This window comes from Hevea brasiliensis, chromosome 1 (genome assembly GCF_030052815.1).
Source record: "Hevea brasiliensis isolate MT/VB/25A 57/8 chromosome 1, ASM3005281v1, whole genome shotgun sequence".
In the NCBI taxonomy this organism is placed as follows: Eukaryota; Viridiplantae; Streptophyta; class Magnoliopsida; order Malpighiales; family Euphorbiaceae; genus Hevea; species Hevea brasiliensis.
Window position 1 is genome coordinate 118284861 of NC_079493.1, and position 70771 is coordinate 118355631.

General features: G+C 31.4%; 9 protein-coding genes across 10 annotated transcripts; 2 read left to right on the top strand and 7 right to left on the bottom strand.

Moving 5' to 3' along the window:
- The first annotated feature begins 3761 nt into the window (after positions 1-3761).
- On the top strand, positions 3762-5311 carry LOC110649100 (protein LURP-one-related 5). The gene is made up of 2 exons (XM_021803513.2): positions 3762-4460; positions 4673-5311. The coding sequence occupies exons 1-2, from the start codon at positions 4236-4238 to the stop codon at positions 5063-5065; spliced, it is 618 nt and encodes a 205-aa protein (XP_021659205.2). The 5' UTR covers positions 3762-4235; the 3' UTR covers positions 5066-5311.
- Positions 5312-13376: 8065 nt separating this feature from the next.
- Positions 13377-14902, top strand: LOC110649096 (uncharacterized). The gene is made up of 3 exons (XM_058154299.1): positions 13377-13818; positions 13899-14074; positions 14234-14902. Exons 1-3 carry the CDS (start codon positions 13377-13379, stop codon positions 14900-14902), a joined length of 1287 nt encoding a protein of 428 aa, XP_058010282.1.
- A 6816-nt stretch (positions 14903-21718) lies between these two features.
- On the bottom strand, positions 21719-22788 carry LOC110649101 (cucumber peeling cupredoxin-like). Its single transcript, XM_021803514.2, has 2 exons — positions 22526-22788; positions 21719-22404 (listed from the first exon to the last, which is right to left on the bottom strand). The coding sequence occupies exons 1-2, from the start codon at positions 22701-22703 to the stop codon at positions 21944-21946; spliced, it is 639 nt and encodes a 212-aa protein (XP_021659206.1). The 5' UTR covers positions 22704-22788; the 3' UTR covers positions 21719-21943.
- A 2433-nt stretch (positions 22789-25221) lies between these two features.
- Positions 25222-26150, bottom strand: LOC131180858 (cucumber peeling cupredoxin-like). The gene is made up of 2 exons (XM_058148794.1): positions 25904-26150; positions 25222-25785 (listed from the first exon to the last, which is right to left on the bottom strand). The coding sequence occupies exons 1-2, from the start codon at positions 26079-26081 to the stop codon at positions 25325-25327; spliced, it is 639 nt and encodes a 212-aa protein (XP_058004777.1). The 5' UTR covers positions 26082-26150; the 3' UTR covers positions 25222-25324.
- A 15616-nt stretch (positions 26151-41766) lies between these two features.
- On the bottom strand, positions 41767-42870 carry LOC131180873 (cucumber peeling cupredoxin-like). Its single transcript, XM_058148856.1, has 2 exons — positions 42605-42870; positions 41767-42482 (listed from the first exon to the last, which is right to left on the bottom strand). The coding sequence occupies exons 1-2, from the start codon at positions 42780-42782 to the stop codon at positions 42022-42024; spliced, it is 639 nt and encodes a 212-aa protein (XP_058004839.1). The 5' UTR covers positions 42783-42870; the 3' UTR covers positions 41767-42021.
- Positions 42871-45297: 2427 nt separating this feature from the next.
- LOC110649098 (cucumber peeling cupredoxin-like) lies at positions 45298-46315 on the bottom strand. Its single transcript, XM_021803512.2, has 2 exons — positions 46051-46315; positions 45298-45929 (listed from the first exon to the last, which is right to left on the bottom strand). The coding sequence occupies exons 1-2, from the start codon at positions 46226-46228 to the stop codon at positions 45469-45471; spliced, it is 639 nt and encodes a 212-aa protein (XP_021659204.2). The 5' UTR covers positions 46229-46315; the 3' UTR covers positions 45298-45468.
- A 10744-nt stretch (positions 46316-57059) lies between these two features.
- On the bottom strand, positions 57060-58268 carry LOC110656616 (cucumber peeling cupredoxin). Its single transcript, XM_021813485.2, has 2 exons — positions 57912-58268; positions 57060-57790 (listed from the first exon to the last, which is right to left on the bottom strand). Exons 1-2 carry the CDS (start codon positions 58087-58089, stop codon positions 57330-57332), a joined length of 639 nt encoding a protein of 212 aa, XP_021669177.2. The 5' UTR covers positions 58090-58268; the 3' UTR covers positions 57060-57329.
- A 1482-nt stretch (positions 58269-59750) lies between these two features.
- On the bottom strand, positions 59751-61862 carry LOC110649093 (glucan endo-1,3-beta-glucosidase 14). The gene is made up of 3 exons (XM_021803506.2): positions 61637-61862; positions 60177-61213; positions 59751-60090 (listed from the first exon to the last, which is right to left on the bottom strand). Exons 1-3 carry the CDS (start codon positions 61725-61727, stop codon positions 60013-60015), a joined length of 1206 nt encoding a protein of 401 aa, XP_021659198.2. The 5' UTR covers positions 61728-61862; the 3' UTR covers positions 59751-60012.
- A 1319-nt stretch (positions 61863-63181) lies between these two features.
- LOC110649095 (methyl-CpG-binding domain-containing protein 11) lies at positions 63182-69096 on the bottom strand. 2 transcript variants are annotated; one of them, XM_021803509.2, is made up of 3 exons: positions 68844-69096; positions 67883-68114; positions 63182-64345 (listed from the first exon to the last, which is right to left on the bottom strand). In XM_021803509.2, the coding sequence occupies exon 3, from the start codon at positions 64301-64303 to the stop codon at positions 63482-63484; it is 822 nt and encodes a 273-aa protein (XP_021659201.2). In that variant the 5' UTR covers positions 64304-64345; positions 67883-68114; positions 68844-69096; the 3' UTR covers positions 63182-63481. The 2 variants fall into 2 exon arrangements, with proteins under 2 accessions (XP_021659201.2, XP_021659200.2); XM_021803508.2 differs by lacking the exon at positions 67883-68114.
- Positions 69097-70771: the final 1675 nt, after the last annotated feature.

The following is a 70771-nucleotide window of genomic DNA, read 5'->3' on the forward strand; positions in this document are numbered from 1 at the left end:
AACACTGCCTGGGATAAATTAAGAGGCTGAGAGGGCTTACAGTCTAATGTCTAGAGCTCCATTATGCCAAAGTGAAAAATCTTACGATAGAAAAGAATATACATGATAATGACCTTTTTTTAATTATTATGAAATTAATTTCATATTGATGATATAATTTTTGTGCTGTAATCGTTTTAGAAATAGAACTCATATTAAATATATATATATATATATATATATATATATTAGAGGATATTTGACTTAATTACTTACCTTTAGCTTTTAATTTAATATTTATTTTTTAATTTATAAATTAATTTATAAATAAATAATTAATTATTTAATAAAACTATTTAAAATTAATTGTTAAGTAGTTTAAATATTTAGTTAATACACACTTAAAAGTAATTTAATTTGTTAAAAATTAACAAAAAAAGATATATCATAATAATATATTCTTTTACTTAATCAAAATATAATTTTAAAATAAATATATATGTAATAACTTTTAATTTATTTTAAATAATTTTTTAATTTATAAATCAAATTAAATATTAATCTTCATATGCTTTTTTTACTTATAAATAAATTTGACTAATTTATAAGTCAAATCAAACACTCTCTTAAAATTAAATATGTAAATTCATATGTTTACACTGTAAACTCAAGTCGAAGATATTATTTGTTATCATGTTATTTATTTAAATTTCTTTCTAACGGGTAAGAAATATGAGTACAAGGTTTCAAGCTCAATAAAATTGCTATAAAGCCCATAAGAGAAAACCCAAAACCTAAACCTCCAACAGCCATGACATTGAAACTACAACACCACTGCTAACAGAGAAATCCCATTGCCAAAGGGAAAACTGCATAAATGTCAAAGAAGCACAAACAGGGGAGACTTAACCAAAACAGAAGGTAAGTACAACTCCTCTCCATAGCTAAGAGCTTCCGGATAAAGCCTTGAATCTAAAAGCAAAGGGTGAGAGATCCGGCAGCCAGCTATTGCACAGGAAGCTAGGCACAAAGGCCGGACAAGCCCGGAAAGGCATGGTACAAATTCGGGCTACTCAATCTCATATAGCACTTATGGAAATGGTGTCCAACTTAGAACAACACCGTCACTTTCGAAGACACCAGCTGGTAGGGACCCCCAGAGAAATATCTAAACCATCCACAAGTGCAGATCGGTTCTACATCCCTCACCATTAAGCGCAGATCTTCAATCTAACAAAAACAAACCAACAAAAACTATAACCAACCCAACCAAGAGAGGAGAGGGAAGAGATAGCCCTTCTGCTGGGGAGAAGGTAGGGGTACTAAAAACACCCCATTCGAAGTAAGGGTACAAAAAACTTCTAAAATTAGAAATTGAAAAGCAGTGCAACAAAAAGGGGGAAAAAAGAACACACACACAAAGATTAAAGAAAACTAGAAGAAACATAGATAAAAGAAGAGATGGAGAGTGGGGTCATTGATCAAGAGGCTGAATTTTCTCTAGACTACAAATTGAATTTAAGAATTTTTTTTTTTTAGAGGGAAGGAGGAATTTTCTTGTTTAAAGAGAAAATATAGTTTTCATTTAGTATTGTTCCCACTTTATTTAAAAATTTGGTTTATATTCAATCACAAATTAGAAGAAAAGAAAGAAAAATACACTTAAAGTTTGAATTACAGAAGGTGGGATTGAATTAGATGTCCTGTCCCACAAGATATGGCATTAGCAGTTGAACAAATCCTTGTTCCTCTTTTAACCTATCTATAGAATATCAAAGGAGGGGAAGAAAAAGAAAACAGAGTGGCGGTGGTGGAGAAATGGAATTGACTTTAGAGTTGCATTAGCATTGGCTCTCAATAAATTTCTAATTGGGAGATTTGACAGCCGGTGGGGTTAGCCTTGGTGGGTCTTTATGGGCATGTATGGCCGCGGGCGTATCGCTTCTTCTTTCTCATACAACTTGGCCTTGTTCACACTAGCCGAAGCCACTTGACATTTCTGTATACGATCCCTTAATTTTTAATTTTTGAAAAATAAAATATTTTTTTAAGTTAATAAAATATTTCTATTTGCCTTCAATCTTTAATTTAGTTAAATTTGATTTTGAGGAGCTTAATTTGTTAGTCAAGCTACAAAGTGAAAATGCCAATTAAAATGAGGTAAGAGTTGGCATGTGCTTTTTCTAATAATATCAACACTATATATAGAAATAAACAACCCATCTGAGTATAGCAATCAATTGAAGTTATATTTTTAATAAAATATAAACAAGGACAGATTCATGAACTGGAAATAGGGGAGAATAACAGAAGACATGACATTATACATCTATATGAGTAGAAGTTTGACGTTGCAACTACTAGAACAAATATTTGATGGCAAGGAAAAGTTGATTTAAATAATTATATGCTATTCAAATAGGATACTTAGACATTCGAGTAAAGAGTTATTCATTCAAATACATATATGAATATTCAGGTTATATAAAGATAAAGATCCCCGTATAATTATCGTAGACAGAATCCCATATTCTTGAAGATTTTCAGGCAAAGCAGATTTTTAACCCCACTCAATCACAAATCCCTAATCTTAATAAGAATCTACACCAAAACCTATATAAGGACTAGATATGCGTATTAATTTAATTAATTCTATTCATTCATAGTCTCAACTTAAATATCAGAATCATAGTTGTTAAACCCAGACCAAATCTTAATCCGATCGACTTGACAGTTGAATCAGTAAATCGGTGTGGCCTAATTGACCCGGTTAGTTCAATTATACAATAAAATTTTTTTTTATAGAAAATTGGACTCAAAATATCATAAAAAAAGTCTCTAAAATCCAAATTAATTGAGCTCACTTAGTATCTATGTGTTTTAAATTTCAATATATTTATTTTTAATATATATTAAATATTGAAAAGAGAATCATATATTTATAAAAATTTGTATGCATTATATTACTTATACACTTTTACATAAAATTTAAAAATACTATTTATATTTATTAAATGTAACTTAATAAATGTTAAAGTTTTGTTTTAAATAATTAAAATTTAATTAATTATATTTATTTATATTAATAAATATTATATTTAATTAATTTTAATTAATTTATATATTTAATTAATATTTAATAACTCATGGGTTAAATCATTAAATCATTGATTGAACCACTGATTTATTCATCTGGTCCTTTTGTCAAGTCAACCTTTAAGCCAGGTTTAATAACACTAATTGGAATGGTAGTCAACTATTCTATCGTATTATAGATTCAATACCCAAATCCATTGTTCTATACCTGCACCCGCATAAGAGTAGAACAATATTTTTAATGAAAATTCAATATGTATTATAATAAAGATTAATTATAAATTGACATTTTTTTATTTTTTTTAATATCTGTTTACAAGTTTGTTATATTTTTTAAAAATATTAAAAATTAATAATTGTCTTTTTTTTTCTACATTACTAAGAAATAAGCGTTTCTTTTTTTATAAAAATTTTCTTTAAATACTATATGATCTAAACAATATACAGCTAATTTACAAGATAAAAATCAGATAAATTGAATATATAGCTAAGTTCATAAGATAAAAATTAAATTTATAAATATGAAAAGAACAGTTTAAAGTAAATATTTTGAATTAAATATTATACATAATTTATGCATAATTAAAATAAATTTATTTCTAGATTAAAAAATAAATTTTTTTCTTCTAAAAAATATTTATCATATTAAAAATATTTTAAAAATAAGAACAATTTAATTGTACATTATATAATAAAAATAAGCTTTATTCAATTCTCAATTGCTTTTCCCAATTCCACATTTCCAATAACATTATTCCACAATATTCAAATCAGTAGATCGGATCAGATATTCCATAAGCTCCGCCGAGCCGCCCGAGTTACAACCGAGTCAACTCGCTAACCCTACAAAATGAAACCGAGTTACACGTATTGGAGGCACTATACAAGATTCCCGATATAAGTTTCCCATTGAACCCGAAACATGGATTTAGACAGAATCAGTGACCAGAGATATTTTACTATCAACCGCACGCATAAGCATTAACCCTCTAGCTCTATACGCGTGCTTTCTCTCTCACTCGCTCTTAGAGCACTATATAAATTCGCTTCAACGCTATCATCCCTTCAAACGTTCATTTTTCTGCCTTGGGGAACACCACAAACACGGACTTTAGGAATCGTTTCGTTTCAGGAGCCCAAATCGAAGAACAGAAGAAAGAATGAAGGGAGGATTGGTTGTAGATAGTGGATTTATATACGAAGACGAGAAGCATCTCACAGTGCTTAAAACCTCTCTGTTCTTTGCTAATGATGGCTTCACCGTTTACGATTGCAAAGGCCAATTAGTCTTCCGAGTTGATTCCTACGGCCCTGATACCCGCGACACCGGTGAAGTCGTTCTCATGGACGCCCACGGCCGCTGTCTTCTCACGGTGAGAAAAAAGGTACTCTCTCTCTCTCACTCTCTCTCTCTCCCACTCAGCCAGTCACACAAATAGAGCTTAAATAAATTCACTGAGAATTGAATTAATATGCGATTTTGATTTGTGGGTATATAAAAAATTTTTTTTTGTCTAATTTTAGTTTCTGGGTATGGATTTATTTCAATTTTTGTGTTGAAACCAAGTGAGTGAAATCTGTGACATTTTTGAAACAGAGGCCGAGTCTACATCAACGGTGGGAAGGCTATCTAGGGGAAAGAAGAGAGCGTCAGAAACCGATCTTCAGCGTGAGGAGATCATCAATAATCCGACGGTGCAGCGTGGCCGTGGAAGTGTATGGGAATCCAGGGGAAGAGTACCAGATAGAAGGGTCCTTCGCCAATAGATGTTGTACAATCTTCAATGCACAGAAGGAATCAGTGGCTGAGATCAGACGCAAAGTGGATGTCTCTACGAACGTGGTGCTTGGCAAGGACGTTTTCTCCCTCTGCCTAAAGCCTGGCTTTGATGGGGCTTTTGCGATGGGATTAGTTCTTGTTCTTGATCAAATGAACGGTGATGATTATGTGGATGGTGGAGCTGAGGTGCACCCGGCTGCAGAGGAATAGTGCGTTCATGATGTGTGGTGGTGATTTTTGGGTTGGTGGTCTTGTCTCTTGATCGGGAAACCATTTTATTTTATTATTATTATTTTTTTTGTCAAAAGATTATGTGTAATAGGGATAAGAACTTGTATGTTCATATGGAAATAATTCATAATCTCCTTTTCATTGGATGTATATAGCAAGAGAAAGAAGAGTACGGAATGAATGTTTTTGGGTATAAAATTAAATGATATTGTAAATTAATTTTTATATTGATTTTTATTTAATTTATAAGATTTGAAAAGTAGTTTCACTGACCATGAATTTTATCGGTGAGCTAATACAGAGACTAAAGATTCAATCTTGCGTACGCGGTCTCAAGCAAACGTCACTTCTTGATCAACCGGTGTCATCCTCCACCAAATGCATTGCCCTGCACATGCACATTGGAATGGGTCAGTTTTATATATATATATATATATATATATATATATATATAAACGTCTCATAAATTGTATAATTAAATTATCTTTTTAATAAAAGTTATAAAATTTTTATAAGATTAATAATGATATAATTATTAATAAGTAATTAGATATTGCTCAATTTAATGGAAAGAATAAATTTTTATAAAAATTCAATTCAATTGATTTATTTTTTTAATATATCAGTGCATTTTAAACTTTAATTTACGGAAAAACATAGAGATCAATTATAAAAAGTAATAAAGAAGCAAACTATATAAAAAAAACTATAAAATTAAAAAGAAAAAGAATTATAAAACGCTTGAATCTTAAAATTTTCTTGAAAACCATAAAACCATAATCTGGAATTTTAAAAAAATTACAAAAGAAAGTAGTCGAGGATTGCAACAGATGGTAGAATGATAGAAAATTGACCAAGCCTGTGATGGTGGATCGAACGACCGAGGGATATGCACAATTTTTTCTTTTTGGATTTCGATGAGATTTGAGGTTGATATAGTCATATGAGTGTGTGGGAGACAGATTATTTTGTTAGGTAGGGGCTATGTACAAAGAATAAAAAAATATTAATTCTTCATTAATTACTATTATTTTTATTCATAGTTTGAAGTCATATAATTTTGTAGTAAAAAAAAAAAAAGAGGTAGGTGGAAAATGCCTGTGTATATGGAAGAGAAGAGGGAAGGTGGAAGTTTAGAGTGGGGCGAGATGGGGTTGTTTGGGTTGCATTCACAGTGAAAAGTGGATCAGACATCGATCAAGGGGATGAAGATTAGGAGAGTTATGATAGATAGGAATGACAATAGAATAAGCCGGGGCGGGGATCGTTTCCATCATCCTTGCCCCACAGAAGATTAGAGATGAGGCGGGAACTTTCTCCTTGGGGAGTGGGGTGGAACAGGTTTCCTTAAAGAGACTTTTTTTTTTTTTTTTTTTATTTTCATGTGCACTATAAAATATAAATTTATTCATTAAAAAAATAAATTATAAGCTAGAAATATAAGTTTTAGATATAATTTTAATAATATATGTATATATTAGCAAGGAGGAGAGAAAATAAATGTGAAAATCTCAATCAAATTAGGTGCATTAAGGATAAAGAAGGAAAAATGTTAATGAAAAATAAGGACATTAAAGAAAGATGATGAAATTATTTTAATGATCTTTTTAATAATAGTCAAAATGGTAATAGCGTGAATATAGATTACAGAACAATAAAAAATAATGTGAATTATACTAGAAGGATTAGATCTTTAGAAGTAAAAAAAGCACTTAAGAGAATGAAAATAGGTAAAGCCTGTGGACCCGATGGAATACCAATTAAATTGTGGAAGTGTTTGGGAGATATATGAGTAGCATGGTTAACTAAATTGTTTAATAAGATTATAAACTCAAAGAAAAGGTTCGATGAATGGAGGAAGAGTATTTTAGTACTCATATTTAAAAATAAAGGAGACATACAGAGTTGTTCAAACTATAGGGAAATTAAATTCATGAGCCATACTATGAAGCTGTGGGAGAGAGTTGTGGAACATCGACTATGTGATGACACTTCTATCTCTCTCAATCAATTTGGCTTCATGCCCGATTATTCAACTATGAAAGCGATCTTTTTTATTAGAAGCTTGATGAAGAAATATAGAGATATGAAGAAAGATCTATACATAGTTTTTATCGATTTGAAAAAGGCTTATGATAGTGTTCCAAGAGATGTCTTATGGAGAGTATTAAAACAAAAGAGGATATCTATTAGGTACATACAAGTGTTGAAAGATATGTATGAAGGGGCAACTACTATTGTGAGCACAGTGGGATGGGACACAAGAGATTTTCCTATCTCAGTTGGATTACACCAAGGTTCAGTTGTAAGCTTTTACCTTTTTACATTAGTTTTAGATGAATTGACGAAACATATACAAGAGAGTATCCCTTGGCGCATAATATTTGCGGATGATATATTTCTGATAAATGAGACCCGAGAATGAGTCAATAGAAAGCTAGAGTTTTGGAGAAGTACTCTAGAGTGAAAGGGCTTTAAGTTAAGTAGAACGAAGACAGAATACATGCATTGTAAGTTCAGTGAAGGCCGAACTGGTGATAGGGAATGAGTTAGTTTAGATGGAGTGGTACTGTCCCAAAGTAATCACTTTAAATATCTCGGCTCAGTCCTTTAAGTAGATGGGGGATGTGATGAGAATGTTAGTCATAGGATTAAAGCCGGATGGCTGAAGTGTAGACGTGCCACGGGAGTTTTATGTGATCGCAAGATTCTCAATAAGTTGAAAGGAAAATTTTACTGTACAGCCATACGACTAGTCATGTTATATTGTAGTGAGTGTTGAGCACTGAAAGAGTCATATGTGTCTAAGATAAGAGTTGCGGAGATGAGAATGTTAAGGTAGATGAGTGGCCATACTAGACTAAATAAAATTCGTAATGTGAGTATTAGAGAAAATGTAGGAGTAGTGCCAATTGAAGATAAGTTGAGAGAAGAGAGATTGAAGTGGTTTAGTAATGTGATGCGTAAACATACGGAGGCTCCAATTAGACAAGTAGAACACATTAGGTTACATGATAAAAAGAAAAGAAGGGGTAGACTTAAACTGACGTGGAGAATAGTAGTACAACATGACCTAGAAGCATTACACATTTTCGAGAATTTAACCCAAAATCGTTTAAAATGGAAAAAGAGAATTATCCCAAATTTTTGGGATAAAGTCTTAGTTGAGTTGAGTTGAGTATAAATGTGTGAATGAGGGGGCGAATTTTTGAACGGATACAAATACCCTTAATTTTTAAATTATTTATATTTTACAAATAATTTATTTCAATTAATTTCAGAATTAATGGTAAAATCTAGAAATTAAATTGTAAATTCTCCAATAGATTTAAAGTGTATTTGTCTTGTCTCCCTGGCAAGTTGAGAGCTTTCTTGTTTGCTCTTGCATGACAAGTTTTTGATTTTGTCTTCTTCGCTGTTTTGTTTTTTCTGGATCGTTGTCTTGTTTGGTGGGTTCTTTTGTGATGGCTAGTAGTTTTGGTGGTGGTAAATCTATTGAGGATCAACATAATTCATTGTCACTAGAGGATAAGGATGTTGACTTCCTTGATTTATATGAGATTGAGGAGGAGAGGATTGAAGGTCTCAAATGGCGTGTTATTGGTCGTTTCCTGACTGATAGATCCATTAATTTCATTGCGATGAAAAATACATTGGCTTCGTTATGGAGACCTATTAAAGGTGTTGTTATTAAGGAGTTGAGAATTAATCTTTATTTATTTCAATTCTTCCATGATCTTGATATTGAAAGGGTTACGAATGGGGTTCCCTGGACATTTGATCAACACATTCTGATCATGAAGGAGTTGTCAGTAGGTGAAAATCCTTTATAGGTTCCTTTGGTGTCGGTGGAGATGTGGGTGCAGGCTTATGATATTCCTAATGGTTTTATGACAGAGAGAATTGGGAATGCTATTGGTCAACACAATGGAACATATGTTGAATCTGATCCTGATAATTTTGCAAGAGTGTGGAGAAATTATATGCGGATAAGGTTTCTATAGATGTTTGTAATCCTCTTAAAAGACGTATGAGGGTTAGCAGGAGAGGAGGAGATGACAACTAAATTGATTTCAAATATGAACGCCTTCCTACATTTTGTTTCTTTTGTGGTATCATGGGACATTCAGATAAGTTCTGTGAAAAGTTATTTTATGTTGCTCATGATAAAAGGGACAGAGCTTATGGTGCCTGGTTGCGTGCTCCTCTTCGTAAGCAAAATCAAACATGGAAACGGTGGCTGAGATCGGGACCATCGGTGATGACAGAGGTTGAGGCTATAGAGGCAAGGATGGATAATTCGGGGATGGAGGCAGAATTCGAGGGAGTTGATAGGGGAAACAGAGGGAAAGGAAAGAATATAGATCATGGAGGAAATCAAGGTAATTTTGATTTAGGAGGCAATAAGGGAGATTGTGGTGGAGGGAAAACTCCAGCTAATAGAAATTTGAATAAGGAAGGACCAGCGGTTATTGTTATTCTGGGCCGGACTATCATAATGAGGACTTTGTAATTATTGAGTCTAAGAGGCGTAGGAATAAGGAATCTGGGTCGGGTATAAAAGGAGGATGGATATGGACTCAAATCAAGAGACTGAGGAGGTTGTTGGTTCAAAAAACGTGATTGGGGCAGCATCTAGTTTCCAGACCCGCCAACAGTTATGAGTTCCATAGTCTGGAACTGTCACAGGCTTGGGAACCCAAGCACAGTTCAAGTTCTTAGAGACCATGTGTCTTCAAAGTAGCCCAATTTTATTTTTTTGATGAAAACTATGGTAGCTAGAGAGAAGGTGGAGATTAGGGGTGGGCACGGTTCGATTTTGAACCGGAACCGGTTCGGTTAAAATCGGACAAAAACCGGTCAAAATTGGAACCTGCTTCGAACTGGACCGAAATCGTCCTTCTGCTGTTTGGTTCAGGTTCATATTTTTTAGGAACCGTGAACCGGCGGTTTCAAATCGGATTGAATCGATAGTTTCGAATCGGACCAAACTGACGATTTAAATATAAAAAAATTTAATAAATATCTCACCCCACTCCTAATTTATTTATATATATCATTAATTTTCTACACAACTATTTTCTACTCTTTCTTTAATTCTTAATACTTTTTTAATTTCTCTCAAATTTTCTAAATAATTATTTTCTACACTCCTTTTAATTCCCAGTACTCTCTCAATTTTCCTACTTTATTATTTTATATATTCACTAAAATTTTCAATACTATCTCAATTATTTTTTTGTTATTTTATATCCTCACTAAAATTTTCAATACCCTTTATTTTAATTTTTTTTTCTCTTTTAATCTTTTTTAATTATTAATTATCATATAATTTTTAAAATAAGCCAAGCAATAGAACTAGAAATTTTGATTCTTCTAAATTCTAAAGGGACACATAGGTAAAAATAAGTTCATACACTTTTTGCTAATTTCTTTAAAAATTTTTTTTTTCGTCTCTAACATTTTAATCAAGTTCAAGTCTTTACTTATTAAATTTTTCTTAAAGATAAATTATTTTCATTCTCATTTTTCTTATTTTATTTTGATTGAAAAATTTTTAAGAAAAATTAAAATATTTTTACAAATATAATTTAATTCTAAATCAATAAAATTTTTTTCTATTTTTTTTTTGTTTAAGTCACCCTTAAACCGCCCCTAAATCGCTCCCAAACCGTCTTCTAAGCCATCTTGAACCTTCTTTTTTAAATCGCCTTTTAAACCATTTTAAACAGGGGGCTCGAACTAGAACCGACGGTTCAGAAACCGTCTCCTAACTATTTGATTCAGGTTCATAATTTCATTAAACCTGAATTGGCGGTTTAGAAACAATAACTGGTGATTCCTGAACGAACCATGGCCAGTTCCAATGGAGATGGTCAAAAGGGAGTTATGTTATGAGCGTCTCTTTACGGTTGATCCAATGGGGCATGGGGGAGGTTTAGATTTGTTATGGAAGAATAAAAATTTAGCTAAGTTGATTAGTTTTTCGAAGAATCACATTGAAGTCTCTATTGATATGCCAGGTTTTGGGGTTTGGAGACTCATTGGTTTTTATGGTTTCCTTGGGAGACATAAGAGGAGGGAATCATGGAATCTATTACGTAGGTTGAAAGGTGATTCGTTGGTGCCTTGGTGTGTGATGGGAGATTTCAACGATATTTTGTCTGAGACTGAGAAGAAAGGTCATTTATCTCATCCTAATTGGTTGATAGAGGGTTTTCGTAGTACTATTGAAGATTATGAGTTATGTGATTTGGGTATGATAGGTGATGCCTTCACGTGCGAGAGCAGTAGGGGGAAGGATTCGTGGATTCAGGAGAGATTGGACCGAGAATTCAGTTCTTATAATTAGTGTCAAATTTTTAAGGATGCTAAGGTGTATAATTAGAGGGAAGCTATTCAGACCATTCTCCTATCTTTTTGCAGTTTGAGTGTAGTGGTTCAATTTTTTCGGATTAAGAAATTTCGTTTTGAGAATAGTTGGGTTAAGGAACCTGATTGTTGTGATATGTTGGAGGCTGGGTGGAGAAAGGGTCAAGGTTTAGGTATTCAATCTCAAATTCGTGCCTATAGTGTGGAGTTGGAGATTTGGGGGGAGGCATTAAGGAAGAATTTCAAGATTAAGTTAGATGATTGCAAGAATCGCATGAAGCTTCACCGAAGAGGCAAAGATGTTGTGTCGGTTAAGCATTTTGAAGACGCAAAAATTGAGTATCAGAAGCTTCTTAATAGTCAAGAGGCATTTTGGAAGCAAAGGGCCAAGCAGCATTGGCCGAGTGGTGGTGACCAGAACTCAAAAGTTTTTTCATGCCATGGCCTCAGCTTGTAAGAAAAACAATTTCATTAACAGGCTTAAAGATTATTCAGAGAATTGGCATGATTGCAAGAATTGGGAGACTTGATTATCAATTATTTTGCTGATCTTTTCTCTTCTAAGGGTAGTGTTAAGGATGAGGTGGTCAGGTGTGTAACTTCCCGTACTTTGGAAGAACAGAATAATCTTCTTTCTTAACCGTTTATAGATGATGAAGTGAAAAGTGTTATTGGTTCTATGCATCCAGATAAGTCTCCAGGTCCGGATGGTCTCAATCCTGGGTTCTATCAGCAATATTAGAACATTGTTGGATCTGATGTAACAGAAGCCTGTCTTAGTATTTTGCGATCAAGTTCAATTCCTGATGGTTTGAATGATACAGCCATTGTTCTTATCCCCAAAAAGAGTTCTCCGATTTATGTCACTGATCTTCGACCCATTTCCTTATGTAACATAATCTACAAAATTATTTATAAAGTCCTTGCCAATCGTTTGAAACTTATTTTGCTTGATGTTATTTCAAATGTCCAGAGTGCTTTTGTGCCGAAGAGGATGATAACTGATAATATCATGGTCTCTTTTGAAGTTATGCATTATCTGAAAAGAAAAACTCAAGGGAAAGATGGTTGGGCAGCACTTAAACTCGACATGAGTAAAGCATACAACAGAGTTGAGTGGGGTTTCTAAAATCCATAATGATCCAAATTGGTTTTAATTCTTTTTGGATTGAGATGATCATGTCTTGTATTTCTTCAGTTAAATATCACATTGCGCATGGTGGGAAGAACTATAGGCCTATTATTCCTGATCGTGGCTTGAGGCAAGGAGACCCGTTGTTTCCTTACTTGTTCTTGTTATGTGCCGAGGGTCTCTCTTCCCTATTGAGAAACCAGGAAGAAAACGGTTTAATTCTTGGTTGTTGGATTGCTACGCAAGCTCCTTGGGTGTCCCATCTTTTTTTCGCCGATGACGGTCTTCTCTTTTTCAAGGCTAATAAGACAAAAGCTCGGAGAGTTAAAGAATGTTTATAGTCTTATGAGGCAGCTTCTGGACGGGTAATCAATTTCCAAAAATCATCTATTTCTTTTAGCTCTAACTGCTCAGCCAATTATATTTCAGAAGTTTTTAATGAGCTTGATGTGGTGAAGAAAGATGATTATGGAGTTTATTTGGGTCTCCCTTCGTATGTTGGAAGAAATAAAAAAGAATTTTTCGACTCTGTTAAGGACAAGACCTGGAAGAGGATCCAAGGTTGGAAGAAAAAGCTCCTTTCTAGAGCAGGGAAGGAAGTTCTGTTAAAAACGTTAGCTCAAGCTATTCCTAATTTTGTAATGAGTGTGTTCAAAATTCTGATGGATACTTGTCTTGCTATTGAGAGGATGATGAATAGTTTCTGGTGGGTTCGAAGGACAACAATGGTTCGAGGATTAGATGGATGTCTTGGGAGAAATTAAGTGGAGAAAAGAATGTGGTGGGATGGGGTTCCGCAGCTTAAGTGATTTTAATCTAGCTTTGTTAGGAAAACAGGCTTGGCGACTGATCCAGAGGCCTAATTCCTTGGAGGCCAAATTGTTTGCTACCAGATATTATCCTTCAGGTGTGTTTTTTGATGCTACATTGGGCAACAATCCTAGCTTTGTGTGGAGAAGTGTTTTCTCTGCAAAGGATTTTATCAAAGATAATTGTTGTTGGAGGGTGGGTAATAGAGAAGACATTAGGGTGTGGTCTAACCCGTGGCTTTATGGTAGTAATAACCCTTATGTTGTAACAGAGATGGTTGAGGATTTGAAGAATATTAGATTAAAGTGTGTAATGAAAACTGATGGTTTAAGCTGGGATGAAGAAGTTATTCAGGATAAAGGGATGCGGAGCAGATTCTTTAAATCCCTTTGGGGATTAGTTCTAGACCAGATCCTCTGTTCTAGATGGGGGATAGTAAGGGGGTGTATACGGTGAAGAGTGGATATAGGCAAGTTCATGTGGATCATTTTAATGTAGATCAATCCTCTGTTTTGGTGTGGCGAAGACTACGGAAATCTGCTATTCCTCCTAAAGTTAAAAACTTCATTTGGAGGGCGATTTTAAATATTCTTCCAACTTGTTCTAGCTTAAGTGGCAGAAGGGTTGATGTCTTTGATGTGTGTCCTATGTGTGGGGGTGAACGTGAGACTGCTGTACATGTGCTCTTTAATTGTGTTTATGCTCAGAATTGTTAGAACTCTTCTCCTTTTGGTTTATGGCATTCTAATGTTCATTCCACCTTTGACTGGCTGTCCAATTTATTTACTCTTGTTGGTATGGAGGGGTGTAATTATGCTCTTGTCTTAGCATAGAGAATTTGGGACAGTGGAAACAAGAAGGTGTGGAAGCAACAGAATATCTCTTCTAGTTTTGTTGTTTCTTCCGCTCGCAGATATCTTCTGCAGTGGCAAGATGCGCAACATCTTCAGCTGATCGACCATGCTTCTTCCTTGCTTCGACATCAAGTTAAGTGGTCTCCTCCTAGTGTTGGTCGTCTGAAGTGTAATTTTGATGCTGCTACTAGTTGTTTGCATAATCGTGTGGCTACTGGTTGGATTATCAGAGGTTCTGCAGGTCAATTTCTTGCAGCTGGTTTTAAAACTTTCGAAGGAGGCTCTAATGCTTTGCAGGCTGAAGTGTTGAGTTTTAAGGAAGCTTTGAACCGGGTGAAGAACAATAATTGGGGAGCAGTTGACTTTGAATCAGATTCTATGTTACTGTTTCAGTCATTCTTTAACTCCTTTACTGATTTATCTTACGTTGGGGTGCTTATTGATGATTATCATTGTTTTTTTAAGGAACTAGGTGATAGTTCCCTTTCTTTTATTAGGAAATCAGCGAATCAGGCTGCTCAGTGTTGCACGAGCGTCTGTTCTATGTCTGGTTCCTTGGAATGGAGTTCTACTGCTCCTTCCTTTCTAGAGGATGTACTAAACTTTGATCTTAATTATTGCTTGAATAAATCCATTCTTTTTTGGTAAAAAAAAAAAAAGTTTAGAATTGATATAAATTGAAATTCATAATTCTAATTGTGGTCAACTTCTACTTAATTACTTTTTTTTTTTATTGCCGTCCAAAATAAAATTTTATAAATAAGAATTCCTTAAAATTATAAATTCATTTTTCATAAAAAAAAAATCATAATTTTCATGTTCCAAAAAAATCAATTTTTATAACAAAACTAAAAATCAGATATTTATATTTTTCTAATTATAATTATAATGTAAATCAAACTCAAAGTGCTTTTAATTTTTTTCTTTTTTTTAAAATTAATTAATGATAAAGAGTATATCTATATATAATTTTATAATTAATTAATAATATATTAAATGCATAAAGTGAACAAAATTTTGAACCGATAAAAATACTCTTAAATTTTATATTATTTATAATTATGTTATTTTTCATTATTTATATTAATTTTAGAATTTTTATAAATTTAAAATTTCTAACCTTACTTTTAATTCTATTTAAGAAAAATTTCTATTACAAGTTAAATTAAAATCTTATAAAAAATTAATAAATAAATTCATATTTCCTTAAAAAACTCACGAATTTGTTTTAAAAAAATAATTTCAAATTAAATGACTTTTAATTATACTAATAATTAATACTCTAAATTATAATTAATAAAATTTTATTTTTCTCAATTCTATTTCAATTTGGAAACGCAAAATTAGCTAATCAAAATTAAATTTCAGATAAAAAAAAAAGTAAATACTATACTCAGTTAAAAAAATAAAATTTGTGAACTCATAAAAAGGCTTCAACGATGAAAGAAATTTTTTAGATTTTTATTAACATTATGTATAATCTCGTGGCTTAAATATATTTTCTAAAACATTATATAAATATGACAGAAGCTTTTTTTTATATATATAATTAGGAGCGGACACAAAATTAAAAATGGAAGAAAATAAAAATTAAATGTCATATAATTATTTTAATTAATAAAAATTTATAAATCATACTTTTATAAAAAAATAATTATGATTTTTTATAAATTATATATTTTATTAACTTTAAATAATTAGGAATAACTTAATAAAAAAGATTAATAAATCATAATTAACATTCATTTTATTATTTTTTAACTGTGGATTAAGACATTAATTTTTAGAGAATTTAATTTATCATTTGGAGATTAAAGTGTTAAAGTGTCATAAAAAAAAACTAAATTTGATATTTAAAATTTTAATTGTGTGCAGACATATTTTTAAATTAATTTTAGTTTAAAATAATAACTTATAATTATTATAATAAATAGTAATAATTTGACTTTATGGGCATAAATAAATGGATATAAATTTTTATACCATAAAAATTATATTTTTTTTTTCTAAATATTTCATCTATTTTCATAATTGGTAAAATTAATTTTAAATATTAATTAATTAGATACAATTATTACTCCTAAACTTTGAGAGAATTTTTAAAGACAAATTTAAAAAAATTGGCCAATAAAATTAAAATTTTTAATAATTTAAATAAATATTAAATTTGTAAAACTTATATTTATTATTTATTTTTTTAAATAAAAAAGGAAAGCAATATTTTATTTTTAAATAAAAATGGATGCGTGGGTCTACCACTATGTACAACATTGATAATAAAAAAATAAAATTAAGCAAATAAAAATTAATAAAATTTATTAAATATAAATAATTAAAAATTTTAATTATATATATATAAGTAATTAATAAAAAAACTTAATGCATAAATTTTAAATAATTATTATATATAATTTTAATTGTAAAACTTTCAATATAATTTTTTTTTGTTATTCACTCTAATTTATAATTTTCTCTCACTTATATATATATATTAGACATAATTTAAAAGTATATAATGAAATATTTAGTGTGTTATCACTAAATTGATAAAATCTTTATTTTATTAAATTAATATCTTAAAAATTTATGTCATTGAATAATATTATTTAATAGAGTAATAAAATGACAATAATACTAATTGAAATAAAAAAAATTATCATTTTAATATTATGATAATATAAAATTTTATGATACTAAATTAATGAAAATGAAAATTATCTTTCTTAAATAATCAAGCAATAAACCACATGTTGTATTTCTTAAATTCTCTCTATATAATTTCTATTCATACAATTACATTTATATATAGAGAGTTTTGCTTGTTCTATTGGTTGTTGTTTTAAATTCAATAAAGTTTTTTTTAAATATTATATTATATTTGTTTCAAAAGAAAGTGTTATGTATTATTTTTATGCTATTCTTTTTTCATAAACTCTCTGCGTTTTTATGTTGAATATAATTTATTACAAATAGTTTTTGGTGTAACATTTCTCATTCTAGGTTGGTTTGTAACTAATTATTTAAATTTTATTATTATTTACAATTAGATCATAACTAATTATTTAAAGACTCAGTTATAATCTGGTTTATTTTAACATAATTGATTTTGCCTAAAATCTTATTTACATTTTGTGGATTAAAGAAATCCAATTTATTTTCTTTTAATTTAGGGAGAGAGAACTTTCACTGTGGTGATGGATTGTTTTCTTACCCGAGTTACTAATTAGGAATAATTTTCTAATATTTTATGAATTATTAAGTATCACCTCAAATCTTAAAAGTACGTATTAAAAAAATTTAAAAATATATATACTTGTAAAATTTATATATAGGGTCCATATAAATACGGGAGAAGAAGAATATTTTTTTATAAAGCAAATTATTAAATGCACTTAATGTATATATATTTCTACTCATAAAATAATAAATTTTTTTTTATTTTTATGATATAATTACTTTTATATATAAAAATTTGCCCTTATATAATGCATTACTCAAAATCATATCACATCAAAACTCAAGGGAAAGTAAACAGAAGGGCTGAAGAGCTTCAAGTATACTAATAATTTTTATTTTGTAAAGACTAATCGTTTTGAGTTGAGGTTTGGAGGGATATATATATATATATTTTTTGATATAGTATCACCTAAAATATCATAAATAAATATAATTTTAATCCCACCTTATTAAAGATTTCGAATCTCATTCTAATTTGACTCTCTTTAAAATGGGAATTCCTACTCCAAATAGGAGTCTACCCAATACTTATATAAGGAACTCAAACCTTCACAGTCAGGTATATTATTATATCTAATCAATTCTATATTATACTCAGTTCCAATTCGGTATTCTCCCTTATCTTGTTTTGCAGGTTCATACACGCAAGAAAAATCCACGACCAGTATCATATATTATTCTTAAAATATTTTAAAAAATATTTTTTTAAAAAGTTATTTAATTATATTAAATTTTTATTACTAAAACATATAAATTTAATTTTAAATCAATTTAGTTTTATGTAACCATCATATTAATAATATTATTAATATCATTCTCAAAGGTTGGAGCTTATATTTAAGGCTCTAAGTTATTGAGTTCGAATATCGCACATAAAATATTTTTTTGCCTTTTCTTAATCAATACACGTGATCTTCCTATTTTAATTAAATTTAACGTTTGAGCTATAGTTGGCTAAAACCTAGATCTCTCCTGGATATGCATGAATATGATTCTCATAATATATATATATGCCATTTTTGAAATAACTTTATATGAAATTATGAAAAGAAAAAAAAAAGTTGTAATATCAGTACTCGTTGTAATGACATTTGATTTCTATTTTCCAACCTAACTAAGCACAACAATAAATAATTTCAAATTAAAACACGCGCATGAGGGAAAAGGAAACTTCATTTTCACGTTTTATAATCTCTCTTTCTATATGATATTATATATCTTAGTGATGTATTATCATCTATTAATCTTATACATGTAAGATCATGTATAAACTAGAAAATAAAGGTAATCTTCTTTCATTTTTCATAGAATGTGATAAATCTTACGTGGAAATATTAAAATTAAGATTTATGTAATTATACATGCATTAAAAACATAATCTCACTTGTATCACATAACCGCATATATAATCACATCATAGTAGATGGACTATATACGTAGATTTTATAATTTAAATGTACATTTTTTACTGCAGTAAAAAACTTTGTATATTCTTTTCTGTTTTCTTACTCATTATGGGCTACATTGAATAGCCTTATAATCACACAGATCTTTCAACTTTCCATTTTTAGTTATGAAAAGAATCACTTAACACCATAATTAAATAATCTTATAATTATTGTAACCTATATAATAATGATAATTGGTACTGATATTATACTATATCAGTAACTATTTGAATTTTTAGCACATAATAAGCATTAAGTCAATGGTTAATAAGCTTATATTTTAAATATATCATTAGACTTATAAATATGGGCTTTGAACTGTTATGAGTGGACTATATTCTACATCTTAAAATAAAATATTGAGAAAACTCGAACGATGAGACTTTTCTTACTTTTTATGCTAGATGAAAACAAATCAGGCTTCCTTTAGCTAATTGCATCCACTTATTAATAATTAAACATTTAAACTATTTAAGTGGGCAATATCTTCAAGGGTTCTACGTGTTTCTATATACAGCATTCAAACGTCTCTTTTTTAACTAATTATTAGGTACACTAGGAGCACTAAAAAATAGTGCTCATTCTCTCACAGAAAGTGAGTCCTTCCTATTATATAGAGAGTGAGTCCCACATGATACCGGGTGCACCTAATAATTCCTCCTCCTTTTTTATTCCGTACTATTTTTTTCATCGATATCCACCGAAGAAAGTCCACCCTCCAACTGTATATAATGGGGCACAAAAGGCATACAAAACTATGGCAGAACAGAAATTAATTATTATTCCCTTACTTTTTTAATGAATCGAAATCTTATTATAAAGTGTGTACGTACGTGCATGTGTCACTTATAGCCAAAATTTATAAAGCAAGAGGAAAAGAAGATGGATCCGAAAGAGATGAAATATTCCATACCATTTGCAAGACGACAGGAGGGGAAAAAAAAATCCGTGTTGAATTGCAACTTGTGGAAAATGTGTTCTTTTAAAGGACTGGCAACCAGCATGTCGGAAAGCAAGGATCGTTCTCCTGTTTTTATCTCTAGCGGAGAGTATTTAATCAGTTCGGTTTCAAATCAAATCGAATTCGAGAGAGAAAAATTGAATTGAATCGAATTAATTTTATTTGGTTCGTAACTATTCATAACCATCATTTTGAGGAAATACTCAAATCTCCAAAACGCTGTCATTGAAATCTCAAATTGCTAGTAAAAAATTCATAGCAACAATAACAATGAACAAATTCAATCAACAAACACTTCACAGATTCAATCAACTCATTAAAAGCATTTACAGCAGCAAAATCAATCAATTAATTCCATTATTCATAAAAACAAATTACATTTCACAGATTTGAAGAAAGTTTGAATTAATAAAAAACCAATGGAGAGAGTGATGATGGCACAATGTGAGGCACAAAACAGAACAGAGGACAATGGACAATAACATCGAGGTGAGCACTAATGGCGTTAAGGTGAGCATGTGTTTGCATAGGTATCTGATCGATCAAGGTAACTAGGTGAGCATCGATGGTGTGAACCATGTGGTTCGATGCTCATGAGATTGGTGTAAAATGACGCAATGGGTCTCTCTTTGATGGTGCGATTCAACAATACTTTGGGGTCTTGAGGTGAGATGCGGCTTATGGGAGACAAAGGTGAGATGGAATCGTGGAGGTGGAGGTGGAAGTGGGTGGAAGCGAAGAAGAAGAAGAAGTGGTGAAGAGAAATCGTGTCATAAGAACTGAAAATTGAAAACTGCTCAGCCCTACTTAGAAGTTCGAAGTCTGAGGCGTCAGGGAGTTCCTTTTTAGGAAACTAGCAAGGCGAATTACCCGCTAGGACTTTTTTTTTTTAATTTTAATTTATGATTACATAATATAAATTTATTTATTTAAAAATACATTATAAGTTAAATATATAAGTTTTAAATATAATTTTAATAATATATCTATATTTTTTGTCAAAATTATAATACTTATATACATAAATACAAATATATAAAAATAAATTATTTTTTAATAAAAAATAATAATATATTTAATTTATAAAGCGATTACAAGGATTCAGGTATGGCCTTCAAATGAACCAATTAAGTTGTATATATGATGCTAAAATTATTTATTTATTTAGTTTGATGAAAGATATATAAATCATTTAATAAAAGCGAATTGAAAAAAAAAATAAAAGATTTAACTGAGTATTATAATGCAGGGTCCCATGGAAAGCGATCGAGCTTAAGAAAAAGAAAAGAAAACAATATTAAAGGAATGAATTCTTCTTTTTAGTAGCCACAACATACCCATGGTATTGACTATTGAGAGCAGCCATACACGTTGTTTTAATTGCGTTGTAATCTTGGCATCTCCAGAATTTATTGTTCTATAATGTTAATTAATTATGCCTTGCTTAAACTAATCATGATAATACTTATTATTATTTTATTTGGCAAAATGGACAGATAAATTTATAAATTTAGGGTCTATGTCTCTACCTGAATTCCATTAATAAAAGGACTGAAAGATACATTTCAGGGCTGCCTGCAACTAATTTACATTTTTTTTTATAATATAGATTTATATGGGGTATGAATCATATCTTTGATTTTTCTTGTATATATTTTTCTCATCAAATCTTTACTTTAATTTAATATGAGAGAGAGAGAGAGAGAGAGAGAGAGAGAGAGAGAGAGAGAGAGAGAGAGAGAAATTGGAGAGAAGATTCAATATTCAATATGGTAATAGATTTTTAACAAAAATTTGAGAAAAATTCGACCACACATATAATTAACAATCCTCTGATTTTATTCTGCTGCAAGCCTTAAAAAACATTACATAAATACACTGGAAATGGCCTATCTGAATTTGGATTAAAAAAAAACTATAACACTACAGATCAATAAGACCAAAATGATCTCTGTCAAATATTCAGAACTTTATTATATGACAATAATAATAAATTCTCCAAAGAAAAACACATATTATCATCCATCAAGTATAGCAGTATCCCTATAACAGGAAACCCATGATAACAGCCAATGTGGAAACCGAAATACCAGCCAAGAGCTTAGAAGATGAAGATCCTGGTGGAGGAGGAGGGGCGTTGGGACCCATTGCCCTGGGATTTGAAGGGCTTGTTGGGGCACCTGCTGGGGCATCTGGTGGGCAAATGGCGGAGGTGTTTGTGGGTGAAGGACTGGTTGATGGTGGGGAAAGCCTTGGGGTAGTGGAGGACGGTGGGGAAGCGCCTGGTGTGCCTCCTGATGATGAGACAGTGATGGCTAGTTTCTGGCCTAGCTGACAATGCTGAGAAAATGTACAGATGTAATAGTGGTCGCCAGCAGAGTCCAGGGTGAAGTTGACAGGGCCGGTGGTAATTACGTCTCCGATAGGATTTGAAGAAGAGCATGCATCGAAGGATGTCTTCTGGACTCGGAGTACATCGTGCTTGTTGGTTTCGAAGTTGAAGGCTGAAAGTCCATGAATTAACAAGCTTATTATATTTTGCTTATTTGCAATTAAAGACATTATATTACAACTGTAGTTTGTTATAATAAAATGTTGATAGCGGAAGAAGAGGCAAAGACTTACTTAGGATATCTCCAACTACGAAATTCTTGCCATTAGCCCATTCTGTGTAAGCTTGAGCACCACCTTGCAGAATTGTCCAACCTGAGTTATCCCCCACCACATGCACCGTCTGTGCCGCCGCACATTGCAACAAAACCACCACTACAAACCCAAAAGCCACACCAATAAAACTTGCCATTTTCTTTATACTTTTTCCTCTCTTTAAATATCCTTCTCTTAGTTAATTTCTGGTATATGAAGCAGCTACTTGAATGAGAATGCCAAGGTCACATGGCTTTTAGCCTATATATACAAAGAGGACAGGGGTGGAGACGTGGAATTGGCAAGAATTAGACGCAGCGAGTCCACCGCCGGAGACCTTTTATGCAAAAGCCTTAAATGCTTAATTAATAGGCCTTGGCGTGGAAATTTCCATTCCAAGACTAGTCTACTCCACCTCCATTCTTGTCTGTACATTGTTCTCTAATGACTTGACTTGGCCAATTAGCTTCAAGCTTGCAACTTGCAAGAGACTTTTCCTTTTTTTTTTTTTTTTAATTTATTGATTAACATTCTCTAACAATTAATAAGTGTTTAAAAATTTTGAAATATATAAAATTACGATTACATATAATATCAAAATGATGTTATACTATGATAAGGTTAATAAAATTTAAGTAACTATTAAAAAAATATATATAATATTAAAAAGTTTTAAATTTTAATTTAATAATATTAATTTTCTTTAGTTTTTATAAGTCCAAACATATTTGAGAGTCAAGTTGTTGTCTGAAAGTCAATAAATTAAAATATAAAATGTTCAAACTAAACTGCCAGAATAGTTGGAGTTTGAATATATATATATATATATATTGTTCTAAGAAAAATGGGGCAAGGAAATGCGGAAATGGGCTTTTATTTTCTTCTTCTATGTTCGACTTATAAAAATACGACTTTTTGGGCACAAATTATTTGCGTGCTATTTACCTTTTAATTTCATTTAACATTTTCTCACGTATGAATGAATTATAGACATTCCAGCAATGCTAAGATTTCAATGTCTCAAATTTCTAATTAGAGCGATTGTGTAATTAAAAAAAAAAAAAAAGAAGAATTCAAATTTTTTATAATTTCTTAACTTCATTGTAAGCGTTTTATTAAAACTTAATAAATTCTCTAATGACAAAAAAAGAAGTAAATTGCTTAGTGCGATAGTAAATTAATTGCTCTTGAAATATAAATTATTATGCATTAAAAAATATATGAATCACTTTTTCAAAAGTAATATAGGAAAATGTAAATTATTAAGCTTAAAAGTAAATGATTGTGCTTGAAAAAGAAAATCAATACTTAAAAGAAATGTTTTTGCTTGAAAAAGTGAATCAGTAAGTTAAATCTTTGTGTCTGTAAGTTAAATTGCCGACACTTTTTTGTATAAGTAAAGCTAAATAAGCAATCCGTAAACTTGTGGACGATTATTATTATTTTATAAGCATTACTAACATGGCAAAACATAGGTTTATTAGTGACGTTGTATAGATAACACTTATTAACGTCGTCGTGTAGATAACACTTATTCTTTAAGCGTCACAAAATTAACCATGCTTAAGCATGCTTTCTTCTTGTTTAGTTTGAAAAGATTCCATTTTGCAACATAATTAAGCACAACAATATATATAATTGCAAATAAAACACGTGCATGAGGGAAAAAGAAACTTCATTTTCATGTTTTTATAATCTCTCTTCATTTTCATTTTATTCCTTTAATCAATTATCTTATGAATCAATTAAGTTATATGTGATATTAATTTTATTTATTTAGTTTGATGAAAGATAAATTATTTATTTAATGCAAGTTTAGAAAAAAAACAACTTAGTGTTTTTTTGGAAAAAAAAATTGCATTATAATAATGTGTGGTTTCCATCGAAAGCAAGTTTTGAAAGAGAAAATGAAAGAAAAGAATATATGAATAAATAAAGAAACTTTTTTATTTAAATTTAATTTATTAAAAAGTATATTTTTCTTATTTATTAAATACATAAAATTTATATATTTATATTTTTATTGACTGGGTTAAAGGTTTAAATTTGAGTTTTAGATAAATTCTTACTTAAATTCGATTCATTATTAATTCAAGATATAAATATGTGACACTGTTTAATAGGTGAGTCCTATCATATATATATATATTGTTTTGAGTTAATGATAGATAAGAAAAAATTTTAGTTGCATATATATATATATATATATTAAAGGATTGAAAGGTACATTAGAACTAATTAACTTTTTATTTTAATTTTGTTCTTATAATATAGATGAATATGTGAGATGAATCAAACTTTGATTTTCTTGTATTTTTCTCATCAAATCTTTAATGTAATTGAGTTACTAAGATTATTAATTAATGGTAAAGGTCTCAAAGACCATGGAATTGAGACGAGACTTTTTTTTTTTTTAGAAAAAAAAAGCATGTAAAGTTTAATTATTGTCTTAAATAGTACAACTTCATACAAAATATAACTATAAATGCATAGATCAAGTAGTACAAATCTAATAATCTCTAACCTTGTCGCAAGCTCTAGGATCCATAAGGTGTTAAACAACTATCAAATTATAACAAGATAAAAGAGAGAGTGAGAGAAATAGGAGAGAAAAATTCAATAATATTCAATATGCTAATAGATTTTTTTTTTAACAAAAATTAAACCACACATAATTAACTATTAACCATCTGATTTTATTATGCTGTAAAAAGAATACATAAATAAACCAGAAATGGGAGAGAAACATATCATCATCTATCAAGTATAGCAGTATCCCTAGAACAAAAAGCCCATGATAACAGCCAACGTGGAAACCGAAATACCAGCCAAGAGCTTAGAAGATGAAGATCCTGGTGGAGGAGGAGAGGTGTTGGGGCCCATTGCCCCTGGAGTTGAAGGGCTTGTGGGGGCACCTGCTGGTGCATCTGGTGGGCAAATGGCGGGGGTGTTTGTGGGTGAAGGACTGGTTGGTGGTGGGGAAAGTCTTGGGGAAGTGGAGGGCAGTGGTGAGGCACCTGGCGTGCCTCCTGATGAAGAGACAGTGATGGCTAGTTTCTGGCCTAGCTGACAATGCTGTGAAAATGTACAGATGTAGTAGTGGTCGCCAGCAGAGTCCAGAGTAAAGTTGACAGGGACGGTGGTAATTACGTCTCCGATAGGATTTGAAGTAGAGCATGCATCGAAGGATGTCTTCTGGACTTGGAGTACATCGTGCTCGTTGGTTTCGAAGTTGAATGTTGAAAGTCCATGAATTAACAAGCTTATTATACCTTGCTTATTTGCAATTAAATATATTACATTACAAGTCAAGTTTGTTACAAAAAAAATGTTGATAGCGGAAGAAGAGGCGAAGACTTAGGATATCTCCAACTACGAAATTCTTGCCATTAGCCCATTCTGTGTAGGCTTGAGCACCACCTTGTAGAATAGTCCAACCTGAGTTATCCCCCACCACATGCACCGTTTGTGCCGCCGCACATTGCAACAAAACGACCACTACAAACCCAAAAGCCACACCAATAAACATTGCCATTTTCTTTATATTTTTTCCTCTCTCTAAATATCCTTCTCTTAGTTAATTTCTGGTATATGAAGCAGCTACTTGAACGAGAATGCCAAGGTCTCATGGCTTTTAGCCTATATACACACAGAGGACAGGGGTGGAGATGTGGAATTGGTAAGAATTAGACGCAGCAAGTCCACCGCTAATAGGCCTTAGCGTGGAAATTTCCATTCCAAGACTAGTCTACTCCACCTCCATTCTTGTCTGTACACTGTTCTCTAATGACTTGACTTGGCCTTAGCTTCAATTTTGCAACTTGAAAGAGACCTTTTTTTTTAAAAAAATTTATTGATCAACATTCTATAACAATTAATAAGTGTTTAAAAATTTTGAAATATATAAAATTACGATTATATATAATATCAAAATAATGTTATACTATGATAAGGTTAATAAATTTTAAGTAACTATTAAAAATATATCTTTAATATTAATAAATTTTTAAATTTTAATTTATAAATCCAAACATTTGCTGTCTGAAAGTTAATAAATTAGAATATAAAATATTCAAACTAAACTTCCAGAATAGTTAGAGTTTGAACATATATATATTATTCTACCAAAAATGGGACAATGAAATGCTGAAATGGGCTTTTATTTTCTTCCTATACGTTAGACTTTAGAAAAGTTTACGACTTTTTGCGCACAAATTACTGCGTGCTAAATATCTTTTAATTTTATTAAGCGTGTTAAAAAAATTATTTAACATTATCCCAATTATAAATATTTCAGAAATGCTAAGATCTCAATGTGAATTAAATATAGATATGTCTCGAACTTCTAACTAGAGCGATTGTCTAATAAATAAAAAGAATTTAATATTTTTTTTTAATTTCTTAATTCCATTGTAAGCGTTTCATCAAAACTTAATGGATTCTCTAATGACTGAAAGAATATAACAATTAATTGAAGCTACAGACAGGTCAAAGAAAAGGTGCTGCAAGTTATCACAGCAACAGAAAAATATGCAGCACCACCAAAAGTGAAACGGTGCAAATTGAAACTGAAAGAAAAGTTTTGTAAAGTCATGTAAAACGCACCTTAGAAAAGATTGAACCATCGCAGAAGAAGATTGAAACGTGAAACATCCTCAGCAAGCAAAACAGAGTGATTTAGCGCAGGAAGATTTGTTGATTTGTTATCAATTTGTTACAGCTGTTATAGAAGTTTCTTAAATCAGTTTTTGATTAACTGTAAATAGTTCTATATATACTGAGAAGTTACAGACGATTGATTGTATCATGATTTTGATTGAAATGAAGTTCTTACTTCTTTCCCATTTCAGTTTTTGGTTCTTTGATTAATTTCTCAATTGGTTCATGGTATCAGAGCATCGATCACTTCCTCATGATCATATTTGTGATTCGCTGCTTACAAATTTGTTTTCTCTCTTGTTCTGAGTATGCAGATGCTAGCCAGAAAGATCATTTGGCTTTGCAAAATTCTGATTCACCAGGAATGGTTCTAGTAAGTTCCCCTTTGGCCGGTGACAACTATTTGATCTGGAGTAGGTGAATGATGATAGCTCTTCGGGCCAAGGACAAACTGAGTTTTATCACAGGAAAACATGATAAGCCAGATGAGAGTTCTCTTGATTGCGAGAAGTGGATCAAAGCAGACAGCATGGTAATCTCCTAGATTCTTAATTCTATTTCAAAAGAAATTGTAGAAGCCTTCATTTACACCACATCTGCTAGAGAATTATGGGAAGATCTCTCACAAAGGTTTGGGGGTAGTAATGGTCCTCAAATCTATCAGATCAAACGGGAAATAGGATCTTTTCAGCAAGGAAATCAATCAATTATGGTTTATTACACCAAATTAAAAAACTATGGGATGAACTTTCATTCTTGAAACCCTTGCCTATTTGTACATGCGGCGCATCTAAAGAAATAAGTGAAAGTGTTGATAGTGATAAGTTGATGCAATTCTTGATGGGCTTGAATAGTTCATATGATCATGGAAGGAATCAAATTCTACTCATGGAATCTTTTCCTACAGTAAGTAAAGCATACTCAACGATTCTCAGTGTAGAGAAGCAAAGAGAAGTGAATGTAATCTCAATAGAAGTAATAGAAAGTTCAATGGCTATGGTAGCTAAGACTCAAGGGTTTAAGAAGGAGAATGTGGGTACAGGAACCAAATCACAGTACAAAAAGAAAGAAGGTAACAAGAAGCATGATAGATATTGTGAGTACTGCAAGGCTCCTGGCCATTTGAAGGAATCTTGTTTAAAATTGGTTGGTTACCCTAACTGGTACAAACAGAAGAAAGGGGAACAGATAGCTAATGCTGCTACGCAATCTGCAGATGAGTTGGTTGATTCAGAATCTTCTGGATCTGCTATAAATAAAGAAAACTTGACTGCTACCATTACATCTATTATTCAACAAGAACTATTCAAAGCCATTAAAGGTAAACAAATTCAGGAGGCAGGTTGTGTTGAATATACTGGCTTTGCAGGTAATATTTCTAATAAAGCATAAGCTTCTAGCAGCTCTCATAGACAGGAAGAATGGATTATAGATAGTGGGGCTTCAGCTCATATGTGTCTTAACAAAACCATCATGCATAACCTCATAACTATCACTACTATAAATCCTGTATTCTGACCTAATGGTACTGCAAAATTTGTTAAACACATTGGTAATATAACCTTGCATTAGAACTTAACCTTGCAAAATGTCCTGCATATTCCTGGTTTTAAACATAACCTCTTATCTGTAAGTCAACTAGCCAAAGATTCTCACATGTCAATAACGTTTTATCCTGATCATTGTGATATACAGGACCTCTAGACTAAGGAGTTGATTGTTGTGGGACAACTGGAAAAAGGATTATACAAGATTAATTCTGAGTCTTTTGCTGCAATAAAATCTCAGTCCAATTTTGTATTGAGAAACTTACATGGTTCCTTTCCCAGTTCTTGTAATGCAAGTGATTCTGTAAATGCAAATAAAGTCAGTTTTTCCTTGTGGCATATCTAATTTGGTCATGCATCTATTTCAAAACTCAAACACATTCCACATATTAACTGCATGAATTTAGATACTGTGTGTGATATCTGTCCATTAGCTAAGCAACAAAGGCTACATTTTCCTAATAGTTCTATATCTAGTCCATGTATTTTTTATCTTCTTTATTTAGACATATGGTGGCCCTATTCACTTCAAACCTTTACTGGTGCATCGTATTTTCTCACTATTGTAGATGAATATAGTAGTACTACATGGACCTATCTACTTCAAAACAAATTCTAGGTCTGTCATACCTTATTTATCTTTCTCAAAATGGTTCAAAATCACTTCAATGCCACAGTCAAATATGTTAGAACAGACAATGATTCAGAATTCCTAAGCATAGACACCACATCCTTGTTACATGATTTTGGTATCATACATCAAAAGTCCACAACCTATACACCCCAACAAAATGGGGTTGTGGAAAGGAAGCATAAACATTTGCTGTAAATAGCTAGGGCATTAATGTTTTAATTAGGGTTGCCTAGATAGTTTTGGGGCGAATTCATTCTTCATGCTACTTATTTAGCCAATAGGTTGCCTATTTCTGTTCTAGAATGGAAATCACCATATGAGGTCTTGCACAATCATACTCCTAACTATCATTCCCTAAGAAACTTCGGTTGTCTTTGCTTTGCCATAAATGTTAAACCCCAAAAATCCAAGTTTGATTCCAGAGCTATCAAATGTGTTTTTCTAGGTTATTCCCCTGGATATAAAGGTTACAAATTATATGACATTGCTGCGAAATCCATTTGTATATCAAGGGATGTTGTCTTTCATGAGTCAATATTTCCTTTTAAGCATACTTCATCTCATCCTTCTATTGTATTTCCTTTGTCTGTGACAGATGACTATTCTTTTACTCCTGTTTCACAAGCATCTCCTTTTCCCTCTATGTCACAGGATTCTGTCTCTATAGAGCAATCCACTTCTGTAGACATAACTCTCACAAACATATCACTTATCCCTCTATCTACTCCAAGCACATATCAGTCCTCCCCATCGCAAGTAGCTGTTAGAAGAAGTTCTAGAGTTTCTCATAAGCCTTCTTGGCTTAATGATTTTGTAGTAAATGTGCAGGTTCATAATTCCTTTCCAAACCCTTGCAATAATTCCAATCCAGAGGCTACATTAGGTAATCTCCCAAGCTAATACACCCTTTCTAATACCATTTTTCACCCTTCACATATGAGTTTTGTTGCTTCACTGTCTATGATACACGAGCCTAGATCTTATGAGCAAGTAAAGACTGATGAAAAATGGATAGCAGCAATGCAGTTAGAATTGGATGCCTTGGAGAAAAACCAAACTTGGGAATTAGTTCCCTATCCTACACATAAGATGCATATAGCCTCAAAATGGGTACACCGTATCAAATAAAAGCCTGAAGCCTCAAAATGGGTACACCGTATCAAATACAAGCCTGATGGTTCTGTTGACACATACAAAGCCAAGTTAGTAGCAAAGGGGTTCAACCAATTGGAGGGAATTGATTACACAGAAAGCTTTTTTCTGGTCACTATGAGACTTTTCATAGTAATTGCTTATGCTAAAGCTTGGCCAATACGTCAACTTGATATCAATAATGCTTATCTACATGGCTTTATTGATGAGGAGTTTTACTTGTTACCTCCTTAAGGTTATACCAAGGCCCAATCTCATCAAGTGTGCAGGCTTAGAAAGTCACTCTACGGACTCAAGCAAGCAAGGCGTCAATGGAACAAGGAACTAACATCTAAGCTCATTCAGTATGGTTTTGTACAATCTGCCCATGATCACTGTTTCTTTACTAGAGACACTTCATCTTCATTTATGGCCCTTATTGTGTACATTGATTATGTACTTATCACTGGAGAATGTGAAGCTGACATTCTTTCCACCAAGAAGTACCTGGATCAACAATTCATGATTAAAGATCTTAGTCATGCCAAATTCTTTCTTGGATTAGAAATTGCTCGTTCTACATTCGGCATGTACCTAAATCAACATAAATACATTCAAGATATTATTGCTAATGTGGGTTTAAAAAATGCAAAGATTGCACAAGTTCCTTCACCTCAGGGATTTAAACTTACTGCTAATGAAGGTCCATTGCTTCCTGATCCTGCTAAGTATCGACGACTTGTAGGTCGTCTTCTGTACCTCAATTTGTCTCAACCAGACATCACCTTCTCCGTATAGCAGTTAAGCCTATTCATGTAGTCCCCTCGTCAATCCCATTGGGATGTAGCAATACATGTACTTCGCTACTTAAAAGGTTGTCCTGTGAAAGGCTTATTTTTCCCATCTGATAACTCTTTAACTTTTGCTGCTTATTACGATGTGGATTGGGCATCTTGCATAGATACTCGAAAGTCTATAACTGGGTTCTGTATATTTTTCAGTAGTTCCTTAGTGTCACACCTTATCCCTCTGTAAGGCATAACATGATCCCGTAGTATACCTAATGAATTACCAACTCCATCTACCTATAACCCATTAAATATAGTACAAGGGATTTTAAAACAATTTTCTTACTTTTTGAAAGTGGTGAGCTTTTCTAGCATGTATTAAAAATATTTAACTGAAGTTTAAAAACTAGTTAAAATTTTTGTCCATTTTTATTTTTCCGTAAATTTTGAAAAAATTTCAGTAGAGTGCCGGCTGTATTTGAGAAAACCGAAAAATTTAACCTGAAGAAAACACTTCCAATATAACACTTCATCAACTCACAACCACTATTATAACTCAAATCAGCACAATTTCCTCCAAACTCCACAATTCAATCAATATTTCACAACTCAAAATTTCAATTCAATTATTTTCAAAAATAGTAATAATTAATTTCATACACATTGCATCAAAGAAAAATTAATTTACATTTATCAGTCCAAAAATTACATGAGAAAATCCAAAATAATATTATTACAAAATCTGTACAACTGCTCATGATCATTTTACAAATGTACATACAGTTACATATATCAAAATAAATATGTACAATTAGGGTATAAAATTATACCCGTTAAAAGGTCCAAAAGTAGCACTGAAATCCTCAGCAGCTCACTCCGCTGCTCTACTAGTCTCTCTATCTGCGACAGCAATAAACAGCCATTGCTGAGTACTATGACTCAATGGTGCACAACATACTAAAATAAATTTTATGCATAAATCAAATCACATTTATTCAAATATGGTACTGAAAATGAAAACAAATACAAAACATAATTTATAATTTTAGTCAAAATAGTCTCATTTTGAAAGTCTCAAAACAAATTTAATAAAAACACACAGTTATATCATGCCATCAGTATAATGTTTATCTCAATAGCCGGAAGCTTATGAGGAATCTCAAGGCTAGCTAGCTCAAACTATGGGTACCCATTCAATTTCTTCCTCTACTGGCACACACCTCAACACTTCAGCTAGAAAGGGAATTCAAAATTCAAAACTAATTCCTCCCACTAGGCATACTAGTGAGGCATTCAAATATATGGTCATGACACTGTGGTTTCAAAATTATCTTAATATTTTACTAACTATTTATTGACAATTCAAACACATACAATTAAATTTCCAACAATTTAGGTCAAAAGCATAATATTCATTTCAGTCACAAATTTACAGTAAAAATAAATCACAATTTATTAATCAAAACAAATTATCAAAGAGAATCTACAAAAAAAATTTTATATTGTGCACAAACCTCGTGCGAATCGCCTCTAGGCCTTGACTCGATGTCTCGGGTTCTTTCCCAGTATTCTTTTCAACTGAAACACACAATTTTACAGTGTTTCAGTATCATAACGTATAATAAATTTAATAATAAATTAACAATTACTTATGTCTAGCTCTAATATGCTTAATTTAACGTTCTTTGAATTTTGCATTTCGGGTTTACTATTCATGATACTATTCAAGTCAAATTGTTGACTTTCTTATGCTTAATAGGTATGGGAATTTTAATTTCACCCACATACCACATTTTGGTTGCTTAATTTGTTGATTTTGGTTGCCCCTTCAATTTTCAGGTATCCTAGGCACAATTTCAAATTTTCAGTTTTGATGTCCTGTTTTACACTATTTCATTGGTCATAGTGCTGTGGGAATTTGGCTAAGTGTTCTTTATAGAAGTTATTCCTTATTATCTTAGCTTTAATCTCCTTTTTGAATCACTCCATTAATGGCCATTTGAACATGGTTGGCAGGATTGGTTTAACCCATTTCTGGGCACCTAATTTGGTTCTGGCAGTTTTAGACCACTAATTTTAAGTGGCAAAATGATTAGGTTATGGGCAGAATTTGGGTTGGTGTTCTTCATAAAAGTTGTAGTGCTATGTCATACCTTTCCAATTCCACAAAAATCAAGTTATTTGGACCTGTCTAGCCTAAGTTATGGCTAAATGAACAAACACTGTTTATTTAGTCATTTTGGTACAGTGGCAGTGCACTACACCCGGGTTTGACCTAATTGTTCACTATGTTAATGTCATTTTCTGGGCATAGTTCCTGAATAAAAAATGTGCCATTATGTGTCTATTTTCATTCCCAATTAGCCTCACACTAATTGGGTTGGTAAATTTTTTGTTTTGGTCCCTGAAAGAGACCTAGGTCAAACTGCCAGAATAGTGACCCTAACCAATCCGAATTGCACTTGGTTTCTACCAATTCAAACATACCACAAATGGTCCCAATTGATCATTTCTCATTTCAATTAGAGTCATTTGCACCAATTGTTCATTTTCCAAATTTTCAAGAGGTTAAGAACCCTAATTACACAATTTTGAAATCTAATGCAATTAAAGTATATATTCATTATCTACATGCTTAATTCAACCTAATTAACCATTCAAGTTCATCAAAATCTTGCAAATCAAGTCTCCCCCCTATAGCTGGCAAAAATTTCTATTTGGTCCTTCCATGATAGTTTTTGTTTGAATTTAAGTTCAATTCTAGGTTAACTTAACTAAGAACATGAAAATTTAACAAAAGATGTCAAGTTTAAGTACTACACTTTGTTTGATCTCTACTTCTTCAATTTCTTCCTAAGGTTAACTATGAAAATGAATTTTAATGTAGGGCATGTGCACTAGGAAAGCATACTAGAGCATCTTTTAAATCTAAAAATGTTGTTTCCACTACTAGGCCATTAGAATTGCTTCATCTTGATTTGTTTGGACCCTTGTCTCCTGCTAGTCTTGGTGGGAAGACATATGCTTTAGTTATTGTTGATAACTATTCAAGACATACATGGACATTCTTCCTTGCTCACAAAGATGAAACTTTTGATAAATTCACCTCTTTTAGTAAAATGGTTCAAAATAAAAAAGGTTTTTGCATCACATCCATAAGGAGTGATCATGGAACTGAATTTGAAAATCATTTATTTGAGAAATATTGTGATAAACATGGAATCAACCATAACTTTTCAGCTCCTAGAACTTCACAACAAAATGGGGTTGTAGAAAGGAAAAATAGGACTTTGCAAGAGATGACTAGAACCATGTTGAATGAAAATAATTTGCCCAAGTATTTTTGGGCTGAAGCTATTAATACTTCTTACTATGTGTTGAATAGAATTTTGATTAGACCAATTTTGAAAAAGACCCCCTATGAGCTTTGGAAAGGAAGAAAACCAAATATTTCATATTTCAGAGCATTTGGATGTAAGTGCTATATCTTAAATAATAAGAAGGATAACTTGAAGAAATTTGATGCTAAATCCGTTGAAGGAATTTTTCTTGGGTACTCAACAAAGAGTAAAGCATATAGAGTGTTTAATAGAAGAATATTAGTTATTGAGGAAACTATTCATATTTTGTTTGATGAGGCTAACCCTTCTATTAGAAGGAAAGATGTTTTTGATGACAATAATGAGCAGGTGTTTGGAAAAGAAAATGTAAAATCAAGTCAAGAAATGGAACAAATTGATGACAAAGATGAAGAAACTCAAGGAGATACCACAATAGATGTCTATAATGCCAACAATGATCAAATCAATGAAGAAATGCCAAATTTGGAAGAATTACAAGTGAATGAACCCCAACATGAAGATTTACCTACAAAATGGAGATTCCATAAAAATCATCCATAAGAAGACATCATTGATGATCCATCTCAAAGGATGATGACTAGAGCACAATTGAGAAAATATTTTGGTAATGTTGCCTTTGTTTCACAAATTGAACCTAAATGTTTTGAAGAAGCTCAAAATGATGAAAGTTGGATTCTTGCCATGCAAGAAGAACTCAATCAATTTGAGAGAAACAAAGTTTGGAATTTGGTTTCTAAACCTAAAAATCATTTAATTATTGGTACTAAATGGGTTTTTAGAAACAAAATGGATGAAAAAGGCAATGTTGTTAGAAACAAAGCTAAACTAGTGGCTCAAGGTTACAACCAAGAGGAAGGTATTGATTTTGATGAAACTTATTGTAACACCCTAGGCAAATCCCACATCGGCAAAACACGGGAAAGATGCTGGGTTTATAAGTTGGTGGTTCCTAACCCCTATTGACGCGTTTTAAAACCGTGAGGGATTCAGCCCATAGCGGACAATATCACTAGTGGGTCGGGCCATTACATTTGTGGTATCAGAGCCGCTCCGCGTGCAACCTTGAGCGATGGTGGGGCAAACCTCAGCGATGACGCTGAGTCCCATAAGGGGGGGTGGATTGTAACACCCTAGGCAAATCTCACATCGACAAAACACGGGAGAGATACTGGGTTTATAAGATGGAGGTTCCTAACTCCTATTGACGCGTTTTAAGGAACTAGGTGATAGTTCCCTTTCTTTTATTAGGAAATCAGCGAATCAGGCTGCTCAGTGTTGCACGAGCGTCTGTTCTATGTCTGGTTCGTTGGAATGGAGTTCTACTGCTCCTTCCTTTCTAGAGGATGTACTAAACTTTTATCTTAATTATTGCTTGAATAAATCCATTCTTTTTTGGTAAAAAAAAAAAATTAGAATTGATATAAATTAAAATTCATAATTCTAATTGCGGTCAACTTCTACTTAATTACGTTTTTTTTATTGCCGGTCAAAATAAAATTTTATAAATAAGAATTCATTAAAATTATAAATTCATTTTTCATAAAAAAAAATCAAAATTTTCATGTTTTAAAAATATCAATTTTTATAACAAAACTAAAAATCAGATATTTATATTTTTCTAATTATAATTATAACGTAAATCAAACTCAAAGTGTTTTTAATTTTTTTCCTTTTTTTAAATTAATTAATGATAAAGAGTATATCTAGATATAATTTTATAATTAATTAATAATATATTAAATGCATAAATGAGTGAACAAATTTTTGAACCGATAAAAATACTCTTAAATTTTATATTATTTATAATTATGTTATTTTTAATTATTTATATTAATCTTAGAGTTTTTATAAATTTAAAATTTCTAACCTTACTTATAATTCTATTTAAGAAAAATTTCTCTTACAAGTTAAATTAAAATCTTATAAATAAATTCATATTTCCTTAAAAAATTCATGAATTTGTTTTAAAAAAATAATTTCAAATTAAATGAATTTTAATTATACTAATAATTAATACTCTAAATTATAATTAATAAAATTTTATTTTTCTCAATTCTATTTCAATTTGGAAACGCAAAATTAGCTAATCAAAATTAAATTTCAGATAAAAAAAGTAAATACTATACTCAGTTAAAAAAATAAAATTTGTGAACTCATAAAAAGGCTTCACGATGAAAGAAATTTTTTAGATTTTTATTAACATTATGTATAATCTCATGGCTTAAATATATTTTCTAAAACATTATATAAATATGACAGAAGTTTTCTTTTTTATATATAATTAGGAGCGGACACAAAATTAAAAATGGAAGAGAACAAAAATTAAATGTCATATAATTATTTTAATTAATAAAAATTTATAAATCATACTTTTATAAAACAATAATTATGATTTTTTATAAATTATATATTTTATTAACTTTAAATAATTAGGAATAACTTAATAAAAAAGATTAATAAATCATAATTAACATTCATTTTATTATTTTTTAACTGTGGATTAAGACATTAATTTTTGGAGAATTTAATTTATCATTTGGAGATTAAAGTGTTAAAGTGTCAAAAAAAAAAAAAACTAAATTTGATATTTAAAAATTTAATTGTGTGCAGACATATTTTTAAATTAATTTTATTTTTAAATAATAAATTATAATTATTATAATAAATAGTAATAATTTGACTTTATGGGCATAAATAAATGGATATAAATTTTTATACCATAAAAATTATATTTTTTTTCTAAGTATTTCATATATTTTCATAATTGGTAAAATTAATTTTAAATATTAATTAATTAGATATTAAAGACAAATTAAAAAAAATTGGTCACTAAAATTAAAATTTTTAATAATTTAAATAAATATAAAATTTGTAAAACCTTATATTTATTATTTATTTTTTTAAATAAAAAAGGAAAGCAATATTTTATTTTTAAATAAAAATGGATGCGTGGGTCTACCACTATGTACAACATTGATAATAAAAAAAATAAAATTAAGCAAATAAAAATTAATAAAATTTATTAAATATAAATAATTAAATATTTTAATTATATATATATGAGTAATTAATAAAAAAACTTAATGCATAAATTTTTAATAATTATTATATATAATTTTTATTGCAAAACTTTAAATATAATTTTTTTTTGTTATTCACTCTAATTTATAATTTTCTCTCACTTATATATATATTAGACATAATTTAAAAGTATATAATTAAATATTTAGTGTGTTATCACTAAATTGATAAAATCTTTATTTTATTAAATTAATATCTTAAAAATTTATGTCATCATATTATTCATATATTATTTAATAGAGTAACAAAATGACAATAATACTAATTGAAATAAAAAAAAAAATTATCATTTTAACATCATGTTAATTGACATAAAGATAATATGATAATATAAAATTTTATGATACTAAATTAATGAAAATGAAAATTATCTTTCTTAAATAATCAAGCAATAAACCACATGTTGTATTTCTTAAATTCTCTATATATAATTTCTATTCATATAATTACATTTATATATAGAGAGAGCTTTGCTTGTTCTATAGGTCGTTGTTTTAAATTTAATAAAGTTTTTTTAAATTATTTGTTTCAAAAGAAAGTGTTATGTATTATTTTTAAGCTATTCTTTTTTCATAAATTCTGTGCGTTTTTATGTTGAATATAATTTATTACAAATAGTTTTTGGTGTAACATTTCTCATTCTAGGTTGGTTTGTAACTAATTATTTAAATTTTATTATTATTTACAATTAGATCATAAATTTGAATAAATTAAAAATAAATTTTTAAATAAAAAATTATAATTTAAAAACATATTAAAAAATAAAAAATTAGCAATATTTGAACATTTAAAAAAGTAAAAATAAATTATTTTTTTAATAAAAAATAATAATATATTAATATTGGAGTGGGTTATAGGAATTCATAGTGAAGATAATATCTTCCCATCCTCACTTTGCATAATATCGAAGTCAGAATGAAATCGAGAAAAATTTATCAGATACGGAGTGAGGTCTAAAATTTTTGCCGCCACTAATGACAAGAATATATATATATATTTTTAACTGGCATGATTAGCAAAATATATACCAACAAAATTAAATGAAATAACTAAAATTATTGACAGAATTAAAATATAGAAAGATAATCATTTGGTTTTTAGAATACAGTGACTTAATCATTCATTATAACAAAATATATAGATGAAATGGTAATTTATCTTTTCTTTTTAATTGAGATAAGTGGTAAATTGGTATTTTTTGCATATGTAAAATCTATTTCTTTGGCTCGACATTGATGAAAGGTAAATTATTTATAAAATAAAAAAAATTAAGTAAATCATCCATGTTAAATTTAATATATTTATAAAAAAGACTCAGTTATAATCTGGTTTATTTTAACATATATAATTGATTTTGCTTAAAATCTTATTCACATTTTGTAGATTAAAGAAATCCTTTTTTTTTTTTTATTTAGGGAGAGAGAACTTTAACTGTGGTGATGGATTGTTTTCTTACCTGAGTTACTAATTAGGAATAATGTTCTAATATTTTATGAATTATGAAATATCACCCCAAATCTTAAAAGTACATATTAAAAAATTTTAAATATATATATATATATATGGGTCCATATAAATATGGGAGAAGAAGAGTATTTTTTTTTATAAAGCAAATTATTAAGTGCAATCGATGCATATGTATTTTTACTCACAAAATAATGAATTCCATTTTCTTGTTTTTGTAACTGTTTTTATGTACTCAAAATCATATCATATCAAAACTCAAGTGAAAGTAAATAGAAGGGCTGAAGAGCTCCAAAGTAAATATAATTCTAATCCAATACAAATATTATCTTCTAAGGTTGAGTATCCCGAATCTCACTCTAATTTGACTCCCTCCAAAGAAAAATTATAATTCTACTCTAAATAAGAATTTACCCAATGTTTATATAAGTAGCTCAAACCTCTACAATCAGGTATGCTATTTTCTCTAATCAATTTTATATTCTACTCAGTTTCAATTTGATATTTTCTTTTGTTTTATAAGTTCATACCTGCAAGAAAAATCTACGTATCATACATAATTCTTAAAATATTTTAAAAAATATTTTTTAAAAAAGTTATTTAATTATATTAAATTTTTATTATTAAAACATATAAATTTAATTTTAAATCAATTTTAGTATTATCTAACCATGATATTAATAATATTATTAATATCATTCTCAAAGGTTAGAGCTTACATTTAAGGCTGTAAGTTATTGAGTTCGAATATCGTACATGAAAAAAATATTTCTTCCCTTTTCTTAATCAGTACACATATATGTGATCTTCCTGTTTTAATTAAATTTAACGTTTGAGCTATAGTTGGCTAAAACCCAGATCTCTCCTGGATATGCATGAATATGATTCCCATAATATATATATATATAGCCATTTTTGAAATAACTTTACATGATTATGAAAAGAAAAAGAAAAAGTTGTAATATCAGTACTCGTTGTAATGACATTTTATTTCCATTTTGCAACCTAATTAAGCACAACAATGAATAATTGCAAATTGAAACACGTGCATCAGGGAAAAAGAAACATCATTTTCACGTTTTATAATCTCTCTTTCCATATGATATTATATATCTTAGTGATGTATTATCGTCTATTAATTTTATATATAAAAAATTATGTATAAACTAGAAAATAGAAGTAATCTTCTTCATTTATCATAAGAATGTGATAAATCTTAGAATAAGGCAGAACTTTTTATTCTTTATAAAGATAGATGAAAACAAATCAGGCTTCCTTTAGCTAATTTCATCCGCTTATTAATAATTAAACATGGGCAATATCTTCAGTGGTTCTATATACAGCATTCTGACGTCTCCTTTTTTATTCCATACTATTTTTTTCATCAATATCCACTGAAGAAGGTCCACCCTGCAACTGTATATAATGGGGCACAAAAGGCACACAAAACTATGGCTGAACAGAAATTAATTATTCTTCTCTTTCTTTTTTAATGAATCAAATCTTATTATAAAGTATGTACGTACGTGCATGTCTCACTTATAGCCAAAATTTATAAAGCAAAAGGAAAAGGAGACGGATCCGAAAGAGATGAAATATTCCATACCATTTGCAAGACAACAGAAGGAGGAAAAAAGAAGAAAGGTTCCGCGTTGAGTTGCAACTTGTGCAAAATGTGTTATTTTAAAGGAATGGCAGCCAGCAAGTCAGAAAGCAAGGATCGTTCTCCCGTTTCTATATAGGGGAGAGTATTTAATCCTCAGTTTCAAATCAATTTGAATTTAGAGAAAAATTAACTTGAATCAAATTGAATCGAATTAATTCTCAAATTTCCAGTAACAAATTCACAGCAACAATCACAATTAATAAATTCAATCAACAAACATTTCAAAGATTCAATCAACTCATTAAAAGCATTTACAGCAGCAAAATCAATAAATTAATTTCATTATTCATAAAAACAAATTACATTTCACAGGAGAGCGATCATTTAATAAAAGCGAATTAAAAAAATGAAAGATTTAATTTAGTATTATAATGCATGGTCCCATGGAGAGCGATCGAGTTTAAGAAAAAGAAAAGAAAACAATATTAGAGGGATCAATTCTTCTTTTTAGTAGCCACAACATACCCATGGTATTGACTATTGAGAGCAACCGCAGCACACGTTGTTTTAATTGTGTTGTAATCTTGGCATCTCCAGAATTTATTGTTCTATAAAGTTAATTAATTATGCCTTGCTTAAGCTAATCATAATAATACTTATTATTATTTTATTTGGCAAAATGAATAGATAAATTTATAAATTTAGGGTCTATGTCTCTACCTGAATTCCATGTAATAAAAGGACTGAAGAATACATTTTAGGGCTGCCTGCAACTAATTTACAATTTTTTTATAATATAGATTTATATGGTGTATGAATCAAATCTTTAATTTGTCTTGTATATATTTTTCTCATCAAATCTTTAATTTAATTTAATATTAGAGAGAGAGATTCAATATTCAATATGCTAATAGATTTTTAACAAAAATTTGAGAAAAATTCGACCACATATATAATTAACAATCCTCTGATTTTACTCTGCTGCAAGCCTTAAAGAACAATACATAAATACACTGGAAATGGCCTATCTGAATTTGGGTTAAAAAAAAAACTATAACACTACAGATCAATAAGACCAAAATGATCTTTGTCAATTATTCAAAACTTTATTATATGACAATATAATAAATTATCCAAGTAGTTCAAAAAAAAAAAATAAATTCAAAGAAAAATACATATCATCCATCAATCTTAGCAGTATCCCTAGAACAGGAAGCCCATGATAAGAGCCAACGTGGAAACCGAAATACCAGCCAAGAACTTAGAAGATGAAGATCCTGATGGAGGAGGAGGGGTGTTGGGGCCCATTGCCCCGGGAGTTGAAGGGCTTGTGGGGGCACCTGCTGGGGCATCTGGTGGGCAAATGGCGGGGGTGTTTGTGGGTGAAGGACTAGTTGGTGGTGGGGAAAGTCCTGGGGTAGTGGAGGGCGGTGGTGAGGCTCCTGGCGTGCCTCCTGATGATGAGACAGTGATGGCTAGTTTCTGGCCTAGCTGACAATGCTGAGAAAATGTACAGATGTAGTAGTGGTCGCCAGCAGAGTCCAGGGTGAAGTTGACAGGGCCGGTGGTGATTACGTCTCCGATAGGATTTGAAGAAGAGCATGCATCGAAGGATGTCTTCTGGACTCGGAGTACATCGTGCTTGTTGGTTTCGAAGTTGAATGCTGAAAGTCCATAAATTAACAAGCTTATTATATTTTGCTTATTTGCAACTAAATATATTGTATTATAAGTCAAGTTCGTTACAAAAATAATGTTGATAGCGGCAGAAGAGGCGAAGACTTACTTAGGATATCTCCAATTACGAAATTCTTGCCATTAGCCCATTCTGTGTAAGCTTGAGCACCACCTTGAAGAATAGTCCAACCTGAGTTATCCCCCACCACATGCACCGTCTGTGCCGCCGCACATTGCAACAAAACCACCACTACAAACCCAAAAGCCACACCAATAAAACTTGCCATTTTCTTTATACTTTTTCCTCTCTTTAAATATCCTTCTCTTAGTTAATTTCTGGTATGTGAAGCAGCTACTTGAATGAGAATGCCAAGGTCACATGGCTTTTAGCCTATATATACACAGAGGACAGGGTTGGAGACGTGGAATTGGTAAGAATTAGACGCAGCGAGTCCACCGCCGGAGACCTTTTATGCAAAAGCCTTAAATGCTTAATTAATAGGCCTTGGCGTGGAAATTTCCATTCCAAGACTAGTCTACTCCACCTCCATTCTTGTCTGTACATTGTTCTCTAATGACTTGACTTGGCCAATTAGCTTCAAGCTTGCAACTTGCAAGAGACTTTTCTTCTTTTTTTTTTATTAATTTATTGATTAACATTCTCTAACAATTAATAAGTGTTTAAAAATTTTGAAATATATAAAATTAAGATTACATATAATATCAAAATGATGTTATACTATGATAAGGTTAATAAAATTTAAGTAACTATTAAAAATATATATATAATATTAATAAAGTTTTAAATTTTAATTTAATAATATTAATTTTCTTTAGTTTTTATAAGTCCAAACATATTTGAGAGTCAAGTTGTTGTCTGAAAGTCAATAAATTAAAATATAAAATGTTCAAACTAAACTGCCAGAATAGTTGGAGTTTGAATATATATATATATATATATATATATATATATATATATATATATATATATATATATATATATATATATATATATATTGTTCTAAGAAAAATGGGGCAAGGAAATGCGGAAATGGGCTTTTATTTTCTTCTTCTATGTTCGACTTATAAAAATACGACTTTTTGGGCACAAATTATTTGCGTGCTATATACCTTTTAATTTCATTTAACATTTTCTCACGTATGAATGAATTATAGACATTCCAGCAATGCTAAGATTTCAATGTCTCAACCTTCTAATTAGAGCGATTGTGTAATTAAAAAAAAAAAAAGAAGAATTCAAATTTTTTATAATTTCTTAACTTCATTGTAAGCGTTTTATTAAAACTTAATAAATTCTCTAATGACAAAAAAAGAAGTAAATTGCTTAGTGCGATAGTAAATTAATTGCTCTTGAAATATAAATTATTATGCATTAAAAAATATATTAATCACTTTTTCAAAAGTAATATAGGAAAATGTAAATTATTAAGCTTAAAAGTAAATGATTGTGCTAGAAAAAGAAAATCAATACTTAAAAGAAATGTTTTTGCTTGAAAAAGTGAATCAATAAGTTAAATCTTTGTGTCTGTAAGTTAAATTGCCGACACTTTTTTGTATAAGTAACGCTAAATAAGCAATCCGTAAACTTGTGGAATATTATTATTTTTTTATAAGCATTACTAACATGGCAAAACATAGGTTTATTAGTGACGATGTATAGATAACACTTATTAACGTCGTCGTGTAGATAACACTTATTATTTAAGCGTCACAAAATTAACCATGCTTAAGCGCGCTTTCCTCTTGTTTAGTTTGAAAAGAGTCCATTTTGCAACATAATTAAGCACAACAATATATATAATTGCAAATAAAACACGTGCATGAGGGAAAAAGAAACTTCATTTTCATGTTTTTGTAATCTCTCTTCATTTTCATTTTATTCCTTTAATCAATTATGTTATGAATCAATTAAGTTATATATGATATTAATTTTATTTATTTAGTTTGATGAAAGATAAATTATTTATTTAATGCAAGTTTAGAAAAAAAAAACAACTTAGTGTTTTTTTGGAAAAAAAAATTGCATTATAATAATGTGTGGTCTCCATCGAAAGCAAGTTTTGAAAAAGAAAAGGAAAAAAAAAGAATATATGAATAACTAAGGGAATTTTTTTATTTAAATTTAATTTATTAAAAAGTATATTTTTCTTATTTATTAAATACATAAATTTTATATATTTATATTTTTATTGACTGAGTGAAAGTTTTAAATTTGAGTTTTAGAGAAATTCTTACTTAAATTCGATTCATTATTAATTTGATATATAAATATGTGATACTGTTTAATAGGTGAGTCCTATCATAAATATATATATATTGTTTTGAGTTGATGATAGATAAGATATAGATAAGAAAAATTTTTAGTTGCATATATATATATATATTAAAGGATTGAAAGGTACATTAGAACTGATTAACTTTTTATTTTAATTTTGTTCTTATAATATAGATGAATATGTGAGATGAATCAAACTTTGATTTTCTTGTATTTTTCTCATCAAATCTTTAATGTAATTGAGTTAATAAGATTATTAATTAATGGTAAAGGTCTCAAAGACCATGGAATTGAGACGAGACATTTTTTTTTTTAGAAAAAAAAAGCATGTAAAGTTTAATTGTTGTCTTAAATAGTACAACTTCATACAAAATATAACTATAAATGCATAGATCAAGTAGTACAAATCTAATAATCTCTGACCTTGTCGCAAGCTCTAGGATCCATAAGGTGTTAAACAACTATCAAATTATAACAAGATAAAAGAGAGAGTGAGAGAAATAGGAGAGAAAAATTCAATAATATTCAATATGCTAATAGATTTTTTTTTTAACAAAAATTAAACCACACATAATTAACTATTAACCATCTGATTTTATTATGCTGTAAAAAGAATACATAAATACACCAGAAATGGGAGAGAAACATATCATCATCTATCAAGTATAGCAGTATCCCTAGAACAAAAAGCCCATGATAACAGCCAACGTGGAAACCGAAATACCAGCCAAGAGCTTAGAAGATGAAGATCCTGGTGGAGGAGGAGAGGTGTTGGGGCCCATTGCCCCTGGAGTTGAAGGGCTTGTGTGGGCACCTGCTGGTGCATCTGGTGGGCAAATGGCGGGGGTGTTTGTGGGTGAAGGACTGGTTGGTGGTGGGGAAAGTCTTGGGGTAGTGGAGGGCGGTGGTGAGGCACCTGGCGTGCCTCCTGATGAAGAGACAGTGATGGCTAGTTTCTGGCCTAGCTGACAATGCTGTGAAAATGTACAGATGTAGTAGTGGTCGCCAGCAGAGTCCAGGGTAAAGTTGACAGGGCCGGTGGTAATTACGTCTCCGATAGGATTTGAAGAAGAGCATGCATCGAAGGATGTCTTCTGGACTCGGAGTACATCGTGCTTGTTGGTTTCGAAGTTGAATGCTGAAAATCCACGAATTAACAAGCTTATTATATTTTGCTTATTTGCAATTAAATATATTATATTATAAGTCAAGTTTGTTACAAAAAAATGTTGATAGCGGAAGAATTGGCGAAGACTTACTTAGGATATCTCCGACTACGAAATTCTTCCCATTAGCCCATTCTGTGTAAGCTTGAGCACCACCTTGTAGAATAGTCCAACCTGAGTTATCCCCCACCACATGCACCGTCTGTGCCGCCGCACATTGCAACAAAACCACCACTACAAACCCAAAAGCCACACCAATAAAACTTGCCATTTTCTTTATACTTTTTCCTCTCTTTAAATATCCTTCTCTTAGTTAATTTCTGGTATATGAAGCAGCTACTTGAATGAGAATGCCAAGGTCACATGGCTTTTAGCCTATATATACACAGAGGACAGGGGTGGAGATGTGGAATTGGTAAGAATTAGACCCAGCGAGTCCACCGCTAATAGGCCTTAGCGTGGAAATTTCCATTCCAAGACTAGTCTACTCCACCTCCATTCTTGTCTGTACACTGTTCTCTAATGACTTGACTTGGCCTTAGCTTCAATTTTGCAACTTGAAAGAGACCTTTTTTTTTTAATTTATTGATCAACATTCTAAAACAATTAATAAGTGTTTAAAAATTTTGAAATATATAAAATTACGATTACATATAATATCAAAATAATGTTATACTATGATAAGGTTAATAAATTTTAAGTAACTATTAAAAATATATCTACAATATTAATAAAGTTTTAAATTTTAATTTATAAGTCCAAACATTTGCTGTCTGAAAGTCAATAAATTAGAATATAAAATATTCAAACTAAACTTCCAGAATAGTTAGAGTTTGAACATATATATATTATTCTACCAAAAATGGGACAAGGAAATGCTGAAATGGGCTTTTATTTTCTTCCTATATGTTAGACTTTAGAAAAGTTTACGACTTTTTGCGCACAAATTACTGCGTGCTAAATATCTTTTAATTTTATTTAGCGTGTTAAAAAAATTATTTAACATTATCCCAATTATAAATATTTCAGAAATGCTAAGATCTCAATGTGAATTAAATATAGATATGTCTCGAACTTCTAACTAGAGCGATTGTCTAATAAATAAAAAGAATTTAATATATATTTTTTTAATTTCTTAATTCCATTGTAAGCGTTTCATCAAAACTTAATAGATTCTCTAATGACTGAAAGAATATAGCAATTAATTGAAGCTACAGTCAGGTCAAAGAAAAGGTGCTGCAAGTTATCACAGCAACAGAAAAATATGCAGCACCACCAAAAGTGAAACGGTGCAAATTGAAGCTGAAAGAAAAGTTTTATAAAGTCAAGTAAAACGCACCGTAGAAAAAATTGAACCATCGCAGAAGAAGATTGAAACGTGAAACATCCTCAGCAAGCAAAACAGAGTGATTTAGCGCAGGAAGATTTGTTGATTTGTCATCAATTTGTTACAGCTATTATAGAAGCTTCTTAAATCAGTTTTTGATTAACTGTAAATAGTTCTATATGTATTAAGAAGTTACAGACGATTGATTGCATCTTGATTTTGAATGAAATGAAGTTCTTACTTCTTTCCCATTTCAGTTTTTGGTTCTTTGATTAATTTCTCAATTTGTTCATGGTATCAGAGCATCGATCACTTCCTCATGATCATATTTGTGATTCGCTGCTTACAAATTTGTTTTCTCTCTTGTTCTGAGTATTGATTGATTTTAATCATGGCTGATGCTTGTGAGAGAGTTGTAGATGCTAGCCAGAAAGATCATTTGGCTTTGCAAAATTCTGATTCACCAGGAATGGTTCTAGTAAGTTCCCCTTTGGCCGGTGACAACTACTTGATCTGGAGTAGGTGAATGATGATAGCTTTTCGGGCCAAGGACAAACTGAGTTTTATCACAAGAAAACATGATAAGCCAGAAGAGAGTTCTCCTAATTACGAGAAGTGGATCAAAGCAGACAGCATGGTAATCTCCTAGATTCTTAATTCTATTTCAAAAGAAATTGTAGAAGCCTTCATTTACACCACATCTGCTAGAGAATTATGGGAAGATCTCTCATAAAGGTTTTGGGGTAGTAATGGTCCTCAAATCTATCAGATCAAATGGGAAATAGGATCTTTTTAGCAAGGAAATCAATCAATTATGGTTTATTACACCAAATTAAAAAACAATGGGATGAACTTGCATTCTTGAAACCCTTTCCTATTTGTACATGTGGCGCATCTAAAGAAATAAGTAAAAGTGTTGATAGTGATAAGTTGATGCAATTCTTGATGGGCTTGAATAGTTCATATGATCATGGAAGGAATCAGATTCTACTCATGGAATCTTTTCCTACAGTAAGTAAAGCATACTCAACGATTCTCAGTGTAGAGAAGCAAAGAGAAGTGAACGTAATCTCAATAGAAGTAATAGAAAGTTCAATGGCTATGGTAGCTAAGACTCAAGGGTTTAAGAAGGAGAATGTGGGTATAGGAACCAAATCACAGTACAAAAAGAAAGAAGGTAACAAGAAGGATGATAGATATTGTGAGTACTGCAAGGCTCCTGGCCATTTGAAGGAATCTTGTTTAAAATTGGTTGGTTACCCTAACTGGTACAAACAGAAGAAAGGGGAACAAATAGCTAATGCGGCTACGCAATCTGTAAATGAGTTGGTTGATTTAGAATCTTCTGGATCTGCTATAAATAAAGAAAACTTGACTGCTACCATTACATCTATTATTCAACAAGAACTATTCAAAGCCATAAAAGGTAAACAAATTCAGGAGGCAAGTTGTGTTGAATATACTGGCTTTGCAGGTAATATTTCTAATAAAGCATCAGCTTCTAGCAGCTCTCATAGACAGGAAGAATGGATTATAAATAGTGGGGCTTCAACTCATATGTGTCTTAACAAAACCATCATGCATAACCTCAGAACTATCACTACTATAAATCCTGTATTCTTACCTAATGGTACTGCAAAATTTGTTAAACACATTGGTAAAATAACCTTGCATCAGAACTTAACCTTGCAAAATGTCCTGCATATTCCTGGTTTTAAACATAACCTCTTATCTGTAAGTCAACTAGCCAAAGATTCTCACATGTCAATAAGGTTTTATCCTGATCATTGTGATATACAGGACCTTTAGACTAAGGAGTTGATTGTTGTGGGACAACTGGAAAAAGGATTATACAAGATTAATTCTGAGTCTTTTTCTGCAATAAAATCTCAGTCCAATTTTGTATTGAGAAACTTACATGGTTCCTTTTCGAGTTCTTGTAATGCAAGTGATTCTGTAAATGCAAATAAAGTCAGTTTTTCCTTGTGGCATATCTAATTCGCTCATGCATCTATTTCAAAACTTAAACACATTCCACATATTGACTGCAAGAATTTAGATATTGTGTGTGATATCTGTCCATTAGCTAAGCAACAAAGGCTACCTTTTCCTAATAATTCTATATCTAGTCCATGTATTTTTTATCTTCTTCATTTAGACATATGGTGGCCCTATTCACTTTAAACCTTTACTGGTGCATCGTATTTTCTCACTATTGTAGTTGACTATAGTAGTACTACAAGGACCTATCTACTTCAAAACAAATTCTAGTTCTGTCATACCTTATTTATCTTTCTCAAAATGGTTCAAAATCACTTCAATGCCACAATCAAATATGTTAGAACAAACAATGATTCAGAATTCCTAAGCATAGACACCACATCCTTGTTACATGATTTTGGTATCATACATCAAAAGTCCACAACCTATACACCCCAACAGAATGGGGTTGAGGAAAGGAAGCGTAAACATTTGCTGCAAATAGTTAGGGCATTAATGTTTCAATTAGGGTTGCCTACACAGTTTTTGGGCGAATCCATTCTTCATGCTACTTATTTAGCCAATAGGTTGCCTAGTTCAATTCTAGAATGGAAATCACCATATGAGGTCTTGCACAATCATACTCCTAACTATCATTCCCTAAGAAACTTCGGTTGTCTTTGCTTTGCCACAAATGTTAAACCTCAAAATTCCAAGTTTGATTCTAGAGCTATCAAATGTGTTTTTTTAGGTTATTACCCTGGATATAAAGGTTACAAATTATATGACATTGCTGCGAAATCCATTTGTATATCAAGGGATATTGTCTTTCATGAGTCAATATCTCCTTTTAAGCATACTTCATCTCATCCTTCTATTGTATTTCCTTTGTCTGTGATAGATGACTATTCTTTTACTCCTGTTTCACAAGCATCTCCTTTTCCCTCTATGTCACAGGATTCTGTCTCTATAGAGCAATCCACTTCTGTAGACATAACTCTCACAAACATATCACCTATCCCATTATCTACTCCAAGCACATATCAGTCCTCCTCATCACAAGTAGCTGTTAGAAGAAGTTCTAGAGTTTCTCATAAGCCTTCTTGGCTTAATGATTTTGTAGTAAATGTGCAAGTTCATAATTCCTTTCCAAACCCTTGCAAAAATTCCAATCCAGAGGCTACATCAGGTACTCTCCCAAGCCAATACACCCTTTCTAATACCATTTTTCACATATGAGTTTTATTGCTTCACTATCTATGATACACAAGCCTAGTTCTTATGAGTAAGTAAAGACTGATGAAAAATGGATAGCAGCAATGCAGTTGGAATTGGATGCCTTGGAGAAAAACCAAACTTGGGAATTAGTTCCCTATCCTACACATAAGAAGCATATAGCCTCAAAATGGGTACACCGTATCAAATACAAGCTTGATGGTTCGGTTGATACATACAAAGCCAGGTTAGTAGCTAAGGGGTTCAACCAATTGGAGGGAATTGATTACACATAAAGCTTTTTTTTGGTAGCTAAATTGGTCACTATGAGACTTTTCATAGTAATTGCTTCTGCTAAAGCTTGGCCAATACATCAACTTGATATCAATAATGCTTATCTACATGGCTTCATTGATGAGGAGTTTTACTTGTTACCTCCTTAAGGTTATACCAAGGCCCAATCTCATCAAGTGTGCAGGCTTAGAAAGTCACTCTACGGACTCAAGCAAGCAAGGCGTCAATGGAACAAGGAACTAATATCTAAGCTCATTCAGTATGGTTTTGTACAATCTGCCCATGATCACTGTTTCTTTACTAGAGACACTTCATCTTCATTTATGGCCCTTATTGTGTACATTGATTATGTACTTGTCACTGGAGATTGTGAAGCTGACATTCTTTCCACCAATAAGTACCTGGATCAACAATTCATGATTAAAGATCTTGGTCATGCCAAATTCTTTCTTGGATTAGAAATTGCTCGTTTTACATCCGCCATGTACCCAAATCAACATAAATACATTCAGGATATTATTGCTAATGTGGGTTTACAAAATGAAAAGATTGCACAAGTTCCTTTACCTTGGGGATTTAAACTTACTGCTAATGAAGGTCCATCGCTTCTTGATCCTGCTAAGTATCGATGACTTGTAAGTCGTCTTCTGTACCTCAATTTGTCTCAACCAGACATCACCTTCTCCGTACAGCAGTTAAGCCAATTCATGTAGTCCTCTCGTCAATCCCATTGGCAGAAAGAAACGTTTTGAAAAAGGTGGATCTTCTAAAGCTAAAGTTGATTATGATTTCAAAAATGAGATTGTAAGTGAGCTTAAAGGATTAAGAACATTTATTAATGAGAAATTCAGTATATCAAATCAGTCTATTGAACTTCTGAGAAAATTTATGGATATTATTGATTACAAAGTAAGTCATTTACTTACTCAAAATGAGGAGTTAAAGAAACAGATTGCAGATCTTAAGCAGGCACAGGGAACTGATTTTGTAACTAGAGTTGAGACTGATGCACATGCAGGTGATCCTTCTAGTTATGATGGTAGTGCATTTGATCATGGTAATGTTGAGTGTGGAGGCACTGGACTTGGTGAGTCTACTGCTGCTGTAGAGCATGAAAGTGAACAGGTTACAAAACCTGTAGTTGAACCTGTTGTTGAGCATGATAGTGAACAGGTTGTAGAACCTATAGTTGAACCTACTGTTGAACTTGAGAGTGAACAAATTGTAGGATCAGTAGTTGAGTCTACACAAAAGAAGGAAGATTCTCTAAAGGATCAGGAGGAGAGTGCTCCACCTAAACTTTCTGCAGCTGAAGCTTCTCAGGCTAAAAAGAATAAGAAAAGAGTTAAGTCTACAGTGTCCAATCCATATCAGACTCTAGCTGCTGCTCTTCAAAGCCCATCTGATGAGGATGAATCACAGGAGAATGATTCTTTGGCTGACCAAGTTTCTCAGCCACGTGCTGCCAAACCCTCCAAGAAGAAGATAGTGCCTTTTAAAGCTATTCGAAGGAGCAAAAGGCTTAATGTTTAGAAAATAATCTGCTTTTTTAGTTTACTAATATGTTTACTACTGTTGTTAAATGGTTTTTCAGTTTGCTGTTGTTTACCTTACTGTTTTTCAGTTTGTGCTTACTTGGTTCTTTTTGGATTAATATCTCCTGTTTCCTTTTTGGCTGATGACAAAAAGGGGAAGAATGGATATGTGTTTTTGTTTTAGGAGAATGGATGTGTGCTTTGAAAATGAATGTATGCTTGGGAGAATGGATGTGTGCTTTGAAAATAAATGTATGCTTATGTTTTAGAAATGCGTATGCAAACTATTAAGTTTAACATTTTGCATATTGAAATTGTGGATATCTTATGAATATTTCTTGTAGCATAAATTCAAGGAGAGTTTTGTATAGCTGTTAATACTTTTATTTTTTTAAACTTGTGTGCATACATTTAGGGGGAGTAATTTTCGCATACTAACATGCTTGGTTATACATAAACTTACACACACTTTTATTTATTCTTGATTGATGATTCAATTGAGTTTTGTCATCATCAAAAAGGGAGAGATTGTTGATCCCGTGTAACTCAAAATGAGCATTGATTTTGATGATAACAAAACTCAACTAGAATATATCTAACTCAATTTTAAGTAATGTGTAGATTCTTTTTCTTATTTATGAAGAATCTTTGAGGTTGCATCTAAGGAGGAAGAGCACTCAAAGGCATCTCAAGATAAATCAAAGTTGAGAAAGAACAAGATTATGAAAGCTAAGACTCGAAGTGAAGGTATGAAAGTCATAAAGTAAGGAATTGAGTCTTAGGACTTGTGTAAAAAGAATAAATAAAAGTTTAATCAATTGGAGCTCAAAATTAATTTTTCTTTCAATTACTTTATAAAATTTTCTCTCATCATGACCTTGGATATTGCTAGTGGAGTATATATATCTCTTAAGGTCTAAATTAGATTTTTAAATATTACAATTTGAAATAGGCATCTGGTAAATTAGTTTGCTAACTTGTTTGCTAAAATATTGTTTTGCTAATGTGTTTGCTAAAATTATAGTTTGCTAACTAGTTTACTACTGTCGCCAAAAATTTCATTAGTTTGCTAAATGATCAGAGTTGTTCTACTTCGTACAAAAAGACAAAATAATGACTATTTTGCCTAAAACATAGTGTATAACATTTTAAAAAGGTCTCAAACAGTTTAAAATGATCTGGGACTATAAATACACTTTCTTTACTTCATTTTACACTTGATGAAAGTTTACAATTGCACTCCAATCTTGATTTCTCATTTATTGCTTTCATTCAAGAGCTTTAAAGTGTTTAAGCTACTATTGGCAAATCAACTCATTTCTTCTTTATAGTTTGATTTGTATTGAGAAGAGTGTGTGTTAAAACATTAAATTGCATTTAAGAGAGGTTGTATAAGCACCTATTGAAACTTGTGAGTGTGAGTGCTTGAGATAGCACTTATTAAGGGTTCAAGCTACCTTGGTAAAAGTTTAATGTTGAAGAAATTGTAAAAGGTTTTTGGTCTCTTACCTTTAAAAGAGCAAATGGTGGAGAGAAGACTCAGAGAAGGTTCTTTGAGAGAGTGGATGTAGGCTAGTTAAACCAAACCACTATAAAAATCATTGTGTTTGATTTCTCTAACCTTAATCCCTTTACTTTTATGTAATTTAATTACTATGCATGATATTGAATGTTGATTGAGTAGATTGAGTTGATATGCTTGAAGATATATTGAGAAATTAATTGAATATTTTGTGATGCGTGTTATGTCAAAAATTACAATAATTATTGATTGAGACTTGAATTGCAATTTAAGGACATATTCTTGAAACACATATCACTTTCACTATATATATAGGAGCACCTAGTTGAACAAAGTCACAATTTTTCATTAGGCTACAAGCAAGGGCCGAAAAAATGTTTAAGTCCAATTCACTCCCCTCTTGTACTATTTTAAGACAACAAAGGGCATCATCTAAAAAGTAGCTCTCAATAGGAAAATTGACTTCATAGAAGGTGAGCCAGTTAACGCAAATATTAGCTTCCCGATAAATATATGAAAAACTTGCTTTCCATCTATGATCAAGTAGAGCATGAATTGCTATTACTATTGACTATAAGGACGCCGGCCGGCGTAGGAAGCTTTCCAAAGATGATATCTACCAACCCCCAATTGTCACACTCAGATAGACAATAACTTAGTGGTAGTTTTTTGCCTATGCATTTCTTTATCATGTCAAAGACCTGTTCGGTAACGGCTTTAAGGTAGTGTTTAATATTTTGATAAGGTCAAATATTACATTTCTTTTTTATACTATTTGATAATATGGTGTTTATACTTAAAGGTGGAGAGAGTGGTTAATGAAACATTATTTCTCTTAATTTTTAAAAATTGTGGGAGCATTTTGACTAAGATCAAAAAGATTATACTATCATTTTTACATTTAACAGCTAATCCAATAGCTATTTTTATCGAATACTTCTGTTTTTCGCTAATAACTAGTAAAATAATTGATAACTACTAGAATAACTAACAGTATAATGTTTGTAGATGCATCTTTTAAATTAACAGTATAATGTTTATAGATGCATCTTTTAAATAAAAAGGGAAATTAGACACAAGGCTAAATGTGAAATTTTAAATAAAGAGCAATTAATAAAATATTTTTAGTTCAAAATTAAGCCATAACTGTTGGCAAGATTTTCAGTGTTCCGATAGTATTCTAACGACTACTTTTCCCGATACTCTTCTTTCATATTGTCATCAATGTCCATTGAAGAAGGTCCACCCTGCAACTGTTGGAGGCACAAAAGGTATACAAAAATCAATATATTTCACAACAGAAATTACAATATTCAGCTTTTAACTTTTAATGAATAGAATCTTACAATGTACGTGCATGCATGCATGTGTCTCTTCTAGCCAATATTTATAAAGCAAAAGGAAAAGGAAAAGGAAAAGGAAAAGGAGATGGATCCGAAAGAGATGAAATATTCCATACCATTTGCAAGACGACAGAAGGAGGGCAAAAAAAAGAAGAAAGTTCCGTGTTGTAATCTTGGAATCTCCATAATTTATTGTTCTATGTATAGTTAATTAATTATGTCTTGCTTAAACTAATCATAATTATGCTTATAATTTTATGTTATTTGGCAAAATGGATAGATAAATTTATAAATTTAGGGTCTATGTCTCTATCTGAATTCTGTGTACTACAGAACTGAAAGGTACATTTCAAGGTTGCCTGCAACTAATTTACAATATTTCAATCTCCTATATTTTTCTTTATTGCAGATCATCGCGGTTGGCGTGGTGTTGGTTTATCAATTGGTCGGGGATTCAGTATTGTTTTCCTAATTTGGTGCCCACATTGTTGCTTGAATCGAAGTCATTAGTTGTCGGAAAGTTTCAAAGTCACTTCTGGACTATTCTTGCTTATGCGATTATTTGGTCTCTTTGGATTGCGAGAAATGAGAAAGTCTTTAATAATAAAGTTGTCACTGTTGCAGATATTTGTTGCTTGATCTTGCATCGCTTTGCAGTGTGGATGAAAGCGTTTAATGGTGACTTCCCTTATACAGGCTTAACTTACTTCTTTCTTCTTCAGCAATCAAGAGTTGGACTAACTCTAAGAAACAACGCCTGAACATTCTCTGGTCCTTACCAGGTTTTAATTTGATTAAGTGAAACGTGGATGGTTCTTCCTTAGGGAAACCAGGACCTAGTGATATTGGAGGCGTCCTTCGTGATCATTTAGGGAGTTTCCTTCGTATTTTCTCTTGTTTTGTAAGTGTTGAAGACTCAAATGTTGTTGAGCTACTTGCTATTGATAAGGCATTGGTTCTTTTATCATCCAAGTCTGATATTTAGACTGTGGCATCTGGTATTGTTCTAGAATCTGATTCTTCAGTGGCCGTCTCATGGGTATCTTCTTTAGATTCGATATCGTGGAGGCTTGGAGGAAATATTAACACTATTGCTTGTAACCTCAAGTTGTTCCAGTTTTTCATATCAAGCATATACCTCAAGAAGCTAATTGTGTTGTAGATTCGTTGGCTAAACAGGGGCTGCACAAGCAGACAGATTTCATTGCTTGGCTATAGATGTTGTTTCTATTGGTCCTGGTTGGGTTTGTTGTGTTGATTGTAACTTGGTTGGTTATGCACCTGTTCTTTGACTGGACTTCTTGCTATTTGTTGCATCCAGTTTCCTTGTTTTATTGTTTGGCTTTGTCTTTCCTTTTTGTGAATTCTTGTGTTCTGGATTAAGCAGAGTCTGGATTTTGTTTTTGTACTATTCACCAAGTTTTTTCACTTAATATGCCGGATCCTTGGGTTGGTTGTCATAGGGTAGACCTACTAGTTTGGACTTAATTGGATTTGCTCATACTAAGTTTTTTCTGAATCTTATTAATAAAAACTGCTTGCTTATAAAAGAAAAACTAATTTATATTTTTTTTATAATATAAATTTATATGGGGTATGAATCAAATCTTTGATTTTTTTTTTATCTTTAATTTAATTTAATATTAATTGAGTCAATAATATTCTTAATTAACGGTAAAAAATTCTCAAAGATTTTAGAAGACTTTATTTTATAAGAAATAAAGGTATGCAAATTTTTATTCCTATCTCAAGCTCTAAGATCCATATAAGGTGTTTAACAACTACTATAATAACAGGATGAGAGAGGGAGAGAGATTCAATATTCAATATTCAATATGCCAATAGATTTTTAACAAAAAAAATTGAGAAAAATTCGACCACATATATAATTAACAATCATCTGATTTTATTCTGCTGCAAGCCTTAAAAAACAATACATAAATACGCTGGGAATGGCCTATCTGAATTTGGATTAAAAGAAAGAAGACAAAAACGAAACACTATAACACTAGAGATCAATAAGACCAAAATGATCTCTGTCAAATATTCAAAACTTTATTATATGACAATAATAATAAACTATCCAAGTAGTTCAAAAAAAAATAATAAATTCAAAGAAAAATACATATCATCATCCATCAAGCATATCAGCATCCCTAGAACAGGAAGCACATGATAACAGCCAACGTGGAAACCGAAATACCAGCCAAGAGCTTAGAAGATGAAGATCCTGGTGGAGGAGGACGGGCGTTGGGGCCCAATGCCCCGGGAGTTGAAGGGCTTGTGGGGGCACCTGCTGGGGCATCTGGTGGGCAAATGGCGGGGGTGTTTGTGGGTGAAGGAGTGGTTGGCGGTGGGGACAGTCTTGGGGTAGTGGAGGGCGGTGGTGAGGCGCCTGGCGTGCCTCCTGATGATGAGACAGTGATGGCTAGTTTCTGGCCTAGCTGACAATGCTGAGAAAATGTACAGATGTAGTAGTGGTCGCCAGCAGAGTCCAGGGTGAAGTTGACCGGGCCGGTGGTAATTACGTCTCCGATAGGATTTGAAGTAGAGCATGCATCGAAGGATGTCTTCTGGACTCGGAGTACATCGTGCTTGTTGGTTTCGAAGTTGAATGCTGAAAATCCACGAATTAACAAGCTTATTATATTTTGCTTATTTGCAATTAAATATATTATATTATAAGTCAAGTTTGTTACAAAAAAATGTTGATGGCGGAAGAATTGGCGAAGACTTACTTAGGATATCTCCAACTGCGAAATTCTTGCCATTAGCCCATTCTGTGTAAGCTTGAGCGCCACCTTGTAGAATAGTCCAACCTGAGTTATCCCCCACCACATGCACAGTCTGTGCCGCCGCACATTGCAACAAAACCACCACTACAAACCCAAAAGCCACGCCAATAAACCTTGCCATTTTCTTTATATTTTTTCCTCTCTTCAAATATCCTTCTCTTAGTTAATTTCTGGTATATGAAGCAGCTACTTGAATGAGAATGCCAAGGTCACATGATTTTGAGCCTATATATACTGAGGGCAGGGGTGGAGACGTGGAATTGGTAAGAATTAGATGCGGCCTTGACGGGAAAGGATTACCAGATTGGAGGTCTTGTATATGCGGCTAGTCTACCAGAGAGACCCTTTATGCAAAAGCCTTAAATGCTTAATAGTGGCCTACACATGGAAATTTCCATTCCAAGACTATTCTACTCCACCTCCCTTCTGGTCTGTACATTGTTCTCTAATGCCTTGACTTGGCCTTAGCTTCAAGTTTGCACCTTGCAAGATACTTATATTTAAAAAAAAAATGAAATATAATTAAAATTGCAATTATATATTACGTCATATTTATGTCATACTATAAGGTGCGTGAATTTAATAAAAATATATATAAAATAGTAAATGAAGTTTTAAAGTTTTGGCACAATAATTTCATAATATTAAATTATCTTGGTTTTTTTATGGAGTACAATTGGAATGAGCTATAACTTCAAGCAAATTTGTAATTCCAGCTGCTTTCTGAAAGTCAATAAATTAGACCATAAAAGATTCAAAGTAAACTTCCAGAATGTTAGGAGTTTGAATGTTTCTTGATTCTACCAAACAAAATGGGGTTAAATTATGTAGACATTAGGATTTAATTAACATAAAATTTTATATCTTTAATTTAAGTAATATACATCTATAATTTTCAATAACTGATTTCTAAGTTATTTTTGCTGTCGTAACACTTGCTAAATGAAAAAATTATATTTTCTCTATATTAATTTAACACTTATTAGGCAAAAATTTTAATTGTTTTCTCTTTACTCACAATTCTAATAATCCAAATTACATACATTGAAGCTTTAATAATTCAGAACCTATTTTTTCAAAGCTACCCATCCATAAAAATAATTTTTTTAATTTTATAAATTACACATCAGCATAAATAATCTAGAAATCAGTTACAGAATATCACTAGAATTTTACATTACTTAAATTATAGTTTTTTTTATCACTAAATGTGTCTTATGTGTGAATTAAATGTAAAATGTGCCTTTTCTAACCAAAGCAATTGTATAAAGGAAATAAAGATTTCAACTTCTTTTTTTTTTTTTTTGTTTCTTATCTGTACTGTATGCTTTTCATCAAACCTTAACAGTTCCTCTAATGGCAAAAATTATAAATTGTTTAGTGCGATGAAAAGTAAATCGATTGATCTTGAAAAGCAAATCAATGTGGATAAAAAAGTTAATTGATTGCTTTGAAAAGTATATCACTATGTTGAGAAATGTAATTAAACTGTTGTTGTTGCTCGATTGGAGAGGAGTTTCATGTTGCATCAACTGCTCTTGTTTGTCATTCACGCTTACAGATTCTCATGTTTACATTATTCGCTACCTACATTTAGCTATAGTGCTGCCCATTACCCACGTTACAGTAACTAGCAGTGCTGCTTTTAGCCTAACCAGCCCAATGAAATCCAAATAGGTAAATCCAGCCATTGATTTAGCAGTTCAATATCTCAAATCAAGTCAAATATGAATCCTTTATAGATAAAGAAAAGTAGTTACTTTCTTGAAAAGAAATGGCAAGTTTATAACAATAGCTTCTTTTTCAATTTTATTTACAAGACTGGTGCATTGCTGAAGATAATTGAAAAAACAATCAGCAATTTTTCAGTGAATCAATTTTGATTCAACAATTAATTGTCTGTCCGAGAACAACGAATGAATTGGTTACAAATTGATGTGTTACAACTACATTAGTAAATTCAAGAACCTGGAGTTTTTTCCTTGAGCTGCTGCACCATCATATTGAACATGGATAAAAGAAGCTCAATACTTTTTGTCACCAATTATGAAGCTAAAACTAATAGCAGAACTGTTGTGCAGGTTGCAAAAGCTAATGAATGGGAAGACCCCAGCCAACTTTCCTGTAAGCCATAAAGGAAAAGCATATCAGGTACGAAGAAGAATAGAGAAGTTCAGAAAAGCCAGTGAATTTAGGAAAAACTCATACCTTGAAAGAAAGAAGAGATGAAACTGCTGATGATTCTTTAAGTCCAGTGAATCCAATATCATATGACATGCTCCCATCATGGTTGAACAATCCAAAGTGTCTCTCAGAAGTTGGCCCAGGCTTCAAATTCTCATTGAACAATGCAAAAATATAAGCTCTCACCACAGTCTTAGGCCTATAGGGAGTCCCCTTCTTTTTAGCTAGCCGTTTCCGAAGATTATAATTGTAAGTCCTTGCATGTTGCCTTGTAGCACCTGCTTCATTTGCATCTCCACTAGAAGCCCACCCAGTTTCAGAAACAATGACTTCCATCTTGGGAAACCCTGCCTTTTCCAGTGCAGCATAAGCTGCATCAATCTGAGCATCAAACATGTTATCATAGTGCAGATGAGTCTTTGCATCTACAATTCCAGAATTGGATTTGAAAAGAGCATAGTTAATGTCAATATGCTCAGGATCACTCTTGTAGGCTAGAAAAGGGTAGGCATTAATGTAGAAAGGAGAACCAATCTGTGAGAAGAATTGCAACAATGGCTTCATGTAAATAAGAACATCTTCCCTGAAAACGCATGCAGATGGTGGGTAGGAATTGGTAAAAACAGCCTCAGAATGTGGACTAGAGACAGCAACAGATTTTCCCAAACCCGCCTGCCGAAGAGCAGCATAAACATTTTTCACAGAAGGCAGCAAAACTTCCCAGAGCGCATGGTCATCACCCCCCAAGATCTCATTTCCTACAGCAATTCCAACAATTTTAGTTCCGGGAAGGAAGGGCTGCACATTTTCTTTGATCCAATACATCGCACGATCCTCGCCTACACTAATCTCTTTCAAATACTCATTGCCAAGTCCAACAATTATTTCAATGCCAGAACCTTTGAAGGCCTTGAGGACTTCATGATCAGCATCATAGATTCTAATATTTTTAATCTTTGCAGCTTTGAGAAGTGTCACCACGCTGCGTGGTGAAGGTAAATTATCTGCTATCCTACCATAGTTTACTCCATAAGTTCCTTTGAATGCATTCCCTGTAACAACTGCAGGACAAGAGATACCAAAACGTCCATTAAGGCCAAGTTTCATCATTACAAACTGATAAACTATTGATTATAACTTGAGACAAGTGTTGAATTCATTTATGAATTCCCAAGGATCTTAGATAAATCAAATATATAATCTAATTAGTTTTAGAGTTCATTTGCAAATTGTGTCAATTTTGGTAGAATTTAGCTCAAGCATAACTAATTCCATAGAATTCCAAATGAATTTCTATGCATACTAAATATTTCAAGTATGCATTTGAAAACAGCACTTAAGGTTTAAAAAGTAAAAGCAAATATCATGACATAGATTAATAATATTCAACACATTATTCTTCCAACAAGAAAAGCAGAGCAGTGTATTTTTAACTCTAATAAAAATCTTCCAAAGAAAAAGAAGAATGAAATTCAAGTACGTACCATTGGAAAATATGACAGAGAAGATGAGAAGAAGAGAAAGAGAGAAACCCATAAGTCTGGTGGACAAACTAACAAAGAAAGTGCATTCCATTTGTAGAAAAGCAGAGTAAGGTCCAATAACATTAACCCTTTGGATGATAATCTAATTCGTGTTCTTAAGGCATGGCATAACACCCCTCAAGAAATTGTAAAAAGATTCTTAACCTTAATCTAAAAATATTGGAAAGAAGATTCCTAACCTTTGCCCCAAAGATGAAAGAAAATCTTGAGAGGGCTTGGTATAGATTCTTAACTTTACTCTCAAAAAAGTTGAACTTTTTTCCCCTCTTTATGCTCCTGAATTCGTATGGGAACTCTCCCTGGAAATGAATGCTTCTATATATATATATATATATATATATATATTTGGGACGGGATTGGAGGAGTTCTTGATGAGTGATGGTAGGGTGTGATGGAAGAGACAAAAGTCTTTCAGACGCAAAGTAGATAGTATTGTTTCTGTTTTGCTTTTCGGATTGGACAGTGATAAATTTGATGTGGAAACTTCTGGGCAGTGACTGAAAAATGGTCCAATGTCAGATAAAAGTATTAGGATGTTACTGTCAATTCATGAAATTGAATGAATTTATGCTTAAATAAAATAAAGTTTTTAAAGAAGCAAAAAGAGAGCACAGAGGGGATTCTTCTTGCCAGATATTAGCCTGGGGAAAGGAAGAGTGGGATTCAATTATTCCCAAACAGGAAGCCTGTTGAAATTGCAAACAGCATGCGCCTAAACTTCTTTTACTTTGTACGTACATATTTTTAAATCATTCAATATTTTAAAATAAAATTTAGAAAACTATACCCTTCATTCCTTCAACCACTTTAAGCAAGCCTTTTCTTTTAATCCTTTTTTTGCACTTATATACAAGTAGTTGTATTTTAAAATATAGCCAAATTAGACAAGTAACATAAGAGATTTCAATTAGACAAGCAAAGCACGTTAGGTTAGAGAATAAAAAGAAAATAAAGAATAGAACTAACTAACTTAGAAAAAAGTAATACAACATTATCCAAAAAAATTATACATTTTCGAAAATTTAATTCAAAATCATTTAAAATGAAGAAAGAGAATTCATATAGTAAACTCTAAATTCTTGAAATAAATGCTTAATTGAGTTGAGTATAGAAGTAATTGTATTTTCCCTTAAGCTTCAGCATGATTATGGTAGAATACAATACACCACACCTGCACTCATTCTTGAGAAAACAGCACAATCAATGAGTTTGAATAACAGTGAAAATCCAAAAAAAAAACTCAACAATATTGGCCATATGGTCTTCCACGATCTCTTTGAGAGGCAAAGTGATAAATGGGCAATTTTTTTAGTGTCAGAGATCCTAAATGTACAAATAAGAGCAAAATTCCTTGATTCAAGTAACCTTCTAAAGTTACCATTCTTTGCAACTTCAGTCTCTACTTTCTTGCCTGCATCCATCATCATACTTGAATCCCAGGCGGCAGTGCCTAAACGCAGACGTATGGCACCATAACACAAAATAAAGCAGCAGCAAAGCAAATAATATTTAGTTTAGAAGCTACCCATAACAGTTGAGGACAGTTCAAAAGTCTACAATCTTGAGATCCTGCACAATGTAATAAAAGCTGCAGCAACTACGACCTAATCTGATGTGAAACATAATTTACCTAAATACATTAAAATCTAGTATCGACATATAATGACATCTAGCAGTTACAATGCTAATGTTACAGTCATCCACAGAATCCAAAAAGTCACCAGAACTAAAATAGGCAGCGCTATGACAAGAGAACTACAGATTATGGGCGGTAGTGCAGTACATTCAGCAGCTCACAGGAGGAGCTGGATTTTGAGGAGCATCAGTTTGCCCTGTTTGGCTATCCTTACCATTTTCTGTGATTTCGCCATCTGTTGTATTGGCTTTTCCATCTACAGAGATGTTACACTTAGCATCATTCTCCTGAATACCTAGTTTCTCTTTAACCTCTCCCTCAGATGCAGGAACAGTTCCATTAGGACCATTAGCATTCCCTTTCTCTGCTCCTTCATTTGCTTCCACAGTTACAGCATCTGGGATATCCTTCTCACCTGAGAAAGTCTCTTTCTCAATCTCAGTTTGTGGCATCTTTCCTGCGGAGCCTTCACCAGAACCAGCTTCTTTGGCAGGTTTGTTCTTCAGTGATGCATCTGCATTTTCCTGCTCTTGAACTTCCATTGCGAGCTGGGCATTCTCAGCTCCTGCATTCTCAGCATTCTTTGTCTGAACAGATTCTTTTTTATCTCCTTCCTGGACCTGATTTTCCTTGGTAACGTCATTCTCTTTGCCTGCCTCTTCATTTTCCTTCCCAGCTTCCTCTGCATCTTGCATTTGGACTTCTTTCTCACCTTCGCCTTTTTCAGGAGTAGTTTCCGTTTCCTTGCTATCCTTCTTTGAACCTGACGATTTTCGGCCTCGCTTCTTTGGGGGCTCCTTATCCGGAGTTGGAGTTGCCTTGGACTTCTCACTGATTCTCGCTGATCTCCTGGGTGTCTCACCAGTTCCCCAATCAAACTCTGATATCGCAGGATTACCAGGGTGTGATTTTAGGTACTGCTCCATCTGTTTCCTGTTATTAATCTCTTCGCCAGTTGGAGCAATAAACATGATTTCACTCTTCCTTGGTGTACCTGCTCTCTTTGGCAAATACTGTAAAAGATCAGAAAAAAGATACTTGTCACGGAACAATAATTATGCACAATCAACCACAAGAATAATATCTGGCCATGTTCCTTTACATGAAATTTAATTTAATATTTTATTCAATAAGATTCAGCAGACTCATGATTCAATGAAGCATAAAATATTTTAGGAAAAAGAACCCCACTAACCAATAGATAAATAATAGCAATTTAAAAATAAAAAAAAAAAAGAAAGAAAGAAAGAAAGAAAGAAAAAAATAAAGATCAAGGCATATTTCATCATTTCATAAGTTACTTTCTGTAGGTACATCCAAGTAAGCATGAAACCATGAGACTTACAAAACAATCGTTTTCTGCCTAGCACCAGAGACATCATTACATCATAATTATCTCCAATTCCTATTCTAGCTCAGAGAACTTACAAAACCAGAGGATTCTTTCTTATCCTACTTCTTGCTTTCTTTTGACTTGTATATCGATCCACTTTACTGGATGTTCTATACCATTGATTAAATGAATAAAATATTTGTTGCCAACAACCTTACACCTAGGCATCAGGGTAATTTTTCAGGGGTGGTTTCATGTCCTCATGGGAAGTAAATTGTTCACCAGAAAGTGCTCAAGTTTTAAAAGAAAGTTTTTTAAAGTTGGCAATAAAATCAAATGGAAGCAGAAAGGACAGCCATTCCCCAAAAAAAAAATTCCAGCCAAGACTGAAAAACATCTAAACCCCCATTATAAGGTACCTAGGTCATTAAATAAAACCCCTGATGGTAACCAACTAATCATGCAATTGGTTAACCTAAATAAAATAGCTTACAGCAAGCAGAGCATTTGGATCCCAGCCGTACTTGCAGAACCGTCAATTGCAAATAGGCCAAACCTCACAGCAATTATGGTGTTTCTAACACAGCTTAGTTAATGCAAGCTCAAAACTTAGCATCTTCAATATACACAATACTAATTTAACAAGACTAGTTTAACAACCAGGACAACAGGCAAAACTCAACTTAGACAAGCAAAAAAGTATGTACTGCACAAAAATAGATGCATTTAGCCAAGAAACCTCATGAATATCACCTAAACTTATTTTCCAAGTAACCTCAATATGGTAATTATTGATGCATATGACCTGCTCTTTCAAGACAAAGGCTGGGCATTACCCAGATGTTCTTATGCATCCTATATATAAATTGTAATCCTTGCACAGAGGCATAAACATTTTAAGCAGAACATTGAAACATTCTAGCTATTGCATCCAAGGAAAAAACATCAAAGACAGGTGGTATATTTGATATTCTAAGCGCAAAGAGGAAGGTGAAAAGGATGTAGGCAAGAAGGAGAGGGAGGGGGAGAGTATCATTAGCTGACACTAAGAGATTTCAAATCAACGAAACGCTGAATCAACTAGTGAACGAAACGCTGAATCAACTAGTGAGGACCCTACAATTAGAAAAATATTCAGACTTCGCCCAGCAACAAATAGTCCAAGCCATTAGACAAATCCACCGCATTAAAAGTAGTCTCACATAAAGCACTGTATTAAAATGCCAATTAAATGGATCCCCTCATCATAATTCAATTAGCAAAGTAGTCAAAGCAGTGCACTGATTATCTTATTCCTTTCCAAAGCATTATCCCTTTAACACTCAATTTTGTTTTTATGTAGTTCCAATTGACTCTATATCTTTGCATCTAATATTTGTTATCAGTCATATCAGAGTTGTTATTCAAACGTGTGAAATGGTAAAAATTGAGTGCAATAAACATGCAAGCACAAAAGCAGATCAATGTTGTCTTCCTGATTCAAATCAAATGAACCAAATGCTTCTTTTGATGGATGAATCTAATAAAATTATTAAGAAGGCAATATTTGGTTCTAAGTGTGCAACGACCTGTAAACTAGAATAATAAATAATGATGAAATTAGAGAAGAATAAGCTGGAAAAACTACATATTAGAAGAATTCACAAATCAATGATTCCAGCCCTTATATTTTTGTTAGAAAATTGGGCTGTCAAAACTTCCTAGGAAAACAAATAAATACTCAGGAATGATGAAATAATGATGCAATTGACCTCTCAAGCAAATACTAAGGAATCAGTGCACAAACTAAGAGACCTTTCTTCCATTAAACTATAAGGCCATGAATCTTCGGACAGCTTTCACATAGAAACTAACTTCCTCCTCTGAGATAAGAAGCCAACCACAATCTATTCGTCTTTGTCAACACTCATTTTCCCAGTTCCCCTTCTTTTGTTTAAATTACAGCAACCATATCACAATTTACAATTTGCATTTTTCAAGGTATATTTTATGGTTACTTGGTTCCATACAAAGTATAATTATTTTGTTACAGAAAATAAGATAACTTCACATATATTTACAATTCCTCTAATGAAATTTTCATAAAATTTTTCTTTTTTCCGTAAAATAGTTAATTACGGAAATTTTATTAACTTAACGGGAAAAAATTAAAGTTTTCTCACATAAAAAAGCACATAATATTTTTTAAAAAATCTAAGAGAAATTATATATGGTAAATTTTGTTAAAAAATTATAGGAAAAGTTTAGGTTCATTAAATATTATTTTTTAGATTTTTAAAAAATATTACATGTGTCTTTTTACATGAAGAAACTTTATTTTTTTTTTTATAAAGTTAATAAAATTCCAACAATTAACTACTGTATGGAAAAAGAATCATTTAACGAAAATCTCATGAGATAAGTTGTAAATTTATGTTGAATTATCTTATTTTCCATAACAAAGTAATTATACTTTGTATAGAACCAAGTAACCATAGAAGGCACCATTTTTTAATTAAGAAATTAGTTACAACATGTGTTGATCCCATTAGGATGGACTAAATATACACTCCCATTTGGATAAAAAAAAAAGGATCACAGGAAAAAAAAAGGAGTAGTAAGGGGAAAAACTAAAATGAACATCCAATTAAAAAAATGTCCATTTTCAGATATACATAACGTCAGAAGAAAAACTAGAAGGGAAAAACTAAAATGAACATCCAATTAAAAAAATGTCCATTTTCAGATATACATAACGTCAGAAGAAAAACTAGAAGAGAACAGATAAGATACACCAAAATGCAATTCAAAAAAAAATAAAATAAAATAAAACCTTAGATAAAATAAAATAGAAATAGAAGATGAATACACCAGAAAAAATCCCAAAAGTTATAACCTGGAACTGAAACTGTTAAAAGCTATAATAATTTGCAGACAATAATAAGATAAGTACAGTAATTTATCGCTAAAAACTGTTGGTTTGCTTTTATGTAAAGGAAACTCAATCTCTTCAAAAGTCCATTAAACATCACATGGATGAAATGAGATAACTGCTGGTCCAGATAACACTAACAGCAAAATCAGTATCGAAGTGCAATACTAAACACTGATTCATCCTGATTTATTTCACTTAACATACAGATAAAATATTCCCCCAAAAACATGAAGAGAAACATACTAGTAGTAGTTGCACTCAAGCAGTAATATAAGGAAAAAAAAAAAAAGACAGGATTCCAACCTTTCAGTACTATGATTTGAAATAGAAACTACACAGAAGTAGTCTGTATCCTCAAAAACTGGGAGAAATATCTCCTTCTAAAAGGTCTATCCTATAAACAATATCAATGGCCTATTATCCTCTATTTGTTTGAATTTTAGAAGTTTAATTTATCAGCTTGTTTCAAAATTTGTTATACTTCATAATCACAAAAATGATGCTTCACTTTAATCTTGTCAAAAGCTCTGCCCATCTGGCAAATACAAGAGCAAAACATTAAGTATGTTAGTGAAAGCAAAATTGCAGCAGACTTCACAAGGAATCCAATAATGGCAAGACCTTTAAAAATTTTAGTTCAACAATCAAAATGGAGGCAGAGACATGAAAAATCTCCCTTTTATTCCAAGCAAATAGCATTTTTTATGAAAACGAAAGATGCAGAAAGGAAACCTTATCCCAATGCTGAAAAACTAATGGAAATCATATTTAGCATATGAAATACATAACTAACCTAAAATAGTTTAGCCAAAGCCAAAATTTTGCAGAGAAGGAAAATGGGAATTGTATTTACCATATGGAATTCATAACTAACTTAAAATAATTTAGCAAAATCCTAAGTTTTGCAGAGAGGGAAAAAAGTAAAATTGCAAAGAATAACCCTAATTAAAACAACTATCGCCTCCAACAAGGTAATAGAACATGTCAAAAAAAAACCCTAAAAGCAAAATTACTGCCAAAAACTACCAATTTGCACAAAACCCTAATAAAAAAAATTCAAAATACCAAAAACTAACACTTACCCAATTCCTAACACAACTCTAGAAGAGCATGAAAAAATTAAGCAAACCCTTAAAAAAAAAAAAGCTACAGTAGCAAAAACCAAATTAATCCCACAAGCAAAAACACAACACACAAATTAAGCAAAAGAAGAAACTGCAAGCTAAAGAAAGTTAAAAACTTTATTGACAAGAGAAAGACAAACCATTTTCTTCCAAGCAGGAGGAGCAGGGAGCTCAACAGAAATAACTTCCTCTTTAGCTTCCATTTTTCACCTGCAAAAACCAATCCAGACCCTCAAAAAAGAAAACAGTTTTGTCTTCAAAGACTCTGCCTTTCTCTCTCTCTGTCTGTCCCTGTGGTATTTATTTGTGCGTGCTTCGCGTGTGTGCGTACGTGTGTGGCGAAGAGAGAGGGGCACAAACCGTTTTGAGTCTCTGAGATATGTTTCTTGTCGTTGGTTAATGTTCTCTCTCTCTCTCTCTCTCACACTTTTCTCTCTTTTCTTTTTTTTTTTCTATAATTTTCCCTCTAAAAAACTGTCACCTAATCCAGAAGGGCAGTGATAACCTCACCTCTATGGTACCAAAAATATAATAATTAGATTTGCTTCGTAATTAACATTAATTTCCTTATTAATTTATGATTACTTGTAGTAATGCTGCTTTTTCTCACGTGTCAAATCTTTGACCGGTGATATTGCCAAAAAGATGATTACCATTGGACTCCGTGCTCCCAATTACATGGGAAAATTTTTTCTAATACTATTTTTCTCAGACAAAAAATTATGAAATTAAATTCTCTTCATTATTATACTGTAATTATTTAAGTTCCAAACCAAATAAAAAATATAGAAATAAATCTTTAACATGTGATTGTTGAGATATATAATATAAATAATTTTAGTTAAAAATTTATTAAAATATTAAGAGTATAATGAGTCATTCTAAAATTATAAATTTTCACCATTAGAATTAAATAAAAAAAATATAATTTAATTAAAATAAAATAAAAAAAATTTTCTAAATTTTATTCTGTTTATATTTTAAATTAATTTTTATTTAAAAATAATTGTTAATAATTTATTTCAATATTTAGAAATGGTTATATAATAATAAGATAAAAATTTTCTCTTCTTTAATTTTCTAAAAGATTATAATATATAAAATAAATCTCATATAATTATAAAAAATAATACATTAAAATTTAATAAGAGAAATTAAAAATTTTAAAAAATTAACAAGAAAAATTTAAAATATTTAATAGGACAAGTCAAAACCCCACATAAAAGTTTTGGAGGGAATAGAAATCATTTGTCAATATTGAAATTGACTAATATTAATCTAATTACATTTAATATTAAATTTATTTTAACTAAGTAATCTATATTAAAAAAAAATAACTCTATTTTATTATAATACCCATTTCACCTATTTTTATTTATAATTTTTTAAAAATTATTTTTATATAAATTTATTTATCATTTTAAAAAATAAAAAGCGTTGATTATTTTTTTCTTATTTTATATTTATCTGTACTAAACATATCAGTTAAAAAAATTATATTAAATATAATAATTATTTATACAATTTTTTAAATTTTGTTTATATTTTTTTTATTTGATGAGATAAAAATAATTTAATTAAATTAAAAATATTTTTATTATAATTTATTTAATTATTTTTTAATTATTATAAAAAATTTTAAATAATATATGAAAGTAAACGGAGGGAGATATTAACAATGATATATTTAATTTCTATAGATATAAACATATATTAGAATTAAGTTTGTATATTTAAAATTTCAAAATTAAAAAAAAAAACAATTTTAAAATTCAAAAAATCAAACGGTATTATTATAGATAACGTGACACGTATAACGAGTACAACTGGAAAATGAATATAATAAAATAATTTAGTAAGGCTAAATTGTATGGATAGCAAAGTCACGCGCTACTGTTGAAGTGAAAAGCACGCAGTGCAGGAAAAGGAAGGAATAAGTAGTGGATGGACCTTGATCCGACGTAAGAACGACGTGCTAGAGTGAGAGGGTGGGTTGAGGAGGAAGAAAAAAAAAATGAAATGGAAAGTAGAGTTGGGGTCCGAGAGGGGAGTGGGCGCATATGAAGGC

Excerpts from the sequence above, each read along its gene's own strand:
- LOC110649093 (XM_021803506.2), bottom strand. The coding sequence starts at position 61,727 with ATGGAATGCACTTTCTTTGTTAGTTTGTCCACCAGACTTATGGGTTTC. Across the intron at positions 61,214-61,636 it reads CTCTGTCATATTTTCCAATG|TTGTTACAGGGAATGCATTC; the intron begins GTACGTACTTGA and ends CTTGTCCTGCAG. Across the intron at positions 60,091-60,176 it reads CATCTCTTCTTTCTTTCAAG|GAAAGTTGGCTGGGGTCTTC; the intron begins GTATGAGTTTTT and ends TATGGCTTACAG.
- LOC110649098 (XM_021803512.2), bottom strand. The coding sequence starts at position 46,228 with ATGGCAAGTTTTATTGGTGTGGCTTTTGGGTTTGTAGTGGTGGTTTTG. Across the intron at positions 45,930-46,050 it reads CGTAGTCGGAGATATCCTAA|CATTCAACTTCGAAACCAAC; the intron begins GTAAGTCTTCGC and ends GTGGATTTTCAG.
- LOC110649100 (XM_021803513.2), top strand. The coding sequence starts at position 4,236 with ATGAAGGGAGGATTGGTTGTAGATAGTGGATTTATATACGAAGACGAG. Across the intron at positions 4,461-4,672 it reads TTCTCACGGTGAGAAAAAAG|AGGCCGAGTCTACATCAACG; the intron begins GTACTCTCTCTC and ends TTTTTGAAACAG.
- LOC110649095 (XM_021803508.2), bottom strand. The coding sequence starts at position 68,906 with ATGGAAGCTAAAGAGGAAGTTATTTCTGTTGAGCTCCCTGCTCCTCCT. Across the intron at positions 64,346-68,843 it reads CTCCTGCTTGGAAGAAAATG|TATTTGCCAAAGAGAGCAGG; the intron begins GTTTGTCTTTCT and ends GATCTTTTACAG.
- LOC110649101 (XM_021803514.2), bottom strand. The coding sequence starts at position 22,703 with ATGGCAAGTTTTATTGGTGTGGCTTTTGGGTTTGTAGTGGTGGTTTTG. Across the intron at positions 22,405-22,525 it reads CGTAGTTGGAGATATCCTAA|CCTTCAACTTCGAAACCAAC; the intron begins GTAAGTCTTTGC and ends ATGGACTTTCAG.
- LOC131180858 (XM_058148794.1), bottom strand. The coding sequence starts at position 26,081 with ATGGCAATGTTTATTGGTGTGGCTTTTGGGTTTGTAGTGGTCGTTTTG. Across the intron at positions 25,786-25,903 it reads CGTAGTTGGAGATATCCTAA|CATTCAACTTCGAAACCAAC; the intron begins GTCTTCGCCTCT and ends ATGGACTTTCAA.
- LOC131180873 (XM_058148856.1), bottom strand. The coding sequence starts at position 42,782 with ATGGCAAGTTTTATTGGTGTGGCTTTTGGGTTTGTAGTGGTGGTTTTG. Across the intron at positions 42,483-42,604 it reads CGTAATTGGAGATATCCTAA|CATTCAACTTCGAAACCAAC; the intron begins GTAAGTCTTCGC and ends ATGGACTTTCAG.
- LOC110656616 (XM_021813485.2), bottom strand. The coding sequence starts at position 58,089 with ATGGCAAGGTTTATTGGCGTGGCTTTTGGGTTTGTAGTGGTGGTTTTG. Across the intron at positions 57,791-57,911 it reads CGCAGTTGGAGATATCCTAA|CATTCAACTTCGAAACCAAC; the intron begins GTAAGTCTTCGC and ends GTGGATTTTCAG.
- LOC110649096 (XM_058154299.1), top strand. The coding sequence starts at position 13,377 with ATGGGGTTCCGCAGCTTAAGTGATTTTAATCTAGCTTTGTTAGGAAAA. Across the intron at positions 13,819-13,898 it reads AGTTCTAGACCAGATCCTCT|ATCAATCCTCTGTTTTGGTG; the intron begins GTTCTAGATGGG and ends ATTTTAATGTAG. Across the intron at positions 14,075-14,233 it reads GGGGTGAACGTGAGACTGCT|AGAATTTGGGACAGTGGAAA; the intron begins GTACATGTGCTC and ends GTCTTAGCATAG.